This window comes from Porites lutea, chromosome 4 (assembly GCF_958299795.1).
Source record: "Porites lutea chromosome 4, jaPorLute2.1, whole genome shotgun sequence".
Taxonomy (NCBI): Eukaryota; Metazoa; Cnidaria; class Anthozoa; order Scleractinia; family Poritidae; genus Porites; species Porites lutea.
The window spans coordinates 20728397-20799212 of record NC_133204.1 but is presented as its reverse complement, the minus strand read 5'-3'; the positions used below and the strand labels follow the sequence as shown (position 1 = coordinate 20799212).

The window sequence follows — 70816 nt, the reverse complement described above, 5'->3', positions numbered from 1 at the left end:
AAAGCTTTCGCAGCGATTGCTCCTTCCTTATGTATGATTTAAGTGTGGGGTTGGACTTAAAAAAGGACTTTTGCTAAAATTGTCTTTACAGGTTTCGCAAAGCTTTTGCGGTGATTGCCAGTAATGGCTTCTGCTGCGAATAGTTGTCTTTTACCTTGTGAAGCTTTCGCAGCGATTGCTCCTCCCTTATGCATGATTTAAGTGTGGGGTTGGACTTAAAAAAGGACTTTTGCTGAAATTGTCTTTACAGGTTTCGCAAAGCTTTTGCGGTGATTGCCAGTTATGGCTTCTGCTGCGAATAGTTGTCTTTTACCTTGTGAAGCTTTCGCAGCGATTGCTCCTCCCTTATGTATGATATAAGTGTGGGGTTGGAGTTAAGAAAGTAAATCCAAGTTTGCAAGTAATAATATAACGTAGTAATTTACCGTTGTATTTTTAGATATGGAAAGCCACGACAAAGACTACGTGGATCCCAAGCTGAAAATGAAGAGGGGTGGTTATGCAGAAAAGGAAAGTGAAAGGTATGCCGATTTTTGAATGTTTAGTGTTTGTTTTTTTCTTTCTTATCAAGGTACTTAAAGACTTTTCGACTAACAATAAATTTGTATTTACTTTCATGTTGTTTTGTTTCCCGTCCGACTGCTATCAGTGTATTAGCAAATTGTGAAAAAAATCTCAAGCAGTTTGACTGTTCTATTTTACCTGGCATTGAGAGATAAAAAAAAAAAAAACAAATAAAAGATAAGGGTAGTAAACTACGGTCCTTCCCAAGATGTGAAGTTAGGTTGCCTAATGCCCAACGTCAGACATATTCTAACCACTGGGTCTCCTTTTAAACAATTAGATTTTTGATATGGTAGAGAAATGGGAGGAACACGCAGCGTTACTCTCTGCCGTCTCTAAAGACTAGGCAAGCAAAAACAGGGCAGAGCCGGAGAAATAGATACAATGACAAATGTTATCTTTTACCCACAGAGATGATGTAGGTGGTGATGGAAAGGATAATGGGAGAGAGATTAACTTCACAAATATTAAGGTAAATATATTTGTAGTAACATGCTTAAACGATGTGTCACGAGTCCCTTTGCAACCAACTGCTATGGTAAAGTTACTATAGCTGAATGAAGGTTCCAAAGTTTGGGGTAAGTGACAAGTACATCACATTCTTTTTCCGCCTATCAAAGAAAAATTCACGAAAACAAGCAAATCGCTCATCACCAGTGAACGATAGACGTTCCGTGCTTTTTTGGTATATGATTTCTTATACACAAAATATTATTTATATATTATAAGTAATCATAGACTTTGCATTCCTGGCATGGAGTTTCTACTGCTACTGAGAGGGTGTGTTCGAGGCATCTGATTGGCGCTGGATAGACAATGCTTTTGTTCTATTCCATTTCTGTATCGGCTGAAATAATGAAACTGTTTTGGATACTGGAATGCGCGGTGCGGTCATTTGATTTGTCTGAACTGGATAGTGAGTTGTGCAAAATGTTAATCGAAATTTTCGTTACTTTCTTGGTAACAGCGGAACGCGTAATTTTCGATAAAGTTTAGACCAATGAGCTGTTGGAGGTAGGGGGGAGGGGGGGGGGGGAACAAAAGAAGAGTAAGTACGCGTTATACTTTTGGCGAATGTGCTCTCTAGACATTCTCTTAATGAATCCAGTCTCGTTACCAGTGTTTGGAACCCTGGAAACGTGGTTGTTAGTGAGTCTTGGTGTTAGTCATTAGTTGGCGTTCAAATCAGGTGAACCAACTCTTAATTTATTCTTTACGGTCTCGCAACTTTGCTCTCATTTGGAGTGAAGTGAAGACGACTTATATTCTCCACAGACCAGCGAGAGCGTAGAAATGACATTTTTATCCCGCGTTAATGTGCACCGAAATCATAACGAGCAAAGAAAATTCCTCAAACACCACTAAGCTTTCCTTGAGATAGATTTTTTCGTATCACCTGCATAAAATGGCTCAATTTATCTTCCTGGCTGGCTAAATGTCGGATATTTTTTTTGCTGGCAAAAAAGGGAAGAAAGAGACATTCCTGGCTAGGGACATGCCTTTTTGGTAAAAATCCTGGCTGGGAAAAGCCCTTAAGGTAAAGATCCTGGCTGGATATTGTACTTTAAAATCTAGCTCTAGCTGGCTTTGGGGAGCGGATATAATTTTGCCAGAGAAGTTAATAATCAACCAAAAAACAATTAGTGACTGTTAAAATATTACTGGGAGCGATATTCAATCACTTTTGAAATTTTTCTCGTTGGGTACTCCTGTAATAACTGTGCGAAGAGAGAAACCTGACGAACGATTTTGTCGTCCGGATCGCTCGCTCGCTGCCGACAAAGCATTCGTCGTCACCGTCAGCTTTTCCAATACGGCAATTTGTTGTTCGCTGACTTCCTCTTCGATCAAGTCGAAGTATATAAAAACAAATTGTTTGCAGTATTCGAGGCAGTCACTTTGGAGCAGAAGGTAGTTTTTGTCGGCGATTATAGCCATGAGTACTTTGAGCGCTCGTAAAGAGAGAGTCAGGGTGCCAACATAAAGGCAAACATCGAACTGTGGTTCTTTTCCGCTAAGATGGATTTCATCAGCTTGTACATAGTAATGGCCATCTAGTTGTAATACTACATGAAAACGACGGATAACGGAGGTGGATTTCAAACACTGGCCAACGTTGTGAGGAGTTAAATACTCTTGTGCTACAACATCGAGATTTTTCAAGTCTTTTTCTTCCACAGCCCAGATCGCCGCGTGTACATCATGTACAATGAGAAAGAAGACCCAGCTAGGCCAGGATTGTTCGTCGTAGTTGATTGAAGGATGGTCGAGTAATCCGTCGTATTTCTTGTTCATTATATCCCAAAGAATGGCCATCGTTTCTTGGTCAAAACCTGACTTGATTGTTTGGTCTTCGTTAAGGCCAAGTTTTTCTTCCAGTCGTCGCTTTCGCAAGCTTTGTTGAGCCATGATCCCAACTGAGTTTGAAAACTACTTGCTCCCACAACAAACAACAGACGAAACCGGAAGTACGAGAAGGAACACAGGTCGCCCAAGCTCACTATGAGAACCCTGACATTATCCTATTTAGCTTATTAATTATTCATATTGCAATAATTATGAGACGTTGTATGTGAATTATCATATTTCCCTGTAACTGAGCGACATGTGCATTGCATTTTTCCTTTTCTTGTGTTTATTTGTGTGCTGACCGCGTTTCAGGCCTCCTAAGATGCCAAGAGCCCATGAAGCAACAGTACCCCACGAAGCTAATTAATTATACATACAGCAAGAAAATAATAAGACGTTGTATGAGAAATATTCTTTGCTCACTAAATTAGAAAAATGTGCGTTGAATGTCGCTTTGAAGCTTACCTTTAACGTTTTCATGTTTTTTCTTCTAGTCTATTCTGACTGCGTTTCAGACCTCCTATCTAGGAGTACCAAGCTTTTTGAGAATAACCCACGTTTCAGCATAAAACAACCCAATCAGGCCATTTAATGTAAATTTAGGTGAAAAAAATGGCAAAAGGGGATTTTTAGGGTTTTTGATTAACGCCTTTTTCTGAGCGACAGTTTTCATCCAGATGACTGTCATCTGGAAATACTAGTATAAATGAAAGCTTCAATGGAAAAAAATTAATACAAAAAATGACTTCTTAAAAGTTGCTCAAAAGTTGCTCCAAAGTCAATCAAAAGTTGCTTTTTGGTGACGAAAATTGCTCAAAACTTGCAGAAGTTGCTTGAAAAAACAAAAACGTTTTTGGTCTGATGCAAATTGTACAACAAAAGTAAGATCTCTGATCGTTTTTGGTCTAACCAGCGTAGCTAAAAAACTTTGTGCCCAATTAAAACCAAAAATGTAATGAGCCAATAAAATTTTTGAATGACCTTCTTCACCCGAGACACTCAAGTCAATCGAGTGTGAATCTTCGTCCGCCATTTTGATTTTTCTCTAAAAACCTCTGACCCGAACCCCGCTACTTTTATTTTGCGACCATTACCTCCAGGGGGGAATTTGACTTCTTTTTTAACAGGAAATTCAAAAATTGTCTAGTTAAACATCGTCAAATATGAAAGAAAAGCCAATTTAAACACTAAAAGCTGCTCCGATATCTCAGAATTAGAAGATAATAAGATAAATTGCTCAGAATGCAAAAAGTTGCTGGAAATACGACTGAAGTTGCCGATCAACTTGTAGAAAGCCCTAAGCCAGGGAGCCTAAAATTTCACCAGGGAGGGCAGTCGGTTTCACCAAGTCAGTTAGGGGGGTGTAGAGTATGAGTGCATACTACCCAAACTAGTCTCAATGGCTTTAAAAAATAATAGCAAGTAGTTTTAACTGATGCACTTTTTGTGCTTGACGTGGTATACAAAATCAGTAATTTGGTATTTTGGTTCATACTTTCAGTCTTGATATTTAGGAAATTTAATAGAATTAAGGAGGCTTTAAGGCTACATAGAGCTGATACCTGAACATTTGTTTTGAAGAAAGATGTTTCTGTTTCAGTAGAGCAGTACATATTTTGATTTTAAAGCTCCCGAAAATAGGAAACAAATATTTGTTTTAAATCGCCGTTACCCTTTTTAAATTTTTGGTTTTCGTCAGTGTTTCGGCGCTTTCCCGACCTTTCCAGACGAACTACGTGTGAAGTAATGTAACAGGGAAAAGTGTCTGAAAAATTTTTTTTTTTTTTAAGAAGCAGTGGCATACAGGATGCGAGAAATTTGTTACGATGCAAGACTCAGATAGCTAATAAAAACTAATATGCCGTAAGACAATACTCGCCAGTGATCATAATTTCCGGATTAATTTTTTTTTCCTTAGTTATAATATGAAGTCGGAGACCATGACTAAAATTTACTTAAACGACTAACTCGACCGAAATTAAATTTTTAATAATTGAAGTTTGCTATTTATTCTGATTTTTCTTAGGCTTCTCTAAAGACAGGAAATTTTAAAAATCGACCTAATTTGGCCGGTCAAAAATTGCCGTAGTTGCTTCCGGCAAGAACGTTTTTTACAATTTCTTTATTTAATTGGCGCTAGTTACATTTAAAATCGTTCACAAAGTGTTGGACAGACTGTCGATTAGTTTCATTTTAAGTTTCGAGGAATGTTTGCCTCTTGTTTGGCGGTTGGAATTAGAAGTCTGAAAAGCAGATCCGGAGCAATCAGTAAAGCCCGGTGCAAACGGACGCACCATTGTCGGCCAACAACTTCTAACATTGTTGGGAGTCGTTTCGTCCGTTTGCAGGTAGCTAAAAGTTTGACCGGTTTCCGAACTTTCAGCAGACGGACGCAACACGTAACATCCAACAATGTTGGGAGGCAGTGTTGGTCAACAATGTTACATCCGTTTGCACCGGGCTTAAATCTTCGTTCTCACACTCAAAAATCCGCAAGACTAATCTACTGAAACTCATATGTATTCCGTCCCCTGAGACAATCTAAATAAAAGCCATACTACTGCTTTTTACGGACTTCTTTTCCAATCCTTGTATTGGTTACAAATACTTTTAAAAGGGAGCTCTTGTCTTAGGAAATGTAATGAAAATTTGAGTCGTGAACTTCAGTCAACCCCAGATAGCTAAGTGTTTTGGTGTCAGCTTTGCATTTGGGTTTGTTAAATCCGGCTTAATGTTGCATGTACATTAACTGGAAACTTAAAAATCACCTGTCATTTTGTAGAATGTAAAGTAAGAAAAATGAGTCTAAAGACCTAATTTCCTAAATCCACTGCATTTGTTTGCGACAGAATGATTTTCAACTGAAGTACTCACTGTCTGAGTTTCAGTTAAAGTGTTCGGATCGAGGCAACGCACCGGAGGATTTAAGTTGACCGTCCATTTAGACATTGAAGAGTTCACCAAATATGCTGATTTCAAGTTCAAGGGGAAGTTAGGAAACGAGTTAAGGTAGAGAAAGCAATGTATGTAACTTGAAACTTGCGATAAAACGCGACAAACCTATTGACAATAAGAATCTGATTATGAAGCATTTTGATTTTGCCGACTTCAGAAGAATTCCAAAAAGACTGCTTAAAATGTCAACTGTTCAAAGAAAGGTCATAGTAGAAAAGATTCTTTCAGCTAATGAATTTTCAGGGCTAAAGGAACGAAAAAAATTGGCGATCACTAAGACGCCCGATCAATTAATTAAAGCCAAAGGAAACTTCGAACCTAAATCTTTCTACATGTAAAACTCAAAGGTCAAATAATTTGCACACTTTGCTTAATTAGTCTAAGAGACGACGCAAACATTTGGTTTTTTGTCAACCAAGCTGCTGCCGCTGAGTAATGTAGCCGGGGAGCATTGCTTGTGATTTGCTATGGATGCTGAAGCGACCCTTCCCTCTAACTGGGTATACCATGAAGGTATATGTTGCAGTTAATTTTTTATTTCAGTTAATTTTTATATTTCCTTTGTTTCAAATTCATTAGCATACATTCCATACCCAAAAACAATGGAAAAATAAAAACTAAGCGCGATAAAAAATTAACTAAAAAATGTACATCATGATGATGATGATGACGATGTCAAAAGTCATTGAAGTAGGTGAAGTGTTAGATTTTCTGAATGTCCGTTTTCGTGGGGTCATTAGGCCGTCAGGAGGGGATTTTAAGGTCGACTTCTCGCGACTTTCTTCTCTTTCGCTCCTCCGCGCGACTTCCTCGCTCAAAAAGTAGACTTGTAGGCAAGTCTAGTGAACGGTAAAGTAAAGTTAAATCGTCGTGTACTGTCGCGTTTTGTAACAATCATCGTACTTTGCAATTTGGAATAATTCCGTCGCACTTTGTAACGGGAAACTTTAGTAATCACGATCACTTCCAGCTATGCGATTCGCTTTCATGACTTTGATCTCCGTCAAGTCCAGGCATGAAACTTATTGTGCGCGGGCTTGTTTGTTTGTTTATTATTATTACTATTATAATTATTAATATATTGAACAGCGAAGCTTTCGTTTATACAGAGTGTCCCAAAAGTTCGTTCCTCTAATTTAATGCACTATAACTTTTGATCAAAACTTTATTTTTACATGAAATTTCTAGGAGATGTTTATTTCTCTATCGAGTACATCTATTCAGAATTTCAGTGACTGGCATGCCCTTTTTGTTTCTTATCATATTCTGTAGCCGTTGTAGCATGGAGTGGGACACAGCGTGCAGAGCCACAGATGATCCATTTTGAACTTTTCTATCACCCGGTGCGCAGGAGCCAGTTCAACCCCCAAACCTGGCAATATTTGTTAGTTTGGGCAGCTGAGAAAAAAATATATATATTTTGGGCGTTAATCTAAAAAGGATTATCATCCCGGTCCCTTTCCACAGCAAGGCTTTTGTACTTCTTTACAAATTTGAGACGAGCTGGGTGTTACTTGGCAGACTAAGCAGATAGGTTTTTTTTGCCATCTCAGGGGCTAATTTTAAACATTCGCTTTTCATGGTCCTTTCTAGACTTGGCTTGCTAATTACGTGAGACCTTTCACGTCGAGTCTCCTATTTTGTATCTAGCCCTCTTTAACACTATTTTAGCTGCTTTCTTCGGGACTTTTGGTCTTCCACTTCGTTTCTTGCCTTCAAAAATTTCATTTTTCCATGATCATTTTACCAGCAACATTCGGTTTTTATTCCAGATTTTTAGCAGTTTCTACAACAGATAAGCCCGTAAATAAAAATGTACATGCTCGCATGTAACTGAACGTTTTTTGCGTTAAGGGGGTTTATCTTTCGTGATATTCACAAAAAATAAGGAAGGAGTTCCAGCAATTCGGGCTATAAAATACAAAATTATGTGGCTGGAAAATATACTCGCGCACGCGCACCTTTGGCGCTGAAGTACACAAATCGAATATTCGAGTCAAAGGATGACATAACAAGTATGAAAATAGTGAGTTAGATGAAAGACACAACGTTTGATTAAATGATTTGCTTACCAAGTCCAATCGTACTGAAATACAGACTTATATAGTAGAGGAACGAACTTTTGGGACACCCTGTACACTTAAACAAAAAGTAAACTTGAAACCACTGCGAACAAATCTTTCAAATCTGTGCTTAATATTAGTTCGATTACAAACATGCAAGGAAACTGAACCATTCTACAATCCTGGACAAAACTACCTGAGAGAATGTTTCATTAATACGCACTACCTAACGCAATGAAACTATTTCCAAATCAACGGCTTTGTGTAAAGAACAACCCCTCCCCCAGTTCAAAGTTGCTTCCTACAAACGCTTGGCGGTCCGGCTTTCTTTTTAAGACCCGACAACACTGCTTCCGGTGGGAGGGTGGGGGGAGGGAAGAATCGGTCGGCTACGAAGTTTAGAAAAAAAGCCCCCCAAGTATGCAATTTTCTCAAGAGTTTTGTCCAAGATTGTAGCGACTTTGTTTTCTTTTTCTATCTAAAACTCCGGATGGCCATGCGATTTACCACCAAAACGCAGAGCTGATAGGATGAAAAATTTCACAACGGCTTACCTGTAGGGGCAGACGGACGGATGGACGGGCGGACGGTCACTTGATTACCAAATTTCTCGCATTTTTGGTTACCATTTTTTCTTACCCATGGTACTCTGCTGCGCGCGTGAAAGCTCCGCCATTATTATTATTATTATTATTACTTCGCGAAACAGCTTTCGTCAAATGGTAAGAATCAGGAAGTAAAGACGGCTAACGATGGATAACAGTGGCCATGAGAGCATGACAGTTTAATTCACTCAGAATAGTCAAGTTTGATAAAATCTTTGAAACATTATGTCACACTACGCAAGAGAGAAAAATGTCATTCCCATAATGGCTCTTGCATTCACTTATAGCAAGAGTTTCACTAATATCTACGTTTTTATTCCATAAATTTAAAGGAAATGTTTCAATCTGCAACTTTCATGGTTTTGTTGCAAATTTAATAGCAATGATGATACTTCTTTCTCGACTCGCCTGCCGGGAGTAGTAACGTTAATATTTATCAGGTCGACCACACTCTAGGAGAGCAATCTTCTCTCCGTACCCTCTTAACCAAAAGAACGTTTTCTTTATGTACAGACGGAGGTGAACTAATGGTTACCCTGCAAGCACTGGTAGCCATAATTGAAAAATTGCACCTTCAACAAGCGATAGTACGAAAGTACTGCTAAACAAATGACCGAAAGGGCCCCAACGGTTTTATACATTATATTTGGTTCGGCGAAAACCCCAAGGAGGATGATTCAATAAAGTTTATATGGTAGTACTTACATGTAGCCACCTTTGCCCAATAAGAATACGTAAGGCATTTCAATAGAATAACCAAATAAAAATATTTGGGCAAGAAGGAAGGGTTTCAAACCACGTGGCATCAACCCAAGTCGTTGTAATTGCCAGCACACCACCTTTAAAAATAACAAGGCGTAAGTATAACCGTATTTTGTAAGTCACTTAACCAACAAACAAGAGTTTAAATAAATGTCTTTAGTATATACTAAAACAGTGGATAGTGTTTTTAGCGCGCTCTGATTGGCTACTCAATCAGTGAATATCCTGCACTATTCACTGATTCACCTCCAGTTCCTCCGAGCCAGCGACGCCAAACTCGCGTAGGTTGCGAGCAAAATGCTTTCCCGGTTTGCTGCCGTAACAAACTAAGAAATTTCACAACTAATCAAGCAAGCTATTTCCGAAATACATTAAGAAGGTGACGAAGTTCGGTTTGGAAGTTTTAACAGATAAAGCTTTCTCTTTTTGACTTGAATAGTTATCGATAAAACAAGTGAAAAAGTTTTTGTTTACAAATGCAAATTAAGCTGAAGTCTTGCGTTACTTTATTTAGTTGACTTGTTCATAAATAAGCTTAAAACTAAATTTAATAATCTTTTTTACAGAATTATTTTAAATACAAACAGAATTCACAACTCCTTTTGAATGAACTTTCCCGCAAGAGCTAAACAAACGCCTTCAAAAGTTTTATTTGTCGCTAAGAAAAAGCGACGACCGCAGCCGTTCGGTCATCGCGCGCCAAAATTGTAATCGTTGGCAACAGTAAATGAGTTAAAAAATCATCATTTTGTGCTCAATTATCTCACTGTTTTAGTATATACTAAAACAATTATTCACCTCAGTGTCGGTGGCTAGTAGTGGATATTTACCTCGCCGCTTCGCGCCTCGGTAAATATGCAATACTAGAACACCTCCACTTCGGTGAATAATTGTTATTTAACAAGTAAATTTAACTGTTCTAAATGAGGAGAGAGATAAGCAATTTTCGTAAGTTATGTCCTTAATTGATGACGATATTAATCACTGATTAATGTTAACCAAGTAAGTTGAATCACTCTCAAAATGTTTATTACAAAGTTCGATGGACAGTTATTACAAATGGCGACAGCTTTTGGTGACACGGTTTATTACAAATTGCGACAAGTACTACAAAGTGTGATAGATTAATTACAGATTTCGACAGTACAGTCGTACTCAACAAATACCAACACACCCTTGACGAATATTTATAGCGCTTGCTAGTTAAAATATTAATAAATTTTTCTCCTTTGTACGTTAAAGGAGCCAGGGTCTTGTTTGATGCAACCGTCATGTTGAGTTCATGGAATAAATTTTTTGCCTCAGAAAAAGTCTATCTTCTGGAAGCCCTAAATATTTCTGTTATCTGACACTGATTTGAAGTTAGCTATGTGTAATTAGTTCTTTTTTATGGCAACACGAGGGTATATCGCCCCAGTAATGTCCTAGTAGTGTTCCAATTAAGAGGCAAGTAATAGAACATTGTACGCTCCACTTTTAGAGTTATTTGTTTAGAGTGGTCATATTCCTGGCATGCATACTTACTTGACGAATTATTTTTTTAGCGATCGCTAGTTAAACTTTTAAAACATTTTCCTCTTTTGTACGTTAAAGGGGTCACAGTGTTTTTTGATGCAACCTTCACTTTCACAGAATAAATTTCTTCCATCATCAGAGAAAGTTTATATTTTACCAGCCCTACAAATTTCTGTTTAATACCTGATACTGATTTGAAGTCAGTCATTTGTAATTGGTTCTTTTTGATGGCAACGCGAGGGTCTATATGGGCCAAGTTGTTTTCCAATTTAATGGAAGCAATATAACATTGTAAGCTCCGCTTTAAGAATTATTTGTTTAGTACGGTCATATCCAGCAAGCACACTTACTTGACGAATATTCATAGCGCTTGTTTGTTAAACTAGTAATATTTTTTTCTCCTTTCTACGTTAAACCAAAGGGGCCACATGGTTTTTTTGGTGCAAAATTTATTTGCATGGAATAAATTTCTGTCATTAGAAATAGAGTAAATTCTGCCAGCCCTATAAATATTTCTGTTATCTGGTACTGATATTGTTTTTGTTGTTGTTGTTGTTGTTTGCTTTTTTCAGCAATGCGAGGGTCAATATGGCCCTAGCAGTTTTCCAAGTTAGAGGCGAGCAATATAACATTGTAGGCTCCATTTTCAGAATTATTTGTTTAGTAAAGACATATCCAGCATGCATAAGATTGTTTAAATAGAAAAAATAATAATATTTATTAAAACCTGTCTATTCTGTGCTAACGCCAAAGGAGCGCTTTAATTGTAAACTTGGCGTTCTTATTTATAATAATCAGAACCTTCATAAATTTTAGCATTCACAATTTGCTACACCAGGTGAGATATACATTCAGCCTTTGTTCTCGCAAAATAAGCACTGAGCTTAACATTCAATTCCATGCTTAACCTAAGTCAATCGGCTATCTACGATTATATTCATTTTCAGATGAAAAATGTTGCCTCTTTTGTAAGCAATCTTTTCATTTTTTCTAAATATAAAATGACTGGTAGCAGGCTTAACTTTACGTGAGATAAATAGGATCAGTTTTAGTTTAGAGCTTGATTTGAATGAGAATTAATCAATGTTCATGAAATTACATTTTCTCTGTTATTTATTGCTCCCATTTTTATTTTGAACATCTCCGAAAATGAAACATTGATTCATTCATTTGAACTGACACTCGGCAGAATACATCTTTGAGGTAAATCATATCAGCGATTTGTCTAATTCATCATATCACTAATTTGTAGGAAATTTTGGAGGATAGGAAAATATATTGTTGAACAAAAAAGCACCTGCTTCCTACCTCCTTGTTTGCTTGTGTAAGGAAACATCTGACATCAAAACATCAACTCAAGAGAAGCAATAATCGACGAAATTAAACAGCGGACGGAACGTCTTAGCAAGTCAGTTTTCTCTTCTTAAGTCGTTATTATGGGGTCACTGTTTGGAACAAAGTTATGTGAAGACCAGAAGCCACCTTTTGCACTTTCGGTAACGACTGCAACCATATCAGCCACCTTGAGCGTCATCACGGTGCCCGGAAACTTGCTGATTTGTTGGGCAATCGTTAAAGATCCAAACAAAGAACTAAAAGTGTCTTTCAATTACCTGGTATTTAATCTTTCCATTGCTGATCTCATCACTGGACTGATAACAGAGCCTTTATTCGTACTCTTTCATGTCGGGGAAGCACAGAATTACCAAGTCATGAAAAGTGTACAGATTGTCCACATTGCTTATTTTATATCTTGTGCGGCTTCAATACTCAGCATTTCCGCTTTAGCAACAGAGAGATACCTGACCGTTACCTCAAACTACAGACGAACTTACTCGCGCTCAAAAACCATCACCGGATCTGTTCTGATATGGATTTTCTCCATCGCTATTTCAAATGTTTACTTTGCCACTGGTTTCTATACATTTGTCTTTGTTTTTGCCAACACAACAATCATTGCCACTCTAGTGATCATAACGTATGCGTACATTCGAATATATCGGAGCCTCCACGCCCATGTTGAACGCGGGACATTCTCACAGGACGACAGATTCGCACAACAAAGGTTAAAGTATGAGAAGAAGGCGACAAGATCTTTTCTTCTCGTGCTCTTCGTTTTCGTCATCTGCAACGTAACTTCATGCGTCATAATCTACATCATCTTACTTTGTTACACATGCAGCTGTGACGTCATACACTGGCTGCGAGATTTCCAGTTTCTGATAGCCCTCATCAACTGTGCTGCAAATCAGTTTTTGTATGCATGGCGGATGCCCCTGTTTGTCCGAGCCTTTAAAAATCTATTTTCTCATGCTGTGGGTTGCGTCAGGCCAAGAAGGGTAGAAACTTGTACAGGTTCAGTAAGGCTTTCTTCACTGACGGCATCTGACAGCACTTCGACAACTAACCAATCATTCCGTACAGAAAGTTTGTCTGGAGCACAGTCGTTGTGATACAGGCAAGACTTCCATTTGCCTAAGGGTCTTTGACAAAAGAACCCGGGATATCAGGAGAGTGGACACTTTTGAACTAAGACACTCGGGAATTCGGGAACTCGTGAAACAGAAGAGGAATTTACTTCAAGAACCCGGGAACTCAGAATGGCTCTAAGGAGATCAATAAATCTCGCATCACAAGTTTTAAAAGGGGCCAACCGTTGGGAAACGCCATTTGCCTCGATTCATACCTGCAGATCTTTTAACACCGCTAGGGTCCAAAGTGTATTTTCAGATCATTGTGCATAACGCTTCCTAATTTAACTTAGCGTAGTTTATTTTTAGCGACTAAAATCGACAAAACTTCAGGCAATAACTGAAGATATTTGATCTTTATGATATTTCTCTTCTGGTTGAGTACTTAAGTATTTGTATCGATAAAACACGCGTCCCTGACGTTACACTAGCAACTTCACGTTCAAGCTCAATAGTTTATGTTTGTCTCTATTTTATTTACGCGAGTAAACTTTACGTGCGTGTACACGCACGTAAAAATTACGCGACAGTGGAAATCCACCCGGCTTAATAACAGAATTTGTTTATGTCAACTGAGCTGTTAAATCAATTTACCACCGTTAAAAGCCAGATTGAAAAAGCCCGGATGAGTGGAGTGCTAGTTCTTCGTCAAAGCAAATTAAGTTAGTAATAGGTTGAGATGGGTTTATATTGGTCATTTTGAATTAGCGCTTGAGTCTGGGTCAGTGTTGTGTCGGATTGCATTATGGAACTTTTGTGTGGACGCTGTCACTTCTTTCATTGGCTTTTGCGAAGTTGGAATTAGGAAAGGACTGAAAAAAAAACATCTGGTACATGCTCTGTTTATCTTAAATGCTTGAATCCCTAATATTACGATTTGTTATTCTCGAAAGCAATTTCCATCTTACAGAATACGGATGTATTTATCTGCTCTGAAATTACTCTCAGGCTGAGTCTTTTCATTATTACGCTATTATGTTTAGAGACCCCCAGCAGGTTTGACTAATAAGGTCTTTAACACATACTAAAAAGTCACAATGGGTGTAAATTATACCTTTAATTGCAGCATATTTTCCATCAATCATAGATCGGCGTGGTTAGAGAGTTCTTTTGTAAAATTCTCTAATTACTGTAAGCTGTAATTAGTCCATCAGGTTGAGCACAAAGTCATTACATTTAAATTAACGCGCTATATAAAGAATCAAAAAAGCAAGCCTGAGGTAATTACACCTGTTTACTTTATTGGTTGTCTTGCAATTACTTCCGCAAACGAGATCATAACGATTAAATGAAAAAATAATGACAATTTATTAACCACTTTAGAAAACGTTCTTCAAATTTTACCACCTCCTCTCTATTCTGCTTTTTTTTTAAGTATACAACCGCGGAAAGTATCCAAGACAATGATTACTTGTTTTCAAACGTTGGGTGTTAGAAACCCTTGAGACAAAACGTTTAAAAATTAATTAGCTTCAATCATTTTCCTAAATATCAGTCACATTGTACCGCTCTGCTCTTTTCCTGTGAGACTGAACGCGTGTGTGTGTATTTTTTCTTTTTTTTTGCGAACATTATAATTAAAGTGCCCCACTGAAATTTTGCCATTATTAGTCGTTGCTTCTTTGTGTTCAAGAGAAATGTCTACCACTATTCCAACGACTGTCTCTTCTCTAACCGTCTCGAAACCATCGGCAATGGTGCAAACTTCCAAAACTGATTTGTCTCCTTTTACTGCCAATGAAGAAAACCATCAATTTACAAGTTCTTTTTCAATTCGCGCTATTTTGTCTTCTCCCTCCACTTCTCAAGCAGAGGCTTCCTTTTTGTCTAACCCATTTTATCGTCATCTTCTCTTCGCTGAGGATGCTGGTCAGGTTGATTACTCACCGTTTCCTCAGCATCACTGCTGTCAACACGGAGCATGCGCTGTTGGCTGGCAAGGTACAGAACTATTTTATTACGGTATTTCGATACAGCTTTTAGGGGACCATACCGATATTTTTCAATCGCCTTAACAGCGACTGTATCCTTGGTCCGATCGCCATGAGGTGTCTTCTGTAATTCACATTATTTAGCCTGCTTTGGACTTTGTTAAGATATAGTTTTAAGAAAAATCGATTTACCATGAAAACTATGAACAAAAAACTTTGAAATCAATAAGAGCAGAATATTGCACAAACCTACCATTGAAAATTCGACACCAGGGCCTTAAAGTGTGCTTTTTAGCAAATGCTTTCGGTGAGAAAAAAATTTTGAAACGAGTGTGAAGGGTGAAAGACCAGTATAGCGAGCGTAAACAAAGGTGTTTTTGAGCGACGCGCGTCAAGCGCAAGTTGACTTTTCGCATTATTGGGCAGTGATTTTGCTCAAAGTCTAAGAAAATCGTCTCTAAAAGAGAAAACACTTTAAGCAATACAAATTTGGTACAGTCAAGGCATATTAAAAGGAAAAGGCCTCTCTTCTGGTTGACATGCATCAATCTAAAACGTCTTTGCTTCATCTCTCTTATGTGCCTCGCTTCGGCCTTTCAGAATAGCTTCTGTTCTGCGGGCTAAAATAGAGACTGGTATTTTATTTGGACAACAGAGCCAAACAGTTGAAAGGACTTTTTTAAGTTAAAAAAAAAAAACAAGATCATTCATGCACGACTACAGATCTAGTTAATGGCTTGTGATTTGACTTTTGCACATTTTGGTACGAAATTTAGATGTTGACAAAAAAGACGCTGGCAAGAAAGAAAAAGACAAACCAAACAAGAGGTCACGCACCATTTTCACACCAGTGCAGTTGGAACAGTTAGAAAGTACCTTCTCCAAGCAGCAGTACGTGGCAGGAGAAGAGAGACGTCGACTGGCTGCCTCACTTAAGTTGACCGAAACACACGTAAAGGTCTGGTTCCAAAACAGGAGAATCCGGTTTAGAAAACAGGCTCAACGGCAGGAAGACACTGCATAGTTTATCTGCATCGGTTTCTGACTATGGAATTTAAACCTGTATTTAATTAGCGACAGTATGCCAAACCTTGTAGATGAGAGTATGGCAAAGGACTTAATATTTTGCATATAGGACAAACTTGTGCTATAGGAATTCTTGTAATGAAAAGGTTTCTCTTAGCTTGCGACTAAATCTTCCTTTCCTCGAGATCTTGAGGGTCTAGGGTGGGGTGGGGGAGGTAAGACAAACTCTCTCTGCACTCTCTCCCTTCCCAATCGCGAGTGGAGCCAGAAAGTTTGCTTGTAGGCCAATCTTGAACAGGAGAGGAGAGAAAAGAAGGGGCCATTTTCAACATTCTCTCCCTCATCTTTTTCAGAAGATTATTTAAGTGAGCTTTAGAGATGCTAAGAAACTGGGCAGAAATACTACTACTACTACTACTACTACTACTACTACTACTACTACTACTACTACTACTACTACTACTACTACTACTACGACGACGACGACGACGACGACGACGACTACTAATAATAATAATAATAATAATAATAATAATAATAATAATAATAATAATAATAATAACAATAAAGATCTGGAGGTAGCATATCCACAAAGTGGTTCTTCGTCTACCCGGTTCCTGATCGAATTGGAATTTGGAAATGTTGGTTTTTGACGAGATGGGAAAACCGTAGTAACCGCAGAAAAACCTCTAGTAGAAAAGGAGAGAACCACAACAAACTCAACCCACATAAGGCGTCTACCTCGGGATTTGAACCCGGGCCACATTGGTGGGAGGCGAGCGCTCTTACCAGTGCGCCAGCCCTTGTTCCCCAAGAAATGGTTAAAGGAGGCAGTTTCGTACTACAGCGTTTTAAACGGTTTATTTTTCTTCCGAGATGGCGCGCGCTAGGATGAAATTACTTTGGAATGGGTAAATATCAGCAAATAATGATATGTGAGCTAGTGCAGGTCTCACTAAAACACCTTTTTCTGTTCCAGTTCAGTCGTGTAGTCTTTTTATGACGAAAGTTGAAAAGAATGTTACCAAATGACCCCCCAAAACTCAATCGCAGCGCAATAAGAGATTTTCTCCTATAAAGCCGAGAGATTCATTCAACCAACCGCATTTCATATTACTTCCAACCATCCGAGACCCTCTTGGCGTGTTTTGCGTCAATCTTCCTCCTGCAATTTATTAACACCCTTATTTGATGAGAGAGATATTTAATGGTCATAAAACTAATAAGACCGTGGCCCTCCTAAATGCCGTTATGTGATAATATAGTATAAAAGTTACAAGTAACAATTGTATTACGTTAAGAACTCTTTGAATGCAAACCTAAATTAAATCTTTACACTTCATTTCCTACATAACTAATCCAAGTGTACTAAGTGTCTAAAATAACGAAAGTTATGAAAATCCTGTAGTTGATGTACACTGTGAGCCTGAATCTTTTCAGGCCTCCTTTCACTGCTCTTCGATGCAGCTTTTCTAAAACTACAATTATAATTTTTTTTACAAAGAGAGACTAGGAAATATTCTTTAAGTTAAATGTTTGGGTGCGTGCCGTTGAGAGCATGAAACTTTTAGCCTCTATCATTTTCAGCTCTTGCAACCCTTTTCTAAACTGACAAGGCAGCAAAAATCCCTACCCTGATCCAGATGTTTTGGCCACAACGAAAAATCAAGCTAAAACAGGCAACCCTAATCCTGGATTCAGAACTGTGCAAAATTGTTTGACAAAAGAAGAAAGTAAAGCACTTTGTGAAAAAAAAAGTTATCAAGCAACCCTACCAGCACATTCTTAAAAAACTTTGGTCTCTTATTCGGAAATCTCCTCGCCTCGCCTACCGCAAATAAGGTTAATATAACGGAAATGATCGCCAATAAATAAAGTTTGAACTTATACTACGTTGATTTTCCTAGGAATGATTTAGTTTTCGAATTTCCTCATATCGTCAAGGTCAGCTCCTGTTGACTGTTCATTACTCACTGATACAGTGGAACGTTTTTCTCTTCCTTCCCATCCCACGAAGATCGGATGGATCCGACCAAACGCCCTGCGAAAACCACCCATCCGCCACGCATATAAAAACTGGTTAAAAGCGGAGTTAACCAGCACAAGTAGGTATTGGAGATCCCTAAACCAGTGTATTAGCACACAGCTACATGTGCTGCAGAGGTTGATAACATAAATCATCACACAAGATGGAAAACTACACAAAAAGAACGAAACTAAGATAAGAAAGAAACATTTTGTGGCCTTTTTTTCTACGTGAAGCCCTTTACGAGTAGTTCCGTGACCAAGAACTGATCTCATATGCCTTGCATGAGCGTTTAGTCTCCGAAAAATGCGAACGAAATAAAAAACTAATAACGCCATCGTTAATATTATTGTAGTGTTAGCGAAAATAAACGCTAACGTGTAAAATCCAGCCACGAAGTAGAGAAAAGGCAAGCCTCCTGAAAAAACCCATATTGCAACAGATGCAGCGATAACTTGCGAAGAAGACAGCTTTCTGGTGGTTATAGAAGTCACTGTTATATAGCGGTCTGTGGCCAATGCAGCTATGCTCAACACAGAGGCAGTAGAGGACATGAAATATGACATATACACTACCCAACGCAAGCCTAAGACTTGATGGTGCATCGCTTCAGCGCTGTGGTACCACACAAAAACGGGTTCAGTAACAATTCCAATAAAGGAGTCGGCTATTGCAAGGTTCAGAACCAAATAGTTGAAAGATGATTTCAGTTCCCTGTTCGGGTCTTTAATGATTGCCCAGCAGATCAGCAAGTTTCCTGGGACGGTTGCTACGCACAAAATGGCCGAAACGCTTGCTGTTGTGACTGAGGTAGCGTACGGTGCCCAGACATCGTCGCAGAGATTGCTGCTGAACTTCATCGCTTCCTTGAAAATAAATAGTATTCAACTCGAACAGCTACTAGTTCCTGTCACCTGTCGCAAGCGGGTAAATTGCGATTTTTTTTTTTACACCAATTCTTTTACTTCTGTGTAACCGTCCCAGCTATTGCGTGGAAACCCCCTAAAAGATGAAGCAAAAAGCTTGCTTATAGCTAACAAAAAATTGCTAGAGGATGAACAAAAATTCAAGAGTGAAAAATAAAAACTACGGATACGTGTCTGTATTTGTTTGCTTTTTTTTTGGCAAAGAAGCACTTTCAAACACAAACATGAATTCTACATAGATTCTCTGTTCATTCTTAAAAGCCTTTTACAGCAAAAATAAGACACGTACCAGGGCAGGTCTTGCTTCTTAGTCAGCATTCTTTCTCGGCATGAAGGTTTTCGATGTTTCAACAAAATGTCCCGATAATGTATTTTAAAGCAGATGCTTTTTTTGACAGCTTGATATCTATGTAGACAATTCGCGTTAAAACAATTTTCTTATGATAAATATAGAAATGTGGTAAACAATTTCCTATGTAATATGAATCTGAGTCAAGACCCATACCGAGAAGAAAACTAATCTATTTCCTGAGAGTTAAAAATACATCAATATATTCAAACAACGCCTCAGTTTACGTCAGCTTGTGAAAAAAAAGATTTACCTCGACAGATCTAAAAGCAACGGAGTAAAATAAACAGTTTAATAATAAGAATCCCTTATGCATGGCGAACATATTGGTAAATGGAGACATATGACTCGAATTTCATCAAACTCGAAGTAGTTATGTGAAGCGTTGTAGCAAGCCCAAATAGCAGAAAATCCATTCTTCTAATTATTTTTTACAAAAGGCCTCGCTACATTTCGCTTTAAAGAATAACATCGCAATTGACAATTTCAATGCACAATTATGTCAACTTGGCGTAAAATTAAAAAGTGAAAAAAAAAAATTACAAATGAAATCAAATGAATTGCGGGTTGTTATTGTTAAAAGCATTTGTGCCATCTTCCGGTACTTGTAATTGCAATTGGAATTGAGGTAATTGTTCGCCGGGTTTAAGCATCTAAATCTATCGAATCTTAAATTAAGGTAAAAAAGACGGCAAGAAAAAAAAAATGAACGCGACAATTAGAACAAATCAGACCTTTTCAGTCTTTTCCCAACTATGGTGAAATTATTGTCATTCTTGTAACACAAGTTTAGGTTGATATTCTTGACAAAGAAGGTAAAAATTGCCGCTTTCAGTTATCACGCATCGCTTTAGCTACATGTTTGATATTGTCCTCAAAAACAATCGGGAAGCCAAAATTTCCTCAGTTTCATTAAAAACCTAGCATGCCCAAAACATAACCACGACAAGACAATAGCAATTAGGGGCACCCAACGACGGTTTCCTCGTAAATACATTGAAAACACTTTTTACGCTATCCTAGGCGGCGCTATAATATCGGTCATCCTAGGGCAACTTGGGGCTTTTTGAAATTACAAGGGCTTCAGTATTTTTTTCCCGAAAATTTTAGAGGCAATTTAACGTATTACGAAAATGAGAATTTTTCTGATTCCTCTCTTCATATTTTTTAATCTGAATATTTTAGGTTTTCTTTCTGCCACGAAAAATAGCCTAACCTGAGGAGTGAAATGTGAAAAAGTAACCTTCAGAAAATCGTAGGAAATTAGGTAAGCTTCGAAAAATGTACATGAAGGCAACAGTCATGTAGAAAATTTAGCCGCCCTCGCGTAATAGAAAATTCTAGGCAATATTTGCTCCCAGTCCGAACAAGATATTTTAAAGAAAACAGTCGTTGAATGCCCCTGAGCAATAGCAGGTATCCGTTAGCCCTTGTTGTTTGGTGTAAGGATTTCAGGTGACGTGTACGCACACGCCGTTTTCCCCATTGTATCCAGCGTCTTCGTTCCCCTTGACCAGTGAGTTCTTCAAGCCAGCAGCCAAATATTAATCTCGAGGTACGAGATTGCAATGCGTCTGCAAGAGGTGCTCTCGAAGTCTTGCAGTTGTCAAAAAATACATATAGGAAATGCAAAAAAGAAGACAGGTTGCTTTGTATCATACCCTTCGTTCTTCAGGCCTTTAAATGTTATTATTCACAATTCCATGTTCGTTCTTAAAGCTTTTGCCTACAGTCAACTCTCGCCTTGTGGACACCTCGCTATAACGGACACCCCGATAAAAAGCCAATAGCTAAATCCCCGCCAAAAGCAAATTACAGACGTTTGACTGAAATAAACTCCCACTATTACGGACTCTCGCTAAAGAGGAACACTAACTCCAGGTCCCCACAGTGTCCGCTATTAAGGGAGTTGACTATATTAAGTTAAACTTCCTGAAATATTCGTCTACAGAAATGGGAGACTGCGGAGGCATTAAATAGACTGACTGCAAGACAACGGGCTGCGGGAGTGTGAACTAAAAGCACACTAGTTAATTTAAAATCACTGCAGGACCACGGGAGCAGTTGATTGATATCGCTTCGTGATGGTCGGGTACGTAAATTGCTTGCAAGATTGATTTACTGGTTAATCGACTAAAATCAATCGTTGCTTTACCTCGCAAAAAAGAATAATTTGTCGCTCTGCCGACCGATTATGGTGCAAGTACATGAACTCGTATTAAGCTTGAATTCCGGGTTTGCTTTGGTTTCTATCGCAGATTTCAATATATTCAAGTAACCTTATGAACACGATCTTCATTCCCGTAAAATCATTCTCTGAAAGTTAGATTTTTCAGTGCTAACATAAAACAACAGCGCTGCAGTTTATGTTGGAAGCACCCTGAAAGTGCACAATCCTTTGTTTTCTGTTGGCAAATTGTTACGGAATAAATTAATGCAACGTTTTTATTGGTCAATACAATCAAAATGATAGGAATTCTTTTGAACGTTGTGCACTTTCAGGTCCACAAAAACATATAACAAATGAGTCTGACGGGTTTCATAACCATTCCACTCAATTAACTATGGTGCTAACTAATAGCTACCTGCATAAAGTATCCTTTTCATGGGTTTAGTTACTCTAGATAAAAAATTTCTGTGAGGAGTTCATGGCTAATGCGCAGTTTACAACAATAACTTCATTTAATAGTAACTCTAAAACGGCTGCACAAACGGGAAGCAGCAAAATTTTATCTTAAAAACTGTCATAACTTAGTACACTAAACATTTAACACAACACATTCAACTCATCACACGCTAATGCATCTTTTGTTATCCCTCCAAAAAACAGTCTAAAGATTTTCCAGCAATCGCTTGTAAGCACTTCATCCAATGTCCCCCGCACAGCCTCGTGGAGTCTTTTTCTTCTGTTGAAAACCACTGAAAAAGTGGCGGCGTAAAATACGGTGGAGGATCTTAGCCTCCAATCAGTTCGCACACTCCGATCCAACCTGTTCGGAATACAGTGTAGAAGGACTGGAAACCAGACAAACCATTGTCCCAAAGATGGGAGAAAAAGCATGGGCTACTATTTTGTTGCTAAGTACAATTATGCACAGGAAAGTCATACATGACGATTTTTTCGTTTTTTGTTCTGCCATATTTGCAAAACCACGGTTTGTTGAGATCCAGAAATTTTGCTACCATAGCAACGAGACAAAACGATTTCTCCTCTTTATTCTTAATTTCAGTCACGATATGATGTCTCCTGGTTTAGGCAGGAAATTTTAGTCAAAAACGTTTTGATTTATTTCTCCGCACCCGTTCTCGGTCGCCATAAGAAGATTGACAGGATCCAGTGGAAGTAATTCCATTTCATCCGTGGATTTAAAGCTTGCAGAAGTAATTCCATCAGGGCTGTGTGGTGGCTCTGTGATTCGGTAAGAAACAGTTTTACACAACAATGCAGAAATAGCGCGTCGAAAGTTTCGACTTTTCCAGGCGTATAAAAATTGGTTTAAGGAGCAGTTGATCAATGGAAATAAAAATTGCAAGTCTCTTAACCAGTGAATTAAAGTACAGTTGCAGCTGTCGCAAAAATTGATGACATATATCATAACCAGAGAGGGGAAAAGACAAACCATGAATATTCCTAAAATGATGTAAAAAGCGCGATTCACGTTTCTTTCCATCGACATGGCGTCTAATTTGACCTCCTTCTGGTAAAATGAGTCCCAGCGAGAAATTTGTGCCTTGAGTCTGTGATGAATTCGCGCATAGGAAAACGTTAGTATACTAACAACTATGATGAAGGCCATGTTCATAAACAAGAATGCAAACATGTAAAAGCCAATCATGAAGTAAAAGCATGGTAAAGAAACAGACACCACCCATATCAATACTGATATCAAGGTCACTGTACTAGTGGATAACACTCTCTTGTAGTGCGACATCACCGTGAGATATCTATCAAGCGTTAAAGCTGCGATGCTCAGTATCGACGCTGTGTAAGAGATAAAAAACGGCAGGTGAATAAGCCAGATATTTTGCATGACTGAGTAGCCCATTGCTTCTCTGGTATGGAAAACGAAGAAGGAGGGCTCTGTGATTGCACCAACTACAAGATCGCTGATTGCTAATTGCAGTACGAAACAGTTGAATGAATTTTTTAGTTCTTTGTATGGATCCTTTAGCATTGCAACACACACTAAGACGTTACCAGGTACTGTGATAAGACAGAGAAGACCAGACATGGACGCCGTGAACACTGACAGAGAAAACGGTGGCAAAGTTTCCTCGCATAAACTTTTGACAAAGGGCATTATGACTTGCGATGTTTCAGTATATCATCATCCCTCACCTGTTTTAAAGAAAAAGAATACTTGTTATAAAAAGGGATGTCAGTAAAAAATTGTATTTTTACACTTTAGTCGGGGTCAAAAAGGTCACTTTTTAAACTGAGTCTAAAGTAAAAAAGCGTGTGGCAGTCGATGCATACATACATGTACGCCCGTGCGTACAGCTGAAATCTGGAAAAAATATGTGTTTTCTTTTAGTTTCTGAAGCGAGGAAGGGTTACCCTGTGTATTATATAATATGCCCCCAGACCCCCCCCCCCCCCCCCCCCCCCCGCCTTCCCCAGTTTGGAGCGCCTTCGCTGCTCTAATTCTTCTTCCCGTGCGTACATCTGCAAAATCTCACGCTACGCCCTGTCGTGTTTTAGGATAGGAAAACCCAATTGTTTACAAAAAACGATTTTCAGTTTCAACGTGATGCTCAGCGAGGTCAATTAAACTTCCTCATGCTGGCGTTAACACTCTACAGCTAGTTCAGGCTCTGGGTGATTTCTTTACAGAGGCAAAGAAAATCTATAGTTTATATATAGGTTTCAGGCAAGGTTAAGCCTAGTAATGTTAAGCAAAACTCGCGTCACTCAAAACTTAAAATAAAAATCCTAATTTTGACTTTCTCTTTTCTCTATAAATATTTTGATTAAAGTCATGTACCTAGAAAAATATATAAAAGTGACTCGTGTTTATAGAAACAACTGGAAAACATCACACCCCATTGGTTCGTCTAGCGGTCACCGCATAGAAAGTATCTCACCTTTCTTAAAAATACTTTTTAACCCAAGAAAACAATGCAATGAAGAAATCATTGCTATTTTTGGCGTCATATCCCCTATACACAAGCATTTCGCAAGAAAAGATCTTGATACCTCTCTGGATAAATTCCTTTTATAAACTTTTCGCTCGACGGACTAAGTCAAAAGAGAGACTACTTGTGGTCTAAAAAAGATGGGCTTCATTTGCTTATCTCTTTACTGTCTTTAATGGCACTTTTCCAGGCTAAACCCTTAAAACCATTCCATACATGGTGCACGTACATCAATGATGTTTTCCAATTTCCGGTATAATAAAGATATATGCCTTATCCTATTTGAATGTTTACGAGGTCTACTCATCAATTGCATTTCCTTCTAAACACCATTTTTTCGAAAACTACATGTACATAAATTTTAATAGGAACTAATTTAACTATTTTAACTTACTGACAATCACCAGCACCTTCAGTTGTCTACAAGTCCTGCCACCATTTACACCCACAAAATTTTGCTTCTCGCCACATATTTCCCAAAAACAGTAACTGATGAATAAAATCTAGTCTAATCGTACCAAGTTATACTGAATAATTAATTTCTACGGGCTGGTAAATATATTGTAACCTGAACAACGGAAAACTGTACACAAAGATCTCATTTATAGATATACCTTTTGTTTTTACGTTATTTTATGCACATTCTTTTGTGGCCATACAAACATTTTGAGTACAACGTTAAAAATTGTTCATTACTTACGGACTAATCTCTTACATTTGTGGCCTTTCTACTGGGGAGTGCTTTAGAGTACAATTATCTCGTAATGCTACAATACCCATTACGAGTTGCTCTTGTCTCCTATCAAGCCGTTATTTGCTTCGTCACGCAATACCGCTAAGCGTTGCGTGACCGCCTAAACAGCGAGACCACCTATGCCACACAGGTCATCTCTGGTTACTGCAAATACCCCGGTTAAGAACCTTGAGTCAACAGAATCCGAAAAGTTAATAGCGGGTTGCGAGTAGAAGTGTTACTGAAGTGTTTTTAAAACATATTTACTCAGGGCCTTGGTACCAATCCGAACGAAGTTCGGCAAACTGGACGAACTTAATCATGACGGCGAGACTGCAAAGCTGGCCTTAAAGAGAAAGATGAAAAGAATCTAAGAATTGACGCGCAACATGAGAAGCGTAATCTTACCAAAAAAGGAAAGCTGTGAGAAAAAAACGTAAGAAAATAGTCATGTCTAAATCTTAAAGTCATCAAAGACGTAGCTTAGTGTCCTTTAAAACATATCATGTGCGCAAAAAAAAATAGAGTTCTTTTATAAATTCTAACAGTAATTTGTATAATTTGCCACATCTTTACAATCAGCAATATTTTTCTCTATAGCATTTTGCAAAGAAACCTTGAGACAATGTCTGGTGAGACACAGGATCTCTCAAGAAACCCCTCCTTAGGTCACTTCCCGTTAGTCAGGACAAGTGGTTTCATCTCATCATCTAGGAACTAGCGAACACTATTTCAGAATCAGCGTTGTCCGCTTTTTATGATATCAAAGAAAATACTAAAATCGGGAGGTGTCATGGCAGACCAGTATTACTTAGGGACATTTATTTTGGTGGGGGGGGGGGGGGGGGGGGAGTGGGGAGCGGGTATTTTGATTGGCCAAAAGTGGAGTATACTTTTCTTTGTGCCAATTTTACGTTCAGTTATGCATCTTTACTGCTCCAACACCATTTCATTGCTTGTTAAACAAGGAAGCACACAACAAGCCATTGCTTTTGATTAAGCCCCATTAAGGTCACAGCTGAGGCCAGTGGGTTGTGTTCCCACAAAGACGTCACGTGTGGTGGAGACTTCATAATTCTAAGAAATATAATCATGGAACCAGGAAAGATACATTCTCTATATCACATGGGTCATTTATTTGAAGCCACTATTCTGTTACTCTCAGATGCCCATAATTCAAGCTAAACAAGAAACCGCCTGCGTGACCGGCAAATTAATCGATACATTTGGTTTTGTTGTCAGCTAACGCAATGACAGGCACGAAAAAACTGTCTGACAAATACATGTACAAATGAACTCTAAATGATGGATCACCGTCTCGATGCTGAAGTTATAACGGCCCGAAACGAACCATAGCATTCATAAAACAAAAATCAATTTGTCCAACTTTCACCTGAACTTATTGTGAGACTCTTGTTACTTATGTAGAGTAATACTTTTTATGTTCCATTTTGAACCCAGATTCTATCGGCTGGATCACATCAAAAAGTCTCCCAGCAAGCATCTCAAACAGATGTCTGTACTGATTTTAATACGAATATCTGCTAAAACGTTCAGTTGGTCTACTACTAGGTGAGAGCTAAAACTTGGAGTAGTTACAGTTATATAATACTGACAGTTAGACTTGTCTTCTCGATCTCCGCAAAATTAAACACGAGAATACCCTAATATAATTTTACCCACCAGTCACTCAGTTTCGACGAAAATGATATTTGCTTGTGGAGTTACGATTCTGCCCTTTTTGATGCCATAATAGAGTTGATTTCCCTCGAGTCTATAATCCGTGCAAACTCGCGTCCTCATCGAGGAAGACTTGCCACAACGATCGAGCCTAACCTTCGTAGGTCTCAATAGGTCACAGTAAAATATGGGCTATGTGATGTGGAATTTTAATAGTGCTGACAGCTCCCTTCCAGGTCAAGTGGATGAACTGGCACGCCTTACCCAGACAAAATATAAACTGTATCCGAATGCTTTATGTTTTTCCTTTTTTAGTAAGAAACATATAATAAAAGATTCTGAACTGTGCGTACTTTCTAGCCAAGGGCTGTAGAGTGAGATCAGGAGGGTGGGGTAGAAGGCGAGAAAAAGCGGCGGTTATACACGACTCACACTTAGCAGTGTATTTAGAACATAATTAAAAAGAAATGAAGCAAGAAAAGAACCGTAAACAACTGTACACTTCCGCAATCGGCTTAAAGTGAAGCATGACAGCTTTCCTTTTTATTTTGCCATTCTTTAATTCATTGAACAGCTATGGGTTCGAAAACGAAAGGAGTTGTTGTAGGGCTCTGGGTGCATCTTATCGGAAAGTTAGATCTCTAGGCCAAACAGTTATAAAAAAAAGACTAATTAGCGTTCACAGGCGATAATGGATACTTCCTACAAAAACATTCTACGGAAAGGGCGCAAAATAGAAGACGTGTGGTGTTGCAGGCAGGCGACAACGTGCATTGCTTTTTTAGAACAATATTTCGGCTGTGTGAAAAAAAAATCGGTCTCGCTCCCCGATTTTTTCTGAGGGGAGGGGGGCGTCTGCACAGGCTAGTGTTCGAAATATGATTGGCACAATCAGGGGCAGACCTGACCTGCGTAGCTGGCGGTATTGTCTCGGTGCGCGATTAAAGTTTTGGCGGCAGAGCCGTGATCCAAAAAAGGGAGTGGGGACGAAGAGTTTCTATTTCTCGCGGCTTACGCTCAACACTCAACACTTCTTTTTCCTTCGTTTCGGATTGTGTTTTTTGTGGTCATGACTTCTTGTGCAGCTCCGAAACGAAGAAACAAGAAGTTTCAAGTGATTTAACAAATTTAGATTGAGCGCATTGACGTCTCACACTCGTCACTAGGCTGCTAAGAGTTCTCCAAGATGGCGGCCACCAGATCTGGAATTTCATGCTACTTTAGACGAGAATTTCATAGAGTTGGAAAGCTCTTTGGAAGCTGAAATTTCGGTGATTAACCTATCTTTGTATAATCCTTTTGTCGACTAAAAAAAAAATCTTGTTATTTTGGAATGAATTTTCTTTCTTATATGGTGGGTACAGTACAGTTAAACTATGATGAACATTCTGAATTTGACTTTGAGATAGCAAATTTACATACATACTGATAGATAACAATGCACATGTACACGTACAGTTTTCTTAAGTTTACCATGATACACTTGTGATTACATACTACATATCTGAGGACTAAACCCAAGTTTATTCATTCTTCTGTTGATCAAGACCTGTGTCTTCTTCATAAAAAAATATGAACCTAAATAACTATCCAGAATCGCCAATAACTATCCAAAAATACAAGAATCTATTTTGCCAGACTTAAAATATGTTGGTTCTTACACTCGCGTTTTTTACTGTATTCAGTCAGTTAAACTTTCGATTATATATTTGCCACAAAAAAACCGGGGAAAAAAGCGCAAAACTGAAAAAAAGAGGCAAAGAAGGCATTGCTGAAATAGTGCAAACTCTCCTAGTGACTCTGTTCAAAACAAAAGCTGTTGTTTTTCCCCCGCGTTGCCTCGATTACGCAAACACACGAAGGCGAAAATTTAGTCAACCTTGTGTCGCCTACGTTAAGACGGTTTGGAAAACTGTACAGCCGTTCTATGAAAGAGGCGTTGCGTGACGACACAGAACGGCTCTGTAGCAACGCCCCTGTATGTTTCAGAATAACCTCGAGAGATTTTAACAGTCATTTGATGGGGCTTGGGTAGTGACATTTGACTTGAACGACACCGACGAATGCTTCGAGTGAAAGCCAGTCTTTACAATTCAATCATTTTGGCGTTGTGGTCGACTCGCACATATTTCTCAGTATCGGCGCAGAATTTTGATGGTATCAACGCTGTGAATTTTGGTTTTTGTGATGTTTAGAATTCGAAACTTCGAATGCAGTAGGCTAGCCGTCGCGTTGACCACTATAATGTTAGGTGTGCAGAATTGGTGTCTCTTTGAAACACCCAAAAGTGTGGTCAAGATAGCGGAGTCCAAATCACAGTTAAGAACGAACAAAATCATTTTGAGTTCGTAACCACCTGTTATGCAGGTATTTTTCTTCTCTTCTCTGACATGCTAGTGACATGGGTAATGGCATCTCGATTAGTCTTTGTAGAATAGAACGTTTTCTTCTGATGCGTGCATGTGAATCTCAAGAAATGTGAAGAACGAACTGAACATTCAGTCAAATGAATATTCCTTCCAGAATATGTATATTTCAGTGTGACATCGACATGCTTGCTTAACTTGGGAGTAATTACTTGTGCTTTGGTTTGCTTGTTTGACGTCATTATAAGTAATCATGTTTGGAGGTGATTGCTACTGATTTTTAAATTTACTCGGGGTACTCAACGAAGCTTTGCACTGGGAGGCTCCTCTACGAGGTCCAACCCCTTATTTTTGACAGAAAAGGTACCCCTTTCGTACACCTTCTATTGACAAATGACACCTCTATCACATACATAGTACCTAGTTCAGAGGGTTTGAATCCCATTTATCTGCTGTAAATGCACTGTCTTTAAAACTCCGTGATCTGAATAAAATTAATAATAAAACCAAGCCCCGGTTAACGCTATCGACGGGATAAATCACTGTGATCCCGGTGGATAATAGGTATTAGGGAAGCCATATTTTGTTATCCAGTGGATTGCGCGTTATCCATGTTTTGAACAACTGGGGCCAGAACGTTTTCTCAAATTTTTCACAGCCATGAAATACATCGTAGCCGGCCCTTTTGTATCCTCCAACGCAGACGTTCTTAGGGGTTCGTCACGCGTTCCTGCCCTGACGAACCCCAAAGAAAGTCTGCGGGGCAGGCTAGCCCTTTTGGGCCTGGACAGACCAAAATAAAACATTTCCCTACCCTTTATAATTTACTGTACAACTAGTGAAATCCCTACCCTTTCATATACCAGAAGCCTAAAACAGGTCCCCCTTTCGGGTATCTTAAAGGCTATTTTAGGGAGTACCCCCGGGTTTACAGCAGTTTTTTAAAATCTGTTTAGACACCATTTGACAGTGTAAGATGTTGTTTGATCAACCATGACCAACATGTTAACCCCGTTTTAAAGAGTACCTTGGCATTGTTTTATAACAATAGCCTAATGCTGAGCCTAAAATACAAGCAAGGCGCATACTTAAAAACAAGCAACATATATATACGCAATAACAAGCTGTTTTTGGGACAACAATAACTGAGTAACTCTGGTTCCGGGAGGGGTACTCCATACTCTAGTCTCTAATCTATATAGATATGTGTGGAGGCCAAATTCCTCAATCCTTCAAATCCCTCTAATCCTAAAATTAAAAAAAAAAATGATAACGGAACCGTTTGGTGTTCTCTGGAACTGTTTGGTACAACTGCAAGGGTGAGAAGGAATTCCAGAAATATTCGTACCAAAAGTTATCAGACGAGTTAGAAGAATATGCGGCAAGTTTTCCTATGATGACAGCACAAGAGTTAGTAAAATGGGCTCGTCATTGTCATCCAAACGTGTCAATCCATGCATATGATTCAACGTGGCGCAAATTTATGAAAAACATTGCGAGTAAAAATAATAGAAATGTGTGTCTCGTATTCTTTATTAAAGACCACCATCTATACCCTATTCAACATAACCACCTCAAACATATTGCCACACAAGCTAATCAAGGTGGTGCAGACAATTTATGGAAATATATGACAGACATGAAATGGTCAAATAAATCGAGTAATTCCATCATGTATCAAGATCTGGTTGACGATGAGGATGACGAGATTGTTGCCAAACCAAAAGACAAACCAACACTATCGACAATCGAGAATCATGTAATCATGTTACCACTGGACACAAAAATAGAACCTATTATTGAAACATATATGATCAGGACTAATTACTTTGTCGAATACCTCTATTACGATAATAATGGCAGATTAGATGGCTTTATGGATCACAAGAATAACATGTATGTCCTTAACAACGAATATAAAAACCGTAAATCAATCTGTGAACGGTTATACAAAATATACATATCACGTCGTTAGCAACATCATTCTTCAAACACATGAGAGGCTATCTACCAGAATCTCAATATGACACCAAAACAAGGGAAGTACTTGATGATTTCTATCCTCAAGCACTACAATGGTGTTCAACAGAACCGGCACCTGATAATCTGGTATCATTAGATATCTCAAAATGTTATCCTTCTATCTTGATCGATAATAAATCACCAATACCATTATACACAATTCACGATATTATCAAGCCCCTTAACGGAGTATTTGATAGCAAAGATATGACAGGCGAATATCACATCGATGAATATGCAATTGAAAAGCGACTAGGAAAAGGTATCAAAATTGAAGCCGGGTTTATAGCGAACCATTGATACGCACATTAATCACAAAGCTCAAGATGCCCACATCTAATGTCAAATGGTATTTGCAAGGTCTGGGATTGGGTAATAATTATTCCATCGTTCGTCTCTTGAGAACACTGGTCCAAGTCTGAAATAGGGTTAAGGGCCGGTATAGCTACAATAGTATAGCAGAGTTTCACGCTCTAAGAAGTCATTCAGTTCGTCTCTGTATGTTGTTTGCGCTCATCCTTGCGACCAACATTTAAACCGAAAGGGAAAAAACTTTATTGTTTTTGCCAAGTATCTGACCCTTGAAGGACAAAGAAACCACTTTGCATTCCTTGGGGATAAAGAAATATGCACGTACGACCGCAGACAATTATAACGCAGGTCGCGACAGAACAGAACAATTAATTTTGGCAATGGTTAAAGAACTTACATCTGAGCACAGGAATCCTTGTCCAGTTCAGTTTTATTCAGATATCAATACAGGTACGAACATTTTGCAAGTTTATAAAAGTTTTTCCCATTTAATGTTGTGTTTCTTTTACAAGTATGCCCGCATTTTACTCAAAGTACACAGTCAGGTGTATTTTACTATATTATATTCTGCTGGGTCTAAGTTTCAAACGTTGTTGCTCGTCATATTTCAGTTCTTTGCCGCCTGAATATGAACTAAGATGCTGTATCACTTACCCTGAGCGATAAACTCAGCTCAGAAGTCTGAGGGACGAAACACAAAATCGTTTTTCGGCTATAAGCAAAAACAAAGACTGACATGACACAGATGAGTGGGAATTAATACTCGCTGACGGTTCAAGATGGCCGGCCCACTAAAAAAATCACATTTCGGTGAATTTTCGGTTTTTCTACCAATCGAAATCAACTCCGATCAACTCTGTGTTTGGGGAGAATACGGTTAGATTTTATCACGTACACGAAAGGCTACCGGTCTGTTTTCGAACCTGTATAAGTCTGGAAGAATGGCTTAACGAGTTTTATATTTACTATGTGCCGCGCAATGACAGTGATCTTTCAGACAAATTCAGTTAAACTTTGACTAACTCACGTCGAGCAGCTTGCAGCTTTTCACGGTTTTTTTTTTAATTTGTTAGTTTTTGAATTCCCTGTAATACATTTATTCGCCTTTGATGTTTTTTGGACTCTGCATTTGAGGAGATACGACTTTATGCACGAGTTCATTTCGAACTGACTTAAATGACATAAACCTACCGGATCAGCGGAGCATGATAAAATCCCGAGAGTCATTGAAACCAACCTATCAACCTTTCTTGCACCAAAGTCGATTCTTATAGGTTTGAAAGCCATAATCAAGATTAGAGTGCTCAATTTTTAATGACGGCATATTTTGTAAATTGAACAGCCCAGCAAAAGGAACCTCAAAATAAGTGTTTCCTCTTGTCCTTGCGAGAAGAAAAATCACTATGACGAAATTCAATAGAAATGCCCCTGTGGATTAAAAAAAATAATGATATACTCACGACTTAATTGAGTGGGATAAATTTTAATTCAACAGCACGGAAGCAACTACTTCAGGTTTAATTTCAAAGACGTGCAACCTTTCGTGCAGCTAAAACTCGCCACCATGTGGCTCTCGGTATGGATGGATTTAGCTGAAACCGAGAACGACCTGGAGACGAGATTCATTGACTGAAGTGTACGAGGGACAAAAGATAACCTACAACAGCCTGAAGAAACAGTTGACATTTTGCGACGCCACCACTGGTTTTTCCACGAAGTGATGTCTGAGGAACGAGCGCAGAAATTCCATAATCTCACCGTATCTGGGTTGTGCTTCTGATTGGTTTAGCCTGCGAGCAAGCTCTTCGGGGTGTTCTGGCGGCGGGGCGCCCCGGAGAGCTTGCTCGCAGGCTAGATTGGTCCTGCCGCGAGGGAAACTTGCTTCAACCACTCAAAAGCACTACCCAGATCTGGGTAACAACACATCATCAGTATGGAATCTTTGCGCTCGTTCCTTACTTGCACGTCATTTCGCGAGAAACTAGTGGTGGCTACGCAAAATGTCGGCTGTTTATCGGTTCTCTTGACAGAACCCGGAAGGTCAGGTAGATCAATTTAAACAATAGAGAGAACTGAACTATTCTCTTGATTCAAAATATGAACTTTAAATACAGTTAGCAAAATGTAACGCTGATGTTTTACGTTTTTTTTTTGCCAATATTCAGGTTCGTTTAGAGCTTTCGTATTGGTTGTTCAGTTAAGCAATTTCTTTTATAAAGCAGCGTGTTTAACCGAATACTTCACTTCCCATTTAGAATTTGATGTAATTTATTATGTTTCCAGATCGCTGTGGTCTGAAAAGTGAAACATGTTTTACAGCAAGAGAACATGTTCCGGGACCCTCGACAAGATGATATTTCTAACAATTTACTGCAGTGCTTTACATTGAATGACTGCAGAAGTCACAAGTTACTTGGTGTGTGACAAAGAAAATGGCGTTTGTAAGAGATCTATGTGAAGATGTGCAAGCACCATTTGCCGTCTCGGTGATGACATCAGTAGTTTCCATGGTGATGTGCCTAGTAACAGTCCCTGGTAACATACTCATTTGCATCGCTATTCTCAAGGACCCTTATCATGAATTATCTCATTCTTTCAACTTCTTCATTCTCCAACTCGCTCTGAGTGACGCTATTGTGGGAATTATAACAGAACCTGCATTCGTCATTTGGCATGTTTTTGAGGCTCTTGACTATGAAAATGTCATGAACACAGTATGGGTAGTTCATCTTTCGTATTTCATCTCATGCACAGCGTCACTTCTGAGTCTTTCGGCCCTAACCTTGGACAGGTATCTTACGGTCGTGTCCATCAGAAGGAAGCTTTCTTGCCGTTCTGTGGCTTATATATCAGCCCTAATTTGGATATCATCTTTTTCACTGCCATGCATCTACTTCGTCACTGGATTTTACCTATCGGCGTTTATTTTTGCCAACACTGCCGTCATTGTGACGTTTGTTATTGTGACGTTCTCATATAGCCGCATGTATCACAAACTGAGAGTTCAAATCTCCAGATGGCGTTCATTTAGGCAGGCTCATTTTGCTTCAAAAGTGATCAGAATGGAAAAGAAACTAACAAAAGCCTTCCACTTAATCATTTCATTTTTCATACTGTGTTTAATACCATCATGTGTAATGATTTACCTTTTAAATTTCTGCGGCAAAGAATGTGACTGCAACTACGTTCACTGGCTACGGGATCTTCAGTTTCTTTTAACTTTGGTCAACTGCGCTGTGAACCAGTTCTTGTACGCTTGGAGAATGCCCTCCTTTCGAAGAGCGATTGCTGCCATCTGTTCTAAATCAGCAGCTGTACATGAGCGCCGCGGGCGTGAAATGCAGTCAGTTGCTTATAGAGTAACGATTAGCGCCAATGGTCTCACTACAACAGAAAAGCAGGCATACGTAACCAACTCAAGACTTGACAATCTAGACGTTTTAAGTAGGACAAAAGACCAACAGCTAGAAACTAACCTCTACGTAACGTGTGTATAGGGTCGTCAGTGATATTTAGGAAGAATTCTAGAGAGCTTACCATTTAAAACATTTTAAATCATGTCATGAGGCAACTCATGGGATAGTACGTCGATTTCATTTCATTTTTCCATCAATAACCTACAATTTGGGATATCGTCACCATTTCAGCCATTAATCTTCGTCATAATTACTATGCTTGTTGCAAAAGTGAACTGAAGAGCAACAAGAGAGACAACGAGCACTGACCCAACAGGCTCAGCTGGTTTTATTATAAAACTTATGGTACACATGATACCAAAACGACACTTCGCTCTCCCATAAGTCATTCCGGTTTTCATTCCGAATGAGATTCTCCTTCTCGTACGAAATTTCATTCTGGTATCATGTGGACTGAAAACTAGCTTTGTTCTAGATTGAAAATCGTAAATCGTGTAGTCTGGAGCGAGTGGCGTATGCGTATATCTGATCTGGCGCGAAAACCACTTATAATAAGAACACCTCGCGAGCGAACAAGAAGATCTGGAAGGTGCTCTGATACTTCTAGTCACCTTTTAGACAGCAATTTGGAACAAAGAAAGATTTGGACTGTAAAACCCGCGTGAAAAAACCTACGGACGGTGGCTTAAGAACCTGCTGACTGTAATTTGCCATTTTAATACCCAAAACTATAATAAACTGTTTAGCCAAGGAAGATCAAGGAAAGTGGTTTTATGCCTGTTTCGGTTATATCACAATGTAAACAAGTATAAGGACTTCTTGCCAGCATGGGGCATAGATTGTGGACAATTTGCCAAGAATTAACCGTGGAAAACTAAGGACTTCGTAATGGACAAAACACGGACACCTCCCTATCAATAACAATAATAATAATAATTAAAAATCTATAACGCGCCTTTGCCTTTTCCTGCGGAGAGTCCACATGGCCCTGAAGATTTTTAACTTCATACAATTCCATAATCCCTACGTCTATGATACAGACCCGTCTGTAATTAAGACACGACCCTATTACCGTCAGTTCTCGTTCTTAAAGATTTCGAACTTTATCCTGATATTCCTTGCCTCTATAATACGGACACCTTTGTAAAGCGTACATTTAGCTCTGACCCTTAAACCCCGTGCAAATGGACGCAACATTGTTAACTAACAATTCCAACTCCCGCCCAAGCATTGCTGGGAGTTAATGCTTTCGTCAGCACGTAGCTAAAAGTTTGACTGGTTTCAAACTTTGCGCAACAACTCCCAACAACACGCAACAAGGTGTGCAAACGGACGCGACATGTAACACCCAACAATGACAACAATGTTGAGAGTTGTTGACCAACAATGTTGTGTGCGTTCAGTGCACGTAGCCTTAGCGAGGCGTCGTGGCCGAGAGGTTAGAGCGCTGAACAACTTACAACTCAGAGGCCTCCAGTTCTAGTCCCGCTCTGAACGCTAGCTGGAACATTGTTAGTCTCGATTTCAAATCCTCCATTAAACGATATTAACGTTATTGATGATTTAAAATATAAGAACGAGAAACGGCTTGGAGATTTTATCCGAGCTAATACCATGGTGATGATTTGAGAGCCACTTGAAAAGACAAAAGGACATTGTTGTCGCACTACTTTTCGAACGAATTGTCTTTAGTCGACTCGTCGAAAAGTAGCATATAATAGGCATATAACAGGTATACGGATATTTCCTGTTCTAGAAGTATTTTGCCCGCAGGGGTCTGCGACGGAGACAATATCGCGTAACGGCAGGTACTGAGCTGACGACGTTTGATTCGAAGTATTTCAGTTCGGTTCGGTCCACTATTAAAACTGTGAAGTCAAATGTTGAGTGATCTTGCTCCGCGTGCGTGCAGTGCTGCCACCAGACAAAAACAACAACAAAGTGTTTGCTTTTGCACGTCAACCACAGTGTTGCATAATAGTACCATAAATAAAAACTTACTAATTTTCCGCAGAAAAGAGCAATCGAGGTTTTAATTTTCTCCTCTAAAAGGCTTCAACAATAAAATTTACTAAACATTTTACAAACCCATAAATTATGACCCGATGCTCTTGGCCCCATAAGTACTTCAGTAAATTATCTGAACGACATTTTGTTGCTCTTTCCTAACAGCGATATGCCCCTAAATTTAGACAGAATGTACTACATCGCATTCGTTACCACTGGCAAGAGTTGAGCGCGGCAAAGAGTATCGCCTAAATACGATATGACTATAAACAGTTATGTAACAATTTTAGCCCCATGAACTCTCTTCAACGGAGGATGTCGAAGAAGGGCCTGCCAAACCATGATAATTATAAACTCTTTTTGTAATGATATTAAACCTCCCATTGAAATATACGTTCATTAATTATAAACCTACATTGTCGATGGGACAAAAAGGCTCGACAGCGCAAAGTAGAATAAAAAATATTCTAAGTAATCATGCAGGATTACAAGTACCACTATGATTTTTTTGCAGGCGTCTCGATTATGTAATCAACAAAGTATTTACGAGGAAGGGGGGAAGGGGTGGCGCACCAATGTCAATGGCCCGGTTGTGTTTTTTGCAGGTTCTCATTTATTATCCAAGAGATTTTTCCCCGGTACTCCGGTTTATTCCTCCCCTAAAAAAACAACATTTTACATTCCAAGTTCGATCTGAGTAGTGTCTCCAATTTGGGCGCGTTTGAGTATTCCGAAATAAGAAGAGATGGGATAAACTCTAGAAATCATTTGTAGTTTTGGAATTCATTGCATTGCAGTGTCTATAAATCTGTTTGAAATAAGATATTCCGATCGTCCAGTTTAAGTGGTCCAAAAATCACGGCACAAGAGGTTTTTAACAAAACTTTTGCGTATTCTTATTCGGGAATACATTCAATCGGGGAGCCTGCGGTGGTCAGGCAACGGCCTTGTCACCACAACAAGGTGCCAGTCCAAGGTGAAGATTAATTAAGTGGATAACAGTTCATAAAATTTGACGCCGAGGATAGCGATTTAAGGTTACTCATACTGATAAACAACAACAAATCAGACTGGTCACCGTCAGTACATACGTGCTCAGCCTATGTCCAGATTTGAAGGCAAAACCCTGTTTTTTGTAAATGACATTCTTAAAAATATAAAGAGCATATGAAATTCATATATATTCCTCTCAGTACTTCATCAGCTATTTAACCTCCTCCTTTCTGCTAACACTAAACTGTTACAACAAGGCACGTGACGTAAGGCTTCACTAACACTTCCAAGGACAGTTTTCTTGCCTAATTTCTTGTCTCTAGGTATTTTGTGCCAATTGCCGTCAAATACCTAGCTAAACCTGTGAGTAAAAAGGAACAAGTCTGGTTTGGTGATAATGTGTAGGATTACATGGATGGAAGTGAACAACATTCATTAAACCTTTAAATTAGCCAAACGATAAATTGGCCAAAACATGGATGGCAGACCGAAAAAATATCCCACTAGAATATCTGCGCTGGTTTTTTTTTTATTTCTTTCATTTCTTGTGGATTCTTAGTTTGAATGTCACATGAAAACCTTTGCTTTCTTTAAGATGACAGGATTCTTGTTGAGTACCCTGAGAAATCAAGATTTCAACGGTTATGTGAACTTATTTCATCGCCGGGCTATTCAACCTCTTCTTTTCTGTTAACAGTTGTTTCAGTGATTCACATGGCTTGTCGCTTTAGATCTTACGAAATTATTTCTGTTTAACAATGAAATTTCCCCCAGACTAGTGTCCCGACTTGGTAAAATGATGTTAAATTAAAGGGGTGGAATGGATGACAAATAATGAAAAATGACTTCCGTGATCGAGAAAGTGAAAATTGCTTTTCTGACTTTTCTGGTAAAATTGAGTTTTATGGCCATGCTTTTTGTGTGTATTCTTACTGTATCCAAGATTTAGAGACAGTAAGGGTTAAGGGAGGTTTTTGCACATCCCCACTAAACCCGGTCTCTCAGACAGCCTAAACATTTACAGTTGAAATGAAATTAGATGAAAAAACTAGAAATTGTTTAGCAACTGGCTGAGAGTGGGTTTCTAATCCTATTCCATCCGTGTTAAAACAACAACAACCCAACAACTTTTATCTTGAAAAAATGGAAATTGTCAAGTGAAAGCTTTATTGAATCCTATTCTCCCATTTGCAACTCTCCACGTGCCTTTGACTTTCATTTTGGGGCTTTGACATAATCGCCTACAATAACCAGAATTTGTACAACGCATGTCCCCTAAGGCTATTTTCTAATAACGGCCCTTTTGTAGTCTAGTTTTTTTCTGTCAGTATCTGATCCTTAAGATATCAACGAAATGAAATGAATGAAATGCAAACAACGGATAGAATGAAAATGAAATAACAAACTATATCAACCCCTAGATTGCAAGAATTGTGCCCATATTTGTTTAACTATTTTTTTTAAGCGTCAGAAAAAAATAATGATCATTTTCTGATAAGGAGTTTTTACGATAAAAAGGTTTCCTTTAAACTTAAGTACAAACATTCTCTTGAGGAAGACCCACTCATGCATCAGTCGTTTAAAGTTAATTAATTCGATCAAGTCGAAGAGTGATTTAATAAGCAAACTGATACGACTCAATTTCACGTGAAGGACAAATGGGTCTTTTACTTCACTGATCCAAACTGTCGTGTTATTTAAGATAAATTTTACCTAACCGTAGAAAAGAGTACACTGTATTTTAGGCCAAAAACAAAGTATTACGTTGAACACAAATCTTTTCTATAGACTTCAAAAACCACGAGAGTAAAGGTTGTGATTCTATGAGTCCATGGGTCCATGAGATTAAGTGTCGGTTTTAATAGCATTCATACTAGCAGTATTTTGTTCATTGTATATTTTATTAGCCTCCAACGAAGGTTTGTGCTTCAAACCAAACTATCGGGCACAAAAAATAAAAAAATATATTTTTTACTCTTCGCTTTGATTATTCGTTTGCCGCTGCCATGTCAAGTCTTTTGACTTTAGAAAGCAATCAGGGAAAGTACATTTGAGACACACATCAAGTATTCCATTTGTTTCTCTTTATTTTATTTCTTTTGATTATCATTTACACAACACACCCTGGCTATAAGAAAGCTATTAGCTGAAAGAGATAACTAAGACTTTTTCAACGCCTTATCAATATAGCATCAACACAAAGTCAATATATGGGCATTTCGTCACATTGTAATCCACCTTTTCTGTAGAAAAGTCGCGGATAATATCAAACCTCCATCAACGGTTCACAAGATCGATGTTCACAAATTTTCAAGCCTCTTGTGTGCATGTTCATGAAACTAAGAACTTTACGCACCCCTCAATTATTAAGTCTCAACAAAACGTCCTTCAGAGTGGAATGATATTAAATCGTTGAGAGACCTTGCTTTTTAACTAGAACCGTATGTCCGCTCAATCCAGCCATAAAATACCCACGTTTAAGGTATACTCTCCCTATTTTAATAAATGTTGTACTTTCCACTGTAAAAATCAGAACAATAAAGAGAATTTACAAACAAACAGGTCTCTATCTTCCAAAGATTACGCTAGTAAATGTCATATGATCCAAAAAATTCAGTTTTGGATGAAACCCAAATGTGTGACTGATCAAATCAAAGGAATTGCAAAATGAAATGCGGAATATTTTTTGTGAATAAGAGCATTGTTGGAAGTTAAAATTGAGTTGAGTCAGTATGCCTCGGCTAAATACATGTTAAATTCTTCACGATCGAGATCATCGTATAAAAGTTCTGTAAAGTTTCCAAACATATTCCCTGAACTTCCTCTCATCCCTTCAGTAGATTCTTCCTCATCGTCTTGATTTTCTATAGTTTGCGGTTGAGCAAATCTACAGGAACTCCTTCTAGTTCTGCTGACCATCTTGTGGATATGTCGTTCGTCGGTCAAATTAGATCTATCATTTCCTGGGGGATGCACACCTTTGACAACCGACGAAGGAGGTCCTTTAGGGTAATAATCGGCTTCATATGAGTTCACTTGTCCATACTGATAAGCACACGGTGGAAATAGTGCACCTTTCGTTAAATTTTCTGAGTACAAATCCTGCTCCGGGCCTTCGCCAGGTCCATTTTCATAAGAAAAATGAATGCGCCTGTCGGGCGGAAAGTATGGTCCACTTTTGCACTGTGAATGATTAGCCAAAGCTGGTCCAATAAAATTAGGTTTGTTGCGCTCCTTTTCCAAACTTGTTGGTGGGAAAGCGTGATTGTCGCCATGACTGCTAAATGTTTCTCTAAAGGTATTGACGTTCCTGTTCACATTTCGTGCAGAATAGTATTGTCCACCACGATCGATATACTGCGATGAGGAAATTTGTCTGTCCTTAGGGCTACTCCAATCCGGTGATGAGGGAAGTCCAAAGACCTGGCTACTCATCACAACATTTGAAATGCTGCTGATAAAGGTTGGGTTGATGTACGTCGAGTTTGTTCTCTGGGCTGGCCGTCTGTCTTGTGAACGCCTCTTAGGTGTGTAACGGTAGTTTGGATGTTCCTTCATGTGGCGAATGCGAAGTCTTTCTGCCTTCTCCACGAATGGACGCTTCTCCTTTGTCGTCAACTCATTCCATGCCTTACCTAAAAGCTTGCTGATTTCTGCATTGTGCAGTTTTGGATTCTCCTCAGCAAACTTGCGTCTCATAATTTTCGCCCATATCATGAATGAATTCATTGGCCTTTTCACATGCGAATCGTCATCGTCTTCTAGATAGCTTTCATGAAGCATCTGCGGCTGAACCGTCCCAGGCCAGTTTGGTGCAAAGTCACCGTGCCACATTTTCGTTCCGCAAAACCGCCACTAAACGTCCAGCTTATCTCGACAGCTGCAAACATATAACTTGCGCTTAATTTAACTAAGATGCTTGTGTAAGAGGAGCATTCGGTATATATAGGAAGGGTACGGTTTCGTGGCGCGGCGTTTGGTAGGGGGTAACTAAGGCACGAGTTTTGAAGACGTCTAACTGCTGGCTTGACATCTAACCATTATCTCCCATAGTGGGAAATTAGCGTTGTTGTTCTAAGGCAATATTCAACGTGTTTTTCAAAATTGGACGATTAAGCGACGGCCACCAGAAAACATGAACAAGGGCTCAGGCTATTGAAAAACAATAATCATAAAGGACTGGGGATTTTGTTTATTTACAGTTATCGGCTATCTTAATCTGCCATGTGTTTCGTATTGCCGAAATTATTTTTCGCGTGACCTGAGAATAGGAAACCGAGGATTACATCTTTTTCCTGTTTACCCATGTCAACAGGAAATGAAATTTTCAACATTGTCGAGTGGCTCTCTTTCACACGGAATTGCTTAAGCTCTTTAAATTCGTTTTCCAATTTGACCAAAAACCTTGACCCTTTGAAAAAGCGAAGTGGGTGAAAAGTGGATGTTGTCGGAACTATTGAAAATCTTTCAGCATTCATGGTCGCTCGGCAAGATTCAAGAATAGTCATTTTGCGCGCAATAAAATTTCTTAAATCAGTAGGACAAAAGTTGTATAGTTGAAGTAAGACCTCTGGAAATTTAGGTCACACAAATACAGCCAGTTGGAATGCACTGCCTGGCTTGAGGTATGCGGACTACACACGCAATGGCTTCAGTGAAAAAGTATTGAGATAACTTTCCAGTTACTACCAAAAACCAATGTTGTCACTCATATATCTGCCAATCGGTTTAGCGGTGTTAAAAACAAACCCTGTTCTAAGCTCGATTTGTGGACAACAGTAGTGGAATGGATGTGGCCTCTTGATATCATATCGACAGATTTCGATATCCCAATTGACATATGACCTCATCTAGCTGAGACGATCTCCTTTCTTTTTCACCGAATTTGCTTCTTCTTTTTCTCAGTTGAATTTCCATTGCAGATAATTTCGCTGGAGGAACAACACAAGATAAGAAAAGATCAGCATTGACTGCGTTTCTAGAATGGACACGCTTCACACTTGATCAAGGCGATAGTCGTAAAACATCTGGAACAAAAACAATACCCCATGATAATTAAATCCTTCCCGATCTGTTATCACGAAAGAAAAACCTAAGCTTGGGCTGTTTGTTCAGCACTTCAGGAAAGCCATAATATGACCAATTTATAGGTGCAATTTAAAAGAATTATAGAAATGACTGGATTCGTACAAATATACTACTAATAAGCCTAACGTCAGTAACATGTTAATCCTTCTTAAAAGCTCTAAGTGGACACTTGACCGGTTCAAAGATAATGGAGGAATTTTTTTTTTGTTAATTACATTGTATCGTGAAAGTGACCCACGTGAAGTGTTTTTAACAACGATCAAAATGTAGTACAAAAACTGTATTGTGACTACTAAATGTCAACAATTATCAATAATGGGCGAAGTGGATTAGAGACTAAGAAAAATAGATTACAGCACGTTGAAGCCTGTCAACACTCCACCTTCTGCCAAGTGTACTATTTCTCACTTCTTTTACCAAACACATCCCCTTTCAACGTACAAAAGTACAAAGACGTTCATAGAACTTCCTCTCGGCTTCCTCTGTATAGTCAAAGGGCACCGTCAAGATTGATAATTGGCTTGAGCCATTTGCTTGCAAAACGGGTGTAGAGGTTAGCCGTTCAGTGTAAAAGTGGGTTATTAGCGTTTTGGTTTAAAAAATTGGGTAAATGAATATTTTTGCTTAGGGTTATGGAGTTAATTTCCTGCCACCGCTGTTCAGAGGTACTGATGGCCACAGCCAATAATTTACAAAGAGTTCGCAAATTCTGCCTCGGAAATCTCCAGGAACACTTCACAAATTGCAAACAATACCCACTAAACACAGCCTTAAGGAAAAATTACTGTTCCTGACGCTTTTTCATAACTTGAGTGGAGTTGACACGGGCCATTAATGGAGTGAGTGAAAAGTTCAAAAGGAAGATTGAGACGGCTCTCCGTGGGTATTTCCTACTCGGATTCTACGGTCTAAAATCGGCAAATAGTACAGTCATTATCGAAGAACGATGCCAGTTATTCGCTTACCACCTGCTAGTCACTGGGGTGACGATAGCTATTGCAAGCCGACAGTCGTACATTAAAGTCGCCAATTCCGTTAGACAGGAATCAGGAACAATTCTTCACGATTTTAATTTGTTCGTGGGAAAGAAAGCCTTACTGTAGTCAGTTGTTGTTGTTGTTTGTTTGTTTTTCTGAAGTACAGAAAAACCAAACAATTAAAAAGACAACAACGGTCTTGGAGACGGAGACACTGTCTCAAGTTTTGTTTAACCTTTCTTCGATGTTATATATATTGTCAAGCCACTTCCTACGAGCACTATGATCTTTTGATTAATCCCGCATTATCTTTAAAGTATTTTGTAATAACTGTCACGAGAAAAATAATACGGCAATGAATTAACCAACATTTTGCAACTATTTTGGTTACAAAATGGGCGATTTGCCTGTTGTAAACAGCAGGGATGAATAAAGTGGAATTGCGCTTAACTGTACTAAAAATGTCTCTTATTTCGTGCATTTAAAGTAAACACACGTATGGATCCAGGGTATTATAACCGATTCCAGCATAGCTTTTGATTGCGATTGTAATTTGTCCGCTAGTCACAGTTTCTGATTTCTTATAGTAAAGGGTTCCAACAGCGCGCCGCCGAGAAGAAAGGGGCGAGGAGAAGTGAGTCTGCACGCGGGCTTTCCCTCTAGGCACGGTTATACTCAAATTTTCAGAATAAGCACTTGATTCGAGATGCTTTTAGTATTGTTATTGTATTTACTAGGTTTTTTGGATACAGGAACCTGGAGATAATTGAAGAAGATCGTATTAAAAAGATATTGTTTTTGTTGCGACCTGAGTCAGTTTTTTCCGGATGAACGATTCTTCTTTCGTTATGTTAAAGTATGTGATAAAGATTACTGTTAAAAACACTAAAAGAAAACAGGTACAAGACGAACGGTCCTAAAAACAAGTTACCCTGTAAAAAGACTGTAAAGTGAGGAATGGTGGAATGGGACGAAGAGAAGGTGGAGAACAGACAGTAGTATTCTATAAATGGTTTGGTGAAGATTTATTTTCTTCTATTCATTTACCATACCACATTGGTCATGAACAACTCCGGAACAATTTCCTTGCAAATGCCTTGAATAGGTAAGTTACAACAACAACAACAACAACAACATTTGCATGACTATAATATAATTACTTACAGTATTGCGAAAGGTACGTAAAGTAAGAACGAAGGCAAACTCAAAAGCGGAGCACCCTTAGGCGTTAGGTTTGGCGTAACCTTCAAGAGAGCTGTACTGCAATTGATGTATAAATGTATAACATAGAGTAAAGGCCAATGAAAACTAATAGGAAACACTATGTCGCTGATAAATAGTTTATACCATCTTGATGTCTTTGCTGCTAGAGGTTCTGAAGGTTTTGGCATTACCCAACTACATGTATTAAAAACAAGGAGAAAACATTTTCAATACTAACGAAATGTTTCCAGAATTCGCCATCAGCTACCAACATTACAATCTCACAGTAACGTTTTCTGTGGCTATCAGAAGCAAATCCAAAGTGGGAACTAGTGTGAGAGCTTTGTCATTCTAAATACACTCCTGATCATAAGATACTACTTTCAGCAGCTCCAGGTATAAAATCTCCACCAAGACAACCAGGACGAGTGCTTACAATTAGGAACTGTAAATGGTAAACTCGGTCATAGCAATATTTTTCGCCAACCATCCAAGGAAATGACTCTTTCTCACGGGTAATCAGAGTTATTTTAGTACACTGTCCATGATAACTGTTTTAGGTGCCCAGCTTTTTCAATAGCCTGCCGGGATCTGTCTGTGACCAGCGGGCAGCCGTCAAAAATGAGAATTCTTATTCGAGGGCAGCGAGCAAGCAGCGATTCTATACTGACATCAGTTATGTGAATGCAGTGTGAAACTTGAACTTCCTAGGACAGATACAGCCAGACGATTAGAAGCCGCGAGATACCTATACCTACTATTCCCGATGATCTTCACACGATTCACAAGTGGTACATGTGTGCACTTGATAAAATCTTGAAGAGAATGATTCAGCATTCTTAATCAAACCAATAACTTACACTGTACGAGTCTAAAGTCAGGTGTCGCCTTCCCAAGGGTACCTTATTGAGGGGGGAGTTGAGATAAGCTTTTGAATAGAGGCCTAAGCCACAACTAATGAGAAATAAAAGTATGAGAGTCCTTGAAAACAAGTTTGTATGATCATTAAATGAAATAATCATCCACAGTTTCAATACTGACCATATTCTTGCGAAAACTTCTACAAAACAGAGAAAAAACTAGCTTCAAAGCACTTGGTTGTGAACTGAATGCTCCAAGGTATCTTTTTCTTGATACCACTGCTGGCATAGCTCTACCCCCCACTGAGAAATCCTGACAAGGCCCAGTATATCACAACACATGATGAGCTTTGTCTTTTGTCTCTTTATCTCTTTATTTAATGCCTTATTCCTTCGTATTATTGTTATTCTGCCTTCGTCGTTCAGTTAAATTAACATTAAGTGTGTCGTTTGTAATTTAGTACGGAATGCCCACGTTATATAAGCCTCATGGTTTCTTTGGGCTTTCTTGCCATATTCTGACGAGTTTCTGTAAGTTGTTAATGCATCATAATAATGTGGCGAAAAGAAAAAACAAAAAATTGAGAGTATGGTTTTCAATCAAGTATTGCTTACTTTAATGGAGCACTGGCATTTCCCTGTTGTAAGGCTCATTATGCCATCATCAGATACCTGCACGATATCAAAACAAAGCAGATGCTATGTGTCAAAAAAAAAAATTGTACGAAGTGCCCTGTGCACAAAAATTGTACAACGAAAAACAGGAGGCCCTCTATTTGACAAATTTTTGGTTGCTCTGGTTGTCAAAAACTAAATTTGGGTTGCTCGTACTAGCCAAAAATTAACTGAATGCCATCATCACAGTCATTGGGCTACATTCCAAGTTTTCTTGGCCAGCATGGTGGCTGGACATTGGCCAGTACTTGAACATCTTTACCAAAGAAGCTTGCCAACAGCGGAATTATTAGATAGCCAAATGAAAGTTTTTTCTTGCCGGAACAAAGCAAATCTGCAGGCAGGCAAGTACACTGCGAGGAGTCTCTTTTTCTTCAGATTTAGTGAGGGAAGTACACTTATGCATGTGCTTCAAGCGGCAAAGCTGCAAGATGCGAGAAACAAGGGCGGCAGCCACTCCCTCTCCTGCACCTCTCTCGTGCCTCTCCTGTCTCGCACCTTCAGTCACCCATTGTGGTCATTGGCATGTCTCACGTGTTTCGCTCAATAAATGGACTAAGAAAAAGAAAGACTGCTCGTAGTCTAGCAGACAAGTGCAAAACAGAACAAAGGGATTTACTTCACCTTCCAAGCTTGCATAGCCACGAACATAATACACCTTGTCTTGAAGATACTCAAAAATACAAATTCAACAATATAAAAGCAAATGTACAAAGGGATATTTTTTACTGACCTTTGTTTTAGAGATGTTTAGACTTTCTAGAAAGCCACAGTTGAGGGCAATCAACTGAAGTGAAGCATCTGTTATATTGATGCAACCACATAAATTAAGATGTTCCAAACGACTGCAATGCTGAGTGAGGGCAGCAACTGCATCATCTGTCACATTAACACAACGGCGGAGATATACTGTTTGAAGATTATGACAAGAGGAAAATACCTTGATGATGCCTGTGGAATAACAATAAATTAATGCCATGATAACAAATTAAGAGAGTCGTTGGATGTCAACTTTGAAGCTACAAAGAGGAAGTTGCTTTCATATCAAAGGTTATTAATTTGCCACTTTCACATCTCCCATAATGTACCTTGGTTGCCCCACAAAATTTTGCATAAACATTGTCTTTAAATTCTTTTGTGATGACTGTATAACCCACGCGAAATTAAAGGCAAAGGTTTTGCAAAATTATGGGGGGGGGGGGGCGGGGGCAAACAAGGTATAAGGGAGATGTGCAAATGGAAAAATGGAAGAAAGAGTTCTACAGTGGAACCTTGATTGAATGAGGTGCTAAGAGACTAGGGAAATTTGTTAATAGAGCAAAACTGTTATTAAAAGTAACTTCTGAGCCAAACTATCTATGCTTTGGCAATTGGGCATTTGGGTAAAAAAATTAATGGTACTCATCACAACAACTTGCTTGAGTGACCACAAAACAATAGATTCCCAGTGCACAATTGCTCAATGCCCAAAACAACCTTTACTTATTACAATCACATGTATAAAGCACTGCAAATTTCTTTGATGCCAACTGCTTAATTTCAACATGTAATCATCTGTATAACATAAGCGGTTAATCACAGCCAATATGATCTTGCCAGTTTGCTGAAGCAGTAGTTGATATACCATAACCTTGTTCCCCTACTCTTCTGCATGAAGTGAGAAAGAGAGATTGGATGGGTAGGAGAATACCCTGGGAATGGCACTGTAACTGATAGTGACGTCAGCACTGGTGACTTTCCAGCTGAGTTTTAGCAAACATGGTTTCAACTTCTGAGATTAGATCTACATAATTATACCGGCATAGTCATAATTTTGATAATATCGATAATCGATAACATTCGATAACAATCAATAAAAATCGATTAATTTTTTCGAAATTCGATAAAATTCGATAAAAGAGTTCGGTTAGAGTAATCGATAATTATCGACGTTTGAATTAGGGTTATCGTATTTATCGATAAATATCAAATTTATCGAAACTGAATTATCGTACCAATTTTCGCCATGGAAACACCAAAAGATATTAAAGAGCTCGCAGAGACACTTATAACAACTTCCCTGTTCGTTCATCATTTCAACAAACTTTTAGTAATACTCAGCGTTTGTTCTATTTGAAATCCGCTATAGATCCCTGGTTGATTATTCCACTGTTTATTTATTTGCTGATGTAACACAATTGCACGCTCGTTGCTCTTTCACCCAGTCTTGAAAGGGAAAGATTTTCGTGATTTTTTGAGTAAAGATATGAACAAATCATCTAGACGCCCTCAGGCTCGTAATCTAAATGTTACATAAAAAGCAATAGCTTGTGATAGAGACCAAAAACCAACGATAATAATATTTATTGTCATCCCATACATGTGTTTTTACATGTAATACTACTTGAACATGAACAACACTGTAACATTATGCTTCATCGACTTTCAAATACTTCGTTTGAACCAACTAAGTTTCAATGTTCAGAACAGTTTCCACAAGCAAAACTCTTGCAGCTGCAAGAATCATTTCAATTAACAATCTTAAAATTGTTTTATAAATCAGTAAAACAATGTTAATGATGAACTCAGCAACAAAGTAATATAAAAAGTTAGGTGACAAGAAAAACTGCTGAATTATTGAAAGGAACTGATGATTTGAAAACTCAGAAGACATCTGAATAAGCGAGTATATGATAGACATCAGGATAATAAACAGAACATGGCGTTTTTCCGTTGGGTCATGGAACAGCAAATAAAGACAAGGCTTTACATATCTTTTGTTGTCGTAGCTCTGGTCACTGAAGCCCCCATTTAATGTAATTGTTGTAGACGACGTACCGAACTGATAAAATCAATAAAATTAACACTTCGTCGGCATGTGTGTATCGATTTTTATCGATTGACCAATAAAGTTGATATTGTTTAAAATCAATTCATCGATTTTTATCGATTTATCAAATGATTTTCCGATATAAATTTTTATCGAATGACTACGTAATTATGCTCATATATAAAAGTTTCTAATACATACCCTCAGAGGTGATGTTTTCTCTTGAATTTTTTGTAGCATTTAAGTCCAGTTTCCTCAAATTTTTACAGATGCACAGAGAAGAGAGACCACTGTCTGATACAGAGCACTCACTCAGCTCCAGCTCTCTTAAAGAAGGGTGCAATACCTACATTAGGAAACATAAAAACCTTTCGAAATAAATTGACTTTGTTGGTGAGACTGTGGGACTCAAGAATCTTTCACCCAACAGTTCAACAATCACTGACAGACTACCAACAGTCACCCAACTTATAATTATCATAATACATCAATCAATTGCAGCAGCAGTACCCATCCCATACTTTTCAGTTAGGTAATGTTGTTGCTAGCTTTGACAGAGATAAGAGTAACTTTTCATAGTGTACCTGCCCATGCAATGCATTTTCCTGCACATCTCCAGTTTAGGGAATGAAAAAAGTCAATGCTTACAATGACGTTTCTGACAGTTTGTGGCAAGCACGTCACCAAAGGGTGGCTGACTTTCAGCTCACCTCTCAATGATGAATGGTTGAAAAAGTGCATTTCCTTTTGCATAAGAGGTACTGTCAACAGTCAGAAACTTTGGCTGTTGGTCATTTTAGGCTGTCTGTTGGTCAACTGTCTCGTAGGTGGTGGGGAGAGGGGTGTGGGGGAGTTGGGAATAATATTATTATTTCTGTAAACAAAGAGTTTGTCGACAGGCTTGATGGGAAGTTACAATTCTTGATTACTGAAATTTGGGGAGAAAATATCCACACAAATGTGTGGTATAGGTGTTAAATGTTAGGTTTTAAATACCTAAGTATTATATTTGGTATGTTCATTCGCTCATTAAGCTTATATAAAGGCTGTTGCGAAAAATTTAATACCCATATAATTATGAAGAAATGTAAGTTATGGTTAAAAGGTCATATCTAGCCTACAATCATACCTTCTCTATTTACCTTTATGTCTCTCAAAAAGGAAAGAAAAGTCTTGAGCGAAAAATTTTATAAATTTTAGGCTATATGTTTATTAAACCTAGCCACTTACTTTTGTTATGTTGAAGTCCGTTAGAAGGCCTCGCTTGGACAATAAGTTAACTAACTTCGTTTTTATCTCAATTGGAAGCATGTCCAGTGATGTTTCATGATCTGGCAGTTGACAAGCTACTGCCCTCAAGCAATGGTTCTGCAAACTGCTCACAACAGCAAAAACCGCCATTTTTTAAGTCTGTTTTGGTGGAAAGATTGAATTCTCTTACAAAAAGTATCCACTGGCGTTTGGCATCAGCCACTGATTCAATTTGCAGTTGTGGGCTCATAACGTTCGTACCCATTCTTCCATCATCCTCGACTCTTTGCTGTCACGTTGCACAAGATGTCGTCCAATTTAGTTCGCAATCCAGGTATTCCACTGGATTTAAAATGGGTAAGCAAGACAAGAATCAATCTTCCTGCGGTAAAACGACGCGCAGATACGTTAAAAACCCGACGATCAATTAAAAAGCAGTGGCAAGCGGCTTGGCTTCTCCGTGCAGTGACCTGCATAGACCTCACCACTCTGTCAGGGGATGACACAGCTACCAATGTAGCGCGTCTGTGTTTCAAAGCTCAGAATCCTGTTCGACAGGACTTGTTAGAAAGCATGGGGATGGCGGACAAGGGGATAACTACGGGTGCCGTTTGTGTTTACTCGTCCCGTGTTCCAGACGCAGTCAAAACTCTGAAGGATATCAAGTCCAAAGTTCCTGTAGCTTCAGTGGCAGCAGGATTCCCAGCAGGTAGAAATTACAATTCTTGAAGGGGTGGGCTGGGGGTGTGTGCTGGGGTAAGTCCTTAGTCCTGTTTCCTCCTCCAATAGTCCACTTTCAATAGATTAAAATTCTAACATGAATCCGAGGCTTTCTGGTCATTTTTCTAAATTAGGTTTGGTTTTCTTTGTGCTCAAGCCTCTTCTGGGAATTGCGAGACAATGGAATCGTGAAAAATTTCCAATTTTGTCACTAAAGCCTGGGAGTCATGTTAGACTTTCTATATACTGAACTATTACAGAGCTGATACAGGACTATAACAGTGAATATTTTATTACGTGCTACCACCCACGGGACACTCACTATCTTTACAGTCTTGGTCTTGTGTGCTAGTGGATAGCCGATTTCAGTCAAGTCCCTCATACAGTCCTCTATGACTGGTGTAAAGTTATAAGTAAATTTTGACCCTGCTTGCCATAGAACCTCCAGTAGCTCAGTGGTTGGAGCATGCAAACTGGAACTTAAAGGGTTGTGAGTTCAATTCTTTTCTGGAGCTCAGAATTTTTTCTGTGCTTTCTGCTATTAGAATTCTCCTTCTTCCAAATCTCTTGACCTAATAAAGTAGTTCAGTGTAATACTGAGAAAGGACAAAATCACTAACAATTCCAAATTTCATTTCCTCCCCAAAATCAAATAACTCCGCGCTTTCAATATCAGTTACATAATGTGGTTGACCTTGATCAAACAAGGATGATGCACATGCACATATTATGAGACAATTCAAACTGGTGCCAAAAATGCAGACGAATGATGAAAAAACTTTGTGAAAAGGTCACCCCTTAGTAACACAAGAAAACCCAGCAATTACATCGTACCATCGGTTTCCCAAGTTAGGAATTGCATTCCCCAATGTCAGGCACAATTATCAGTGCTATGTGAAAATTATACTATCAATGTAAATCCTGAATTATGTGTAGCCTCAAAGCGTGCATATCAGGCAGCCTTTTATAAAGTTCTGTGACAAGTAATGAGTACATGTACAATATATATTTAGAGGATTTTCTTTTTGTAACAGACATGCCATGGAACTTTTTTGCTCACTTTTGTTTTTGGTTTTTTGTTTTCTTTCTTTTTTGGCCAACAATACCTGCTTGAAAACAAACCTTTTCAAAACCTCTCTATGTACAGAGTAGCATTATACATGTAAAATAAATTGACTAACAGTATTTAATTACATTTTGATTCTAATGAACTGGTATAAGGGAAATACCAGTACTCAAATGGGCAGGTATCAAAGGTCTTCCAATGAACAGTTCTGTTTAAATTAACCCAATAATTGTCCCCTCTATAACACTTGTGACATCATCAGTTTTAAAGGTCAAGGACAACTTTGTCATCTAACTTGTGCAGTGGGACAAGGTCTTTTAAACCAAGCCAGAATGAGCACGATTCAGTCAAGGTGGAGACCAGATAAAAAGGCAAAAAAACATCTAACATTGACTTGGAAAATTCCCATGAAAATCTTTTTGCACTACCCACCTACACTTCCTTCTATCTCATTCTAAGATCCTAAAAGCTTTCTCAAAAACCTTTCCTACCAAAATGAAGCCTAGGAAATGCCCAGTAAAAGAAAAAATGGTCAAGAAAAGCAAAAGAACAGGGGAGGAGATAGTCTCCTTTGTAGCCAGTTTCAGGGTCATCACACAATGCTCTTAGCATAATTGCATGACAACCCTAAAAATGGCCACAAAGGAGACTATGGAGGGGAAAAAGTGATAAGTGAAAGTCAAGACTGCTAAGTCACTTTTAAACCCAAAAACTACATTACACAAAATTTTGCTTTCTGAACATGCCCAAACTTTGGAAGCTGATATTTTACATCCACAAGAGAAGGCCACAAAGCACTTGACTGACATGTATAAATGGCGTTTTGGACTGGAACAGCTCATTAAAGCCAGGCAGTGACCAGAAGTTACATGTAATTCTCGATTATCTTCAAAGGCGATTATTGATGATCACACCCCACCATAAGAACAAGAGGAGTGGGCGCACTAGGAATTATTAAAGACTGAGCCGTTAATACAAGTTTCATGACTTTCATTTCAATGTGTTAATTATGAATTATTGTGTATAAAAAAAATTATAATCTTAGGTCAGACCCCAATAAAGCAAAGACTGGAGGAAATAGAAATTGCAGTGGCCTCAGGTGCAACAGAAATTGACATAGTAATCAGCAGAGCATTTGTACTGGAGGGAAACTGGGAGGAACTTTATAATGAAGTAAAAGCCATGAGAAAGGCCTGTGGAGATGCTCATCTGAAAACTATTATTGCAACAGGTATGGTGGGTGTATAATGTTTATAAATTACGTTTGTTAAATCCCCTCACTGCACTGTCTTTGTTCTTGCTTGATTAAATAAGTGAAATAATGCCTGAGATGTCTGGCCATGGTGCAAGTGCTACACTTTTAACATACTGGTAATTTTTTTTTTCAGGTGAACTTGGCTCCCTAACAAATGTATACAAAGCCAGTCTGGTTTGCATGATGGCTGGATCAGATTTCATTAAAACATCAACTGGAAAAGAAGCAGTTAATGCAACTTTTCCTGTTGCATTAGTCATGGTGCGAGCAGTCAGGGATTATTATCAGGTATATTTCACCTTCCTTAATTTCAACTACAACTGTTAGGGGTCTGTATGTGATTCCTTTAATTGTAAAAATTCTTTTATTGACCAAGCTTGTTCAGTTGTCTTGGACAGGGGTGTCATTAAGGCTTTAAGTTGTTTGGTATTATTATCATGCAATTTGTAGGAGACTCTATACTAACCATAGGAAATCCTGGGCAGCTGTAAAGGGTGGGGGGGGGGGGGTGGTTTACTCAACACAGTTTTATGCAGGGAGGCTTTATCCTGAGGTCCAACCCCTCAATGCACCATTATTGGCAGTCAAGGTACTCTTCTTAGGCAGTCAGCCTCCCCATATAGGCCATTATAGGGAGTATCCTTAAGGGCATCTGATCCTCATTAACAGCCCTGCTTGGATATTGCTCTCTGTAGCTTTTAATGGGACTACACATGCTCTCAGTTCTTAAAAACTTGGTGAGTATCATGACTAACCACCTTACATCTTGACCTAATGCTTGATAAGTAGAGTTGTAATGCAATTTTGATGTATATTATTTTACTTCAGGCCATAATTAAATTCAGTATAAAATTTTTTAATGTAGTTTGATTCTCAATTCCTTTGTCTCCCAACCCTAATTCATGAATAATTAGGGTTAGGCAACAAAGGGAATTGAGAATCAATCTAGCTTAAGAGGTGTTAACCAGAATTATTTAATTTTTACCTGTAACACATACTTTAATATTGTTTCAAGTACCAATAATTCACATGACTTGCATTAATACATGTACTTAGAGTCTGGTATCTGTCTGCTAACCAAAACCCCTTTGATTTGTCTGTTCCTCAACAAGATGTTTTAATGTTTTTGCTTTAAAGATTTTTATTACAGTAGTACATGGTTCACTTACATGTACTAAGTCAGTGAATGTGTTCCCTTGAAAGGTTTTTTATAAGTAACGTATAGTATTATTATGTATTTTTAATGAATCTGTCACACGATCACTTCTGGTTACCAGTAATTTGCCTTTCCTTTCAGCAAACAGGTCACAAAGTAGGCTTCAAGCCTGCTGGTGGAATACGTATTTCTAAAGATGCATTGACGTGGCTTTCTTTGATGAAGGAAGAACTCGGAGATGAGTGGACACATCCTAACTTGTTTAGGATTGGAGCCAGCTCTCTGCTTGGTGACATAGAAAGACAGCTCTTCCACTTTGTAACCGGGAGGTAAGTGAGGAAATAAAAAATATTAATACATTTTAATACCTAGCCTTCTAAGTGAGGTGTGCTCTGTAGGTGGCCTTACTGTACTTAGTCTTGACCAAAGGATCAAGTTTAAGTTCTATGTACTAGCCCAAAAACTTGACGTGACTGTATGAAAGCCTCTGCTGCAATAGGTCCTACACAATACAGTGTGCCAGTGGGTTTACCAGCAGTCATGTGTACGTGGTAATGAAGTGATAATAGCAACTATAGAGGCCTTCCAAGAGGTGGGGGGGGGGGGGGGTATGCAACAGTTGTTATTGATTTCTCCCTCTAGGGACCATTCTTGAACATCACCACAACAGAAAACGTTTCAAAGTAAATTTTCACATCTGACAGAAGAACCTACAGAGTAGAGGCTCATTTAGGGTGGCAACATGTGTCCCTGGTCTGAATTTTTAACCCCTTCATTTCACATTATTTAGCCGAGAGCTATGTCCCTATCCATTGTATTCATGCTTGTCTTCATCACTGTTGCAGTTTCAGTCCATCTTGGTGGCAGTTGTTTGTGGCTGTTTCACCCGAGTGTCTTAATGTCACTGTTTAATGTCCTGTCGCCTGTTGGAATTTCGTAGTTACTAAAACGTGGAACGAGCTAAAACCACCTAAAACCACCTAAAACCATCTACAACCACCTACAACCACCTCAAAAAATTCAACAACCATCTACAACCACCTCAAAAACATCTACAACCACTTGCAAACAATCTAAAACCATCTAAAACAAGGTATAAATGTCTGAAATAAGGCGAGACGACAAAAAGTCACGTACATGAAATACGAGAATCGAACAAAACATCCACTTCCCCCTGAAATCTTACTCTCCCTGGTCCCTTGTATCATCAACCATTAAGCTTAACACAAAACTTCCACCGCACTGTCCTCTTATGTTGAGAGGGCTGGGATATAAGTTTGATTTTGTTTCCTCTCTCTTCTGAAACTCATCGACAATTTGAGTATAATTTAAGCAACAACTGATGGTTTGTGATTTTTAATTGTTTTAAAATCATGTTTAAAATGTCCAAGGGAGTTTAGCCTTGCGTGATGACACAGGTAACGGGTGTGAAAGATACTAGGGTTAATCTAAAGGAGTCACCTGGAATGTACAAACAGGTTTGGTGGATGATAAACAGATACTAAAAGAATTAACTTGTCCTTAGGAATGTAATCCGCCACCTCAGAACAAAACAGCAGTGAAGCGGACTCCGAGAGAGAAAGAAACCCTACCTTGTGCCCCTTGTGCCATTATGTGAACAAATGAAACGTGAACCAAAACGTGTCACTGGTACCCAGGGTAGAAAAGCCAAATCAAGTCAGTCTTTCGACTACGAGTTTGTTATTTTATTTTATTATTTTTTGTGACTTGATAGTTTATTTTGTAAAGTTCTTTAAGTCTTTTAATATACTTAGCATGATCTCGCATTTCATTTCGTGACTTAAGCCAATGGTTGATGATACAAGGGACCAGGGAGAGTAAGATTTTGGGGGGAAGTGGATGTTTTGTTCGATTCTCGTATTTCATGTATGTGACATGTTGTTGTCTCGCCTTATTTCAGACATTTATACCTTGTTTTAGATGGTATTAGATTGTTTGCGAGTGGTTGTAGGTGTTTTTGAGGTGGTTGTAGATGGTTGTAGGTGGTTGTTGAATTTTTTGAGGTGGTTGTAGGTGGTTGTAGATGGTTTTAGGTGGTTTTAGGTGGTTTTAGGTCGTTCCATGTTTTAGTAACTACGGTTGGAATTTACTGTAACAGGTCCTCAGTGTATGTAGCTTCCCACATGAGGAGCCAATTAATCCAGCACATTAATTATTTTGTAGACGGTTTTATCCCCTTTTATGTAGAAAGCTACTGCCATGACTTACTGGTAGTCAAACCATCCATTGTATTTTATGATTTATAAACTAATTTCTGTCTGGTCATTTAATTTTTCCAGATATGCTGCACAACATGAAATGGCCATGGCTTGATCACAGATCTGACAACAGGTCAATGACAACAACTTACTTGTATCAAAAAATAATGACAAAATTTACCCTGATTTGGGCCCAGGTTTATTCTAGAACAAAAAGCCATTGTGATTGTTTTCCACTGGTTTCCACGCGGGCCTTGAACTGAAGAGAAAAATAATTCATGGGCCAACATTTTTACATCTATCTAGTAATAATTTACGTGTCAAAATAATAACACTACGCAATGAATTTACACTGTAAAAGTCTCAGGACTACTTCTACACACAGTCATCAAAATGCACATCTCTTTGAACATACATGTACATTACATACTGCAGCTTTGAACAATATACACTGTACATGGATGTAAGGTCCAAAGCCAGAGAAAATGTCTATAAAAGTACTTTTAATTCTTTTAATTCAAGTTATCTGTGTCTGTGTTGGGGCTTTTTTGTCTGCCCAGTGGGATGCTGGGGTCAGGGTATTAATTCTGGCAGCTGGTCAATAATAAACAGTGTACTGATAATTATACTGAGAACTTCGCAATGATCATCTTGAACTACTTATCTCAAAACAAAAGTTTCCTTTTGTTGATTTGTTCTAATTTGACAGCTAGAGTACCATTTGCCTTTCTTTTATTATTGTCTTCATGTTGTATTGTGGAGGGTTTGGGGTTCTTAAATGCATAACCTGTGCTTGCATGATTCATGGAATTGCTTCAGTAATAACGGGGTATCAAATTTGTGTACTTATGAATGGCCGTTGTTTTGAGGTGACCATTCAATCTTTTGATACAGTAGAGACCTTGGGGAGAGATATTGTGTGACACCAATTATTTTTGAAAGTCAGAACATTCTTATTTTAAAAAAAGAGGTTTATCATAGCATGAGAGTACATGTCAGAGAGTCAAATTTTGTCAACAAAACAGACACAAAAAATTTCAGGACAACAATTATAACAAAAAGAAGTGAGGTAATGTCTACAACATTTTGTACAACATTTGCTTAAAGTGACAGCTGTGGAGTGGAGAGGTTATTTTGGCAGTGCTAGAACAGCCTGGGTGGCCACTAGAGAGAGAGGTTAAAACAAGGGTATATAGAATGTCTATTGGATCAAAAAATGGTATCAATTGTGGACATGTGCAGACACACATCACCCATTCTTTATTCTTTACATCTGCTTAGAAAGCCGAGATCGTCCAAAAGCTCTACAGAACTTGCTTGATCTCCTGCCTTGTAGTAATGTAATAGGTTATGTGTGTACAAATGAATGTATGGTAAATAAAGGCACTTCTTCTATAAAAGTAAATAGGATATATCTGCATATGGACTAGAGGATTTTTCGGTGGACAGTAGTCCCCTCAAAGATAAAGGAAAATTGGTCAAAATGGAAATTGAAATTGAAATTCTTGGTTGAAAAATATTGTTAAAAATTAACGCCTGGGGTGTCTTACACTTTATGAGGGCCAGAGTGAGAAAGAGTTTAACTTGGTGCTGTTGCCGTTTTGTCTCCTCTGGTGATTTTTATACCATGGTCTTCCCCGACAATGTCATGACTGAATTTACGTCACGCACATTATCTCGAGGTTCTAAAAATGTCACGCTTAATTTAACGCAACACACCTTGTCTTGGTGTTTTACGTGTTAAAAACCAACACCATCTCTACGTGAGTTCTTGTTCTCGCAAGGCGAGTTGCTTTCAAGCTAAAATTCAAGGAAGGGTTGGAAAAAAAATTTTGTTATCGAGACATAAACAAAGGAGACCGCCATTGCGCAAGCGGTTGTTGTTTTGTTACGTCACATTCATGCCGACAAACACGCGGCCGGCAAAGGCACAATCGTGCATTTTACGGCATGTTACACTTACATTGATATTGGCCACCTTGTGTCGAAAGAAACATGGAGAACAAAATTATTCTTATTATTTTAGCCGATGTCGTCGGATGGGGATATTTTCTCTGCTGGACAGTGTCTTTTTTGCCCCAGATCTACGAAAATTGGCGACGAAAATGTGTGGTGGGTTTTTCCTTCGACATGCTTGCGTATTTTCTTCTCAGTTATATTACCTACCTGATTTACAACGTGACTGTATTTTTCGACCCTGGCTTGGTTTTCGACAATTCCGGCGAAGATAACCCCGTTAAAACCACCGATGTGGTGTTCGCCATTGTTGCATTTATTTGTACATCTTACCAAGGAATTCAATGCTTGATGTACGATCGTGGATCACAAAAGATACACTCCAGCACTATCGTGGTTTGTGTTGGCTGCTTGGTCGCCTTGCTTATCCTGGTTGTTTTAAAGTGTTTTGGTATCGGTTCGTGGTTTTTGGTCCTGCAGTATTGCGGATATGTGAAGCTTGTTGTCTCGTTTGGGACGGTGAGTTTGTTTTGTTTTGTTTTTGTTTTTGTTTTCTTTTTTAATTTGAGTAGTCTAATGTCTAATCAGTTTGGGCACAACATTCGCAGAGTTACTCGTGTACTACATAATAACATTGTATCCATTTTCGAACATCTTATTTGTAATAAAATACATTATCTAAGTAGCTGTTAGGGCCTCATGATCGTCAATTTCATGACGTCACGGTGGCCATTTTGTAAACGTGTACCAAATCTTGTGGGAAATGAACTCTTTTCTCATGTAAATTCTTGTTCCAAGAAATTTGCTTGGCTGCTGACCACGTGAGTGACAATTATCTACCAGTACACCTGGCACGCACAGTTTTCCCTCCCAAAGACCAAGTTCAGAGACATTACTTAACACTCTCAACTCCTTTTAATTGTCATAAACAATTTTGCTTGCACATGAAAGGACCCTTCCCCAATTATTAGCTGCCCCTGTCTGTCTCAGGAGGACAATAATTATTATATTATATTATTAGTAGTATTTATTATTATTATTATATTATATTATTATTATTATTATTATATATTATTATTCTATTGCTTCTTCAGCAAGGTCCAAAATAGCAATAAATTAACCAGCTGGTGGCTCGTGTTATTACAAGTGCTTCATATTCAAAACATTCAGCTGATATTTGGCATGAACCTGGGTGGCTTTCACTAAGAGAAAAGAGACAACATCATATGGCATTAATGATGTTTAAACTAAATCATGGCTTCTGTCCCTCTTATTTGTCTGACATGTTTGACGTTAATACAAGTCAGCTCAGTTATGACCTTTGCTCATTCTAGAATGAATCTAATAGTACCAAAAGCAAGAACAAACTATTTTAGGAATAGTTTTGCTTCTGCAGGTGGTAAGCTCTGGAATTCCATTCCTGCCAGTTTAAAGGAGAGACCTCTTTTAAAGGCTAAGATCGGGTTGTATATACTATCTACACAAGCATCATAATTTTAGTTTTATTATTAAGTTTAATATTGTGTGTGATCTTTTCTTAGTTTAGTTTTTAGATATATAATTGTCCATATTTTGTTAATTAATTAATGCATGGCTTTAGGTAGAACAGGTACTTTAATTATTGTAAAGTTATTTGATATTTGGGTGAAAAAAAGTTTTCACTCACACCTAGAGATTGAAAGCTGACAAGCAGAATCTTTTAACACACCCTGGCCGAACCTGTAATCAGGGGACACTTGCCTGTGTCTCTGAGATGTTACCTGAAGTGATGTTCCCCTGTATTGCTTTCCCGGGGGGAGGGAGCACTCCCTTAATTAGCCTGAATGGATATGTGCCACCAAACAGGGTATGGTTTTTGAGGTCTTGATAATCTCCTAAAATGACTACTCAAAAATTAGTCAGTTTTCATCAGCCAGTCCTGTTACTGAAAAATATGTGCCAAACTCTGTAGATTAGCCACTTACAAAGTCATTTACTCTCATCATTGGCAAGAATAATTATACTAAAATCAACCAAAGCCTGTTACTCAAATTCTACTTAAAGAGGTTAGAATAGAGACTGTGAGATCAACCCAGATTTTTAAAGATTTTTAAAGATTTTTAAAAGCATTTTTATGAATATGAGCCCATGGTTTACCCGTAAAACTTTCAAGCCTGAGACTCTGAGTGCCAAAATTTCAAGTAATGGTATAGATGTAAGGCAGAGTGAAGACTGGTGATAAGCTGTTCCCAAGACATTACAGCTGTGTAAGAATTGTTTAGTTAGAAGCGTGATGTTTAGCGCCATGTTTTAAACAAATGGGAAAAGCTAGTGGTTTTATCTGTTTCCTGTAATGTTTCAAGCAAAGTAAGAAGACAATTGAAAACGGCAATGTTAGTTCTACTGAGTCATTTAGGTTTATATATATCTATCTTCCATTTATTTGCCTCCATCACAATAATTGATGATTCATGCAAATATGTACAGTTGTTTCATCATACACTGTATATGTTGGTTATTTACCGCTGCTAAAAGAAAATAATATATGCGTGACACCATACAAAATTTTGCCTGTGGCCTTTTTTGACCGAGTAAGGAAACATTAGGTACTGGTGAACATTTTCTCAAGGAAAAATGTTGTCACCAATAATATTCCTGTACATACACTTAAAGACAACAGATTGCCAAATTTGGAAACTTTGCAGCACTTTCCAAAATTGGGAATGTTCTTGTATGGTGCCCTTATAACATATATTTTCCTTTAATATTTCAGTATTCTCCGCAAGTGTGGCTGAATTTTAAACGTAAGTCCACCACAGGATTTCATATTGGTGGGGTACTGCTTGATTTTGGAGGTGGAGTGCTCAGCTTGCTACAAATGGATATCTACTGTTTTATTGAACACAGTATCAATCAGCTGACAGGCAACATTCCCAAAATGGCACTTGCTGTGGTCACACTCTTATTCAACATTATCCTTGTTTGGCAGCACTATGTCTTCTACCTTGGTAATGAACTTGTTGGTGCTGACGAGCAGAAACCATTGCTGAGAGGTGCCAAGAAAACAAAGTTTTATTCAGTTGATGTCAATTCTGAAGAAGGCGATTTTCAGGTGACTAGTTTGTCCCTCTCAGTAGACGAGAACACAGAAAACCCAAGAAGTCGTAAATCAAATTCACAAGAATCTTTGGTGTAAGAATTTCTCATGGGTAGAAATCTATCAGGGGATTTGAAACTGCACATGAGCTAAAATGCTCAACTGGTTTTGCCGGAGTCATTGGGTAGCAGAATACAGGGGTTTTAAATCAGGCTAACAGTGGTTTTATTTTTCAGCTAATACCACTAACAATTTGGGTGTACAATGTTTTACACATTTTTCAATATTATGGGTACATCTTAATTAAGAGAGATTTTTTAGTATAATGTTGGTATCAATATACCACTAAATGTAGGTCCATGACCATCCCTTTCTCTTGGGTAGGGGTTGGTTTAAGATGGTTGGGGTACTACAAGTATGATGATAAAAATTTCCAAGAATAAACTATTGAGCACTTGAGGTGCCAAAATGCTGAGTTAAATACTAGATTTATTAGAAAAAAGTCCTAATTTATAAATCCAATGTATATTTTAATCATGGGGATGCATCCCACCTTGTGGGTCACCATCTCTCTCTTAGAATTTAGGCTGAAAGTTTTGCTGTAATTTAATAGATGTTTAAAGGGGTTATTTATAATGATGGCAAAGTGTTAACTTAGCAAATATTTTAAAATGATGTGTGTATATTTATGTGGAAATGATATACCAGTAAAACATAAAATTATGGGAAATAACGAAAAACGTGAAAACTGTCAATCAGTTTATACATGTAATGTTTTGAAAAACTTATTTTTTTATGGAAATAAATCATTTCCAAGTCCATTGCAGCAGAAAGTAATTTTGTTATCTTATGAAGAGGGGCAAAAAGCATGAAATATTTGCATGTTAGTGAAAAGGAAAACACATTCTTATCACTGTATGGAACAGTCTTTTCTGTGATCAAACAAGAAAAATCATTTTCTTTCCTCTCTCCACATGTCACCTACCTCACGGATGGCAATTCTCACATGCGTGCGTGTATGCCGCACGCCCTACTATCCCTTAGGAAAATGAGGGGCTTCTTGTCATCTAAATATTAGTAATAATAGTAATAATATTGCTTTGGGGACACAAGGCCATCTATAGGTGCGAGACATGATAATAATAATAATAACTTTATTACTGTGTCAATAAATATAGCAGCCACCCACTGAATTAGGACACCTATATCTAAAATACTAACTACTGTAAGAGATTGGCTAGATAACATGATAGAAGTAGTTATATACATTTATACAGTTATATGATAAAAACTAATAAAATTATAATATTATTATGTAAAATTGTAAGAGAAATTCTAAGAGTTATACAGGTCTCAGTTCTATATTATGTAACCTAATAAAAAATATATTATTGTTATACAAATTGTGAAAGAAAATTCTAAGAGTTACACGGGGCTCAGTTCTCGCAGTCATTCGTAGAAAAACCCATAGCTAGATTGTTTTGTGATTAAATTCTTCAAAGTTTCAAAAGATTGCTGTTTCCTTACTTCAGCATTTAATTTGGACCAGAGTAGTGGTGAGAAAAATATTCTGTTCTGCAAATTTGGTAATTAAGCCTTTCCCAGGAGTGTCTTGTAAGGTGTCACAATGAATAGTCCTGAGACCTGAGTCATTTCATTCATTCATTCATTTATAACTTTATTTTTTTTCTGGTTGTAGAGTAGCACTTACTGTTAGTATCTCCGAACTACATAAAATAAGAACCGACAAAAAAAATTATTTATAGTAGAGGGCTTCAAGTGTCATTATGTTCCCTATATTTCCTGTGTTTTAAAGCTTTTCCTACATTTCCCTATTTAGTTTGTAAATGCCCTATAATCCCTATAACTCCATCAGAAAATAAAAATATACTAAGGTCATGAACTTCTGTCGGTGGATTGTGACAAAGGCAGTGAATTTTTCGGACCATTTAAGTCATTTAAGACCGAACTGGTAATAATTTTATTATTCGTGCCCGCAAATGTACTTATGAATTTGATGCTGCTGTGAGCAGTGATCTTTATCCAGATATTGTCCAGATTTTAGAAGGGGTATGCAGCAACTTTGTGTGCACTTATTTTTCAAACGGAAGAGGATCGCATTCCACTCTCAATAATTGGTTGCTTTTTAAGTAGCCAGTGGGAAAATAAGAATTTCCAATCTAATGGGGTATCTCTAATAATGTGCAAGGTCAAAGCTCAGTCTGATAGAACGACTGTACCATTCTCACCACAAGACTAATGATGCTCCTTTAATTGCAACTGAACACAAAGCCAACACTGCAACTGATAAGGTTCACATAGACAACCGAAACCCTGGTCTTTCATGATCAGAAAGTGGCATTTATTATTAACCGGACAGTCGCAAGCTGTGAAGCTGTAAAATTCAAAAGTAATTTAATACCAAAGAAGGGATTACATAACATTGTGCTCCACTACAAAAAAGTGGAGGGTATCAGTCGTTAAGTACAATTCTCCATAGTTGGTTGGTTGGCGTAGCTTCGAGTTGAAGCTATAATTCCTTCTTTTAAATGCGGAACTGTAGATCACTCTTCATGAGAATTCTACATCCTGCAAGCATCTCTGATACTCCGGGCCCTTCATAGCCTGCGCGCAGACGAAATTAAACTCTGGTTAACTCCAGGTACTAATCAGAGTTTAGTTATCGTCTGCACGCAGGCTAGGCCCTTCACAACAAAAGACACAAAACGTAGCAGGGAGTCAGCATTCATTGGCAAAACAACTCTACATTGAAGCATTTTGGAGCAAACTAAAGAAACTAAAACCTTTATTAAAAAGTTATTGAGTTGCAATATCAAGGTTAACGTTTCAAATGAGGTCAAATTCTGTCAGAAACACTAAAAACCACCAGAAATCAATAAGTCTAAAACAGACCAGCTTCATGCCCTCACAATGTGAGAAAAGCTCCACAGTATGAGCTACCCGCCAGAAAGTAAACAAGGCGAAAAAAAAGGCGTTTAAACAGGAGGTTAAAGTTGTGTAAGCCTACCAATTTCACTGTTGCACGTAGAAAAAAATTCTGACGGTTGCAAAACACAACGGTATTTTCACTATACTTCTTTAGGGTCAGTGTGTGTGTGTATTAATCAACGTACATTTTTTTTGCTTGCTCAAAGTTAGTGACCTTATTCTGTATAAGTGTTCACAATGTTGGACTAAAATTTATTGTGCTCCTTACCTTCTGCAGAGTTGCAAAACTGGTACTGGATATAATATGGTTGAACAAATCCCTATGTTTTCCATTTTTCCCTATTATTTTACGACATCTTCCCTATGTTGGCCCTATATTTTTAAAAATCGCCCCTATATTAAGCCCTATAATTTTTGCTTGAGGCCACTTGAAGCCCCGATAGTATCATAATATAAAAACCGACCAAAAACAACAACAACAACAAAAACACAACTATTAACAAATATAGTCTATGATATCGCGTTTAAAAGTAGCAAGCGTTTCGGACGTTCTGATATTCTGATTGCAGTCCTGACTACCCTCTCGATTTTCCTAGAATCACTAACTTTACACCGAGAAATTCCATTCTTAACACCTGTTTAAGTAACATTGTGATAGAAATCGATCAGTGTCCCACTAACTTCTATTATGAGCTTGTCCTCACCCTTTTTTCTTCTGAATAGCAGAGTCCCATACTTCTTTAAGTTACCTCTAGAATTCAAAGCTTAGTTAGTGTATCGACTTTTAGGAAGAAACTGAAGAAATACGTCACTGAACTTGTTCCTTTCCCTCTATCCCCTCCCCTTTTTCCTTTTCCTTGTAAGCTTTGTCTTTATTTTTTTTTTCTTTATCTTTGTTTTTTTTCTTTAATACCGTAAAAGTCCGAAAAGAAGGCTCTCCAAAACTTGGAAATTGCCCTCAAATACAAAGTCAAACAAAGCAAAAACGGTAAATTTCCTTCAAAATATAAGGTTAGCCCAATCGATTTTGAAACCCAAATTTCCCTCCGTAGATATAGAAGCCCCTCCAAAATTAAGCCCCTCAGAAAGGGCCTTTGAAAATTATAAGCCCCTGGGATTATTTTCTGAATTTTACGGTACCTTATTACTACGTCTTAATGTTACTCTGCCTTCGCCGTTCAGTCAAAATTAATATTAAGTGTATTTTGTAATTTAGTAGAAAAGACCCACGTTGTATAAGCCTCATGGTTTCTTTGGGCTTTCTTGCTTTTTTCTGACGCGTCTTTGTTATTTGTTAGTTTATCATTATGCTGGTGGCGAAATAATAATAAAAAATATTAATAATAATAATAATGAAGAAAATTTAGCGTTAAAAGACTGAATCCTGCCATTTTTGTTTGAATAGTACTAACACTCTTATTAATTTCATAATATTGTTGATCATCGCTATACAAACAGATGTTTGAGTTCATTAAATCTTTTTGTATATATTGTACAGTAGAAGCCCAAATGCGGAACCTTGAGGGCATCACATGCTGACTTCTTTCTAAGAACTGACAACATCCCCTAATCTCACTCTGTTGTGGCAATCAGTAAAATATAATCTTATCAAATTCACTCGACACTGTCGACATCGAAGTCATACCTTAAAGTTAATCGTCCTATTTACAATGAACGTATTCAAGGGCAGTTATTTAAAACTTGTTAACTAGTCTTGTACGAAGGCTAGCTATCGAATGAACCAGCAGGGAGAGCAAGTAAGACAACAAGAAATTCTTGAGCGCAGTTTAGTTTTCTTTTCTCTGTGCAGCATGGGTAATCGCTCTCATTCTAGCCTGTTTCAGGCTCCGTGGTGAAAAGTCGTTTAGTAAAAAGAAATGTGAAACACGCGCAGGGGCTGGGGTCCCGCCGCCGCCGCCGCCGCCCCCTTTCCCAGTCGCGCGCGTCGTATTTTCGCTTATTTTCATCCCCACTATACTATCTGAGAGCCTGGCACAGGCTGCTCTCATTCAAAGTTTCATCCCTAATTGCGTGGTCGTGTTATTCATTTTGATCTTTTGCCAGCCTAACTATATACCAGTTCATATGTTTTACTATTGCCATTACACATATTCATGGTCGATTTCGTCGGGCCCGTAATTAGGCGCGGGCACATGAGTTTGACGTATATGTAAGCGTCATTCGAAAGGAAAGACCAAAGTTGGAAAAATTCTGTGTCGCGCTCGTTTTTTTTTTTTTTTTTTTTTTTCTATTCATAAAAGAGCTTTTAAGTGTCTAAATGAGACTCACTGATGACTTCGCCACTGGCTTGGGTAGTTTCCAAGGTTCAAAAAGTTTATTGTTCAGTATTCTTAATGAAAGCTGAGCACTTGAGAGAAAGCGGCATATTATTATGTCTTTCCGACCACCCTGCTCGCACTTATCAAACAATATTGAAAAAGTAATTGATCTGTTAATGTGTTAGAATACTTCGGAATGTGCTAGTATCAATTTGATATGCTATTTATTCTCTTTAGCGCCATTTCTTTGTTTATGCGTTGTGTTATTAGTTAAGTTCATTTGTTTGTGCCTTCGGTTGTTTGGTTACTTTAAAGTAGTTGTTTATTGGTTTATTTCCAGTCCTGAATGTTTAGATTTTTACCACCGCTTTTCAAGTAACCGAGTCCTGTTTCCCTCTTCTTTTTTCAGAGATCCTTAACTTGCAACGTTAACTGTGATCTTTGTCGCTCGGCACTGAAACTTGAAGGAGCAATTAGTGCGTCGTGGGCAGGGAGATATAAATAACCCTTCCCTTGAGATGTGTTTCTTACACAAACTATACAATAGTAGTGCTCATTTCCCATTAGTAAACCACTTTGTTATCACGTTGCCTTTGTGCATATACTTTTATTATAAACCAATTGACGTAGCTTTATTGTGTTGTAGAAAATGCGGCAAATGATTGAACATGACGCTTTTAGTGGTAGTAAATATCTTCACGCATTTGAAAAGTTGTCTTTGATGAGAGCGTCTAGAAAGTTTCGGGCGGGTATGATTGGAAAATTCTTTTCTGAAAGAAGAGAGAAAACGAAGCACGACTTGGTTTTTACGGTTGTAAATTGTGACCGAAGTATGGATGATCTGCCAAGTTGTTTAACGTTGCGTAATATCGAGTCAAAGAAGGACCAGGAAGACAGGAAAAATGGAACAACTTGGGAGGAACGTTTCGCAAGGAATGCGCTTCCTAGAGAAGTTATTTCACCGGTCCTTTGGCCGAGATTGAGTAAAAACAAGAAAGATTTCAGACCTGAGATACAAATAGAAGGGACTTCTTTAAATTACCAAAGTGCGCCTCTAGCGGCAGATGAGAAAGATGTGAAGGAACCTTGTTTAATTTCCAGTCTTGAAGAGCAATCTGATGGTTTAAGGAAGGACGAGAGTTCCGCCGATGGCAGTGCTGAGAAAAGTGAAGAGCGAAGCCCAAGAGGAACACCTGAAAGCATGAATTCATCAGGCGAGGTACAGAGCCAAGATATTGACTTGAATATTTTAGAGTCTCGGAGGAGCCTTAATCCCAGTCCTTGGAAGGAAATCTGGTCTGTTTTACACGATAAACGTTTGGCAAATTGTCTGCTTTCTACCAAAAGTGTAGAGTTTGCACGCGATATTTCTGGAACACCATCTTCAACCAGGACAATTCCTCACATAAAAACCAGGAGGGAAAAACCTCAAAGGATACCGCCGCTTTGCAACTTGAGGAAAAATGTTCCGACAACTAAAGAAAAAGCGAAAGTTCCTTCGTTTGATGACGCGTTCACGGCATTCAATACCTTTTGCAAAGGAGGGCAAGATACTGGTGTTGCTTTTGATATTTGCCCAGAATATGTTAAATTAAAGGATTTGAAGGACCATGGTGTGCAAAGCGAAGGAGTTCGACATGGAGGTCGTACATGCAAAACCAACGAATGTAAAGGCACCAAGGCCGAGGTATTTGGTTTACCTAACATCGCGTGCCCTCCAAGTGATCGCTATAAGAGCAAGTTTCGCGTAAGACTACTTCCCCTTGTTACAAAGAGCGATTCACTGCCGAATCTGACTTCAAAGTCTACTTCGGTGCCTTCGGAACTCATCGTGACTACCCCGATACACAACGCCAGGTCAAGCGAGAACATTTCAGATGACCTTGCGAGGAATGCGGAAAGGCGAAATGACTCAGTTGAGGAAAACCACACCACAAACGTCTGCAGGCAAAATCGCTCTATGTCGCTCGATTCCGTTTTCTCTTTAGAATCTTTTCAGGCTTACCATGCTGGTAAAAGCGCCGGCGGAAAAATAAACGTTCAAGGATTTAAAGTCTTGCCGGAAATAAAGCGGACCTCGCCAAAAAAGTACCAACAAACTTTGAAACAAAGTGATAAAGTTTCTAATATTTCTAGACAATCGACTGTTATAACACTCCCTTGGAAATGTAACTAAGATTTTAATAATGATTAGTTTTACTCAGTTTATTGAGTAGTTATATTCATCCTGCATGAATTACTGCAATCAATGATCATACCCAAGAGAGCATCGCGAACGTAAATGAGGTCACTTTTATGTATACATTTTTTTATTATTTTGTTGGCTATGACTCGCGAGCCTCGCGTCTTCCCGCGATGGCCTCGCGAGTAGCGTGCATTCGCGCTTTTACCGTTCTCTTTCTCTCTCTTGCCAACTTTAAGGACAAAAGCACGAGTATTTTCATTTCCTATGTCTTCTTCTTGTGTGCTATCTCCTTTTCATTAGTGACGTATTCTTTTCATAACTTACTAATGATTTGAAGTGTAAATTACCAGTAAGCGTACACCGAAAACCACACGATTGAAGTAAGGTAGAAAGAGAAACTTTGATTGTCATATGCCAAAGATCTAAAAATCGTTACCCTCAATAATAATGAAAAGATTTTTTAAATTGTATTTCATACCTACGCCAAAAGAAAAACGAGTTTTTAGGGGAATTACTTTTTTGAATATTCATGAAATGGTTTGTACAATACAATACAAATAGTACCTGTTAATACTTTTCCTCTCCCAGATATACTTTCCTCTGATAAATCAATTCTCTTAATTCCAGTGTAAAACACCAACTTAAAATATGGTCCTTCTATAAAGGTTTAACAGTCGTGTTTTTTTTTTTTCTGCAAAAATATTGCTTGAGCAAATTGATTTTTCTTTGTTTATGAAAAAACAGACGTTTAAATCTTGTGGCAGGTGTGTTGAAATCCATGAGAGAATGAATAAATTAACGATTCAATTTAAAAACGAAATTTGGTATTTTTACAAGTGACAATTCATCTCGATAAATTTGAGTCACTGGCTCTCGTTGAACTTA

The 70816-nt window shown here is 38.4% G+C and overlaps 8 protein-coding genes across 8 annotated transcripts; 4 read left to right on the top strand and 4 right to left on the bottom strand.

The window, feature by feature from the left end:
• The first annotated feature begins 11973 nt into the window (after positions 1-11973).
• On the top strand, positions 11974-14776 carry LOC140935045 (melatonin-related receptor-like). The gene has a single exon (XM_073384580.1). It carries the CDS (start codon positions 12250-12252, stop codon positions 13264-13266), a length of 1017 nt encoding a protein of 338 aa, XP_073240681.1. The 5' UTR covers positions 11974-12249; the 3' UTR covers positions 13267-14776.
• Positions 14777-16957: 2181 nt separating this feature from the next.
• LOC140935044 (histamine H2 receptor-like) lies at positions 16958-19202 on the bottom strand. The gene has a single exon (XM_073384579.1). The coding sequence runs from the start codon at positions 19125-19127 to the stop codon at positions 18156-18158; it is 972 nt and encodes a 323-aa protein (XP_073240680.1). The 5' UTR covers positions 19128-19202; the 3' UTR covers positions 16958-18155.
• Positions 19203-22099: 2897 nt separating this feature from the next.
• LOC140932847 (D(1A) dopamine receptor-like) lies at positions 22100-27274 on the bottom strand. The gene is made up of 2 exons (XM_073382351.1): positions 27095-27274; positions 22100-23881 (listed from the first exon to the last, which is right to left on the bottom strand). Exon 2 carries the CDS (start codon positions 23841-23843, stop codon positions 22809-22811), a length of 1035 nt encoding a protein of 344 aa, XP_073238452.1. The 5' UTR covers positions 23844-23881; positions 27095-27274; the 3' UTR covers positions 22100-22808.
• A 6803-nt stretch (positions 27275-34077) lies between these two features.
• LOC140935043 (adrenocorticotropic hormone receptor-like) lies at positions 34078-35347 on the top strand. Its single transcript, XM_073384578.1, has one exon. The coding sequence runs from the start codon at positions 34224-34226 to the stop codon at positions 35286-35288; it is 1065 nt and encodes a 354-aa protein (XP_073240679.1). The 5' UTR covers positions 34078-34223; the 3' UTR covers positions 35289-35347.
• Positions 35348-40290: 4943 nt separating this feature from the next.
• On the bottom strand, positions 40291-42575 carry LOC140935042 (uncharacterized). The gene has a single exon (XM_073384577.1). It carries the CDS (start codon positions 42039-42041, stop codon positions 40935-40937), a length of 1107 nt encoding a protein of 368 aa, XP_073240678.1. The 5' UTR covers positions 42042-42575; the 3' UTR covers positions 40291-40934.
• A 2933-nt stretch (positions 42576-45508) lies between these two features.
• LOC140935041 (protein AMN1 homolog) lies at positions 45509-51248 on the bottom strand. The gene is made up of 5 exons (XM_073384576.1): positions 51050-51248; positions 50021-50165; positions 47744-47961; positions 46951-47007; positions 45509-46182 (listed from the first exon to the last, which is right to left on the bottom strand). Exons 1-5 carry the CDS (start codon positions 51218-51220, stop codon positions 46006-46008), a joined length of 768 nt encoding a protein of 255 aa, XP_073240677.1. The 5' UTR covers positions 51221-51248; the 3' UTR covers positions 45509-46005.
• Positions 51249-51366: 118 nt separating this feature from the next.
• LOC140932842 (deoxyribose-phosphate aldolase-like) lies at positions 51367-58002 on the top strand. The gene is made up of 5 exons (XM_073382346.1): positions 51367-51779; positions 53902-54087; positions 54245-54399; positions 55409-55596; positions 57568-58002. Exons 1-5 carry the CDS (start codon positions 51377-51379, stop codon positions 57599-57601), a joined length of 966 nt encoding a protein of 321 aa, XP_073238447.1. The 5' UTR covers positions 51367-51376; the 3' UTR covers positions 57602-58002.
• Positions 58003-58218: 216 nt separating this feature from the next.
• On the top strand, positions 58219-64358 carry LOC140932844 (cystinosin homolog). Its single transcript, XM_073382347.1, has 2 exons — positions 58219-59961; positions 62195-64358. Exons 1-2 carry the CDS (start codon positions 59482-59484, stop codon positions 62615-62617), a joined length of 903 nt encoding a protein of 300 aa, XP_073238448.1. The 5' UTR covers positions 58219-59481; the 3' UTR covers positions 62618-64358.
• The last annotated feature ends 6458 nt before the right edge of the window (positions 64359-70816 follow it).

Excerpts from the sequence above, each read along its gene's own strand:
- LOC140935042 (XM_073384577.1), bottom strand. The coding sequence starts at position 42,041 with ATGTGGCACGGTGACTTTGCACCAAACTGGCCTGGGACGGTTCAGCCG.
- LOC140932847 (XM_073382351.1), bottom strand. The coding sequence starts at position 23,843 with ATGCCCTTTGTCAAAAGTTTATGCGAGGAAACTTTGCCACCGTTTTCT.
- LOC140932844 (XM_073382347.1), top strand. The coding sequence starts at position 59,482 with ATGGAGAACAAAATTATTCTTATTATTTTAGCCGATGTCGTCGGATGG. Across the intron at positions 59,962-62,194 it reads TTGTTGTCTCGTTTGGGACG|TATTCTCCGCAAGTGTGGCT; the intron begins GTGAGTTTGTTT and ends TTAATATTTCAG.
- LOC140932842 (XM_073382346.1), top strand. The coding sequence starts at position 51,377 with ATGTCGTCCAATTTAGTTCGCAATCCAGGTATTCCACTGGATTTAAAA. Across the intron at positions 51,780-53,901 it reads GGCAGCAGGATTCCCAGCAG|GTCAGACCCCAATAAAGCAA; the intron begins GTAGAAATTACA and ends TTATAATCTTAG. Across the intron at positions 55,597-57,567 it reads TTCCACTTTGTAACCGGGAG|ATATGCTGCACAACATGAAA; the intron begins GTAAGTGAGGAA and ends TAATTTTTCCAG.
- LOC140935041 (XM_073384576.1), bottom strand. The coding sequence starts at position 51,220 with ATGGCGGTTTTTGCTGTTGTGAGCAGTTTGCAGAACCATTGCTTGAGG. Across the intron at positions 47,962-50,020 it reads AGAAAACATCACCTCTGAGG|GCATCATCAAGGTATTTTCC; the intron begins GTATGTATTAGA and ends GTTATTCCACAG. Across the intron at positions 47,008-47,743 it reads TAAACATCTCTAAAACAAAG|GTATCTGATGATGGCATAAT; the intron begins GTCAGTAAAAAA and ends GATATCGTGCAG.
- LOC140935044 (XM_073384579.1), bottom strand. The coding sequence starts at position 19,127 with ATGAAGTTCAGCAGCAATCTCTGCGACGATGTCTGGGCACCGTACGCT.
- LOC140935043 (XM_073384578.1), top strand. The coding sequence starts at position 34,224 with ATGGCGTTTGTAAGAGATCTATGTGAAGATGTGCAAGCACCATTTGCC.
- LOC140935045 (XM_073384580.1), top strand. The coding sequence starts at position 12,250 with ATGGGGTCACTGTTTGGAACAAAGTTATGTGAAGACCAGAAGCCACCT.